Source organism: Coturnix japonica, chromosome 4 (assembly GCF_054131305.1).
Source record: "Coturnix japonica strain WE chromosome 4, WE-NBRP24, whole genome shotgun sequence".
In the NCBI taxonomy this organism is placed as follows: Eukaryota; Metazoa; Chordata; class Aves; order Galliformes; family Phasianidae; genus Coturnix; species Coturnix japonica.
The window spans coordinates 77811648-77882943 of record NC_140666.1 but is presented as its reverse complement, the minus strand read 5'-3'; the positions used below and the strand labels follow the sequence as shown (position 1 = coordinate 77882943).

Genomic DNA, 71296 nt, shown 5'->3' with positions numbered 1-71296 from the left:
TACTGCAGCAAGATGCAGAACAATTAATGTGGGATGCTGGCTCCACAAGACAAAATCCTTCAACATTTCTGTGTCTCCACTCAGCAGCATCTTCAATATCAGCTAAATCATCTGCATTCAGCATCCACACATATGCAGAACTGAAGTTTTCAGAGCCATCGGGTTTAGTCCAGTGATGCTTACTGTCTGTTCCCTCAATGAGGTTTTCATTGTTGATTTCGTGCAAACAATTATACTTCTTGTTGGACTGCAGAGTCATCTCCCTGTTCTTCCACGAAGTCTTAGCATTCCTGTTTCTGCAGCCCTTCAGAACACCTCTGTTATGGTGAGTTGATATGATACCCAGAGCTCTGGAAAACCTCTCTATGGCCAAATCGGTGATTTTCTCACATCCAGACAGATCAAAGTGGCGAAGGTTTTGACAACAACCAACTGATGACCAACTGAAATAAAATAAAGAGCAATTACATCCTTTTGTTCACAAACAGACATTACAGCTACACACACACTAAAGAACATATTCCTAAGGGAAATACAGATATCTGCGACCTTAGATTCTATATCGTTCTTCCAAGAACTTCCCTTTTCTTTCAGAGAGCATCAGGTCTGCTCACACACTCAGTGTATGGCATTAGTCATTCTGTAGGTGATTATAGTCTTTGCTATGGAACAACTTGGATATTAATGCAAATTCACCCCTTCTGTGTTTTACATTTCAACTGAAACAAATCAGATCTATAGTAACACTGTTGCATTATTAACTATAAAAGCATACAGTCTGCTATACTTTGCTAGGTTTTAATAGCAAAGACAAGGATTCTAAAGTGGCCATTAGCACATCAGGCTTCACTTACTGTACCATTCATTGTTATTCTGGTATATTCCTTCATTATATGTGAATACAGACTGATCTCTTTATTTCTCACTCATATTTGAAATGGGGTAGCATATGCTTGAATGCTTCCTCCCCCTCCCTTCAGTTTTACTCTGTGATTTTTAGGAAACACAAAAGCACAAACCTTTCAAATGCTGAGTCTGAAATATCAGTTTGAGTGAGATCCAAATATTCCAAGTTGGGGCAAAGCTCCAAGATCTGTCTAACCTGAAAAAGGAAGAATAATCCACAATTGTTAGCCAAGGAGACTACAGTGACACAGTCAATATATGCATTTACATTATTCTGAACAGCAACTTGTTTTCATAACCAGTGCGCTTTAAACACAGACAAATCAGTTACTAATTACAGGCTGCACAGCCACAGTTATTAAGTGCTAGCTTTGATTTACATACCATTTTGCTAGACACTGCAGAGCTGTAGGCCAGTACTAACGTCTTCACTGAGGAGCCCACATGTGGGAGAACATTATGAATTAAGCCATGAAGTAAACGTTTTTCCATCTGCGCTATATTAATAGCAAGTGAATCTTCTGCTGCTACTTCTGCAAAATAAAGCCAAAGAGAAACACTTAAAATGCATTTGGCCAATTGAAATCCATGCTGTCAGCTTAGCTCACACAGGTTATCAGGAAACTAAAGAACCTCTAACAACACTTAAGTTTCAGAAAACACCCTGCATTAAGACTCCTGCTGAATTTTAGCTCCATCTTTAATATCTGTTCATCTTTCTGACTGTCCTGAAGGGTTTGACTCCAACAGCAAGTAAAAATAGTTTGGGATTGCAGCTTCCACTGACTTGCTGTATACAGTGAAATACCATCTCATAGGCCACTTCACATCCTGCGATAACAGCTTAATACAAATCTTCTTTAGAATACATTAAGATGAAACACGATTCACCCAAACTTCCTAGAGACAAAGCATCTCCTTCCTGCTTTTTAACTCCTGACACACCCCCATATCTCCTCTTTCACCTGTCTCACATTTGCTCTCTCCTACATTAAATGATTCAGCACATCAAAATCAGCTGCCTTTTTTTGGTGGTGGTGGTGGCTTCTTCATCCAACTGAGAGTCAGGAGATGAAAACAGGGACACAAAATGCACTCGCTTCAGCAACACCGAGTAGTTGCTAGATAAAACTTCTGAAGTTTTTTTCTCATTGCTTAAGTCTGCTTGGCTTAGAAAGCATTTACCTAGATAGAATGTGTCTCTGCATCTATCATTATCTTACAGTATGGGAATCAAATATGAAAATCTAGTAGAAATGAAAGATTTTAGACCAATGAATCCATTTCATAAGATCACTATAGCTACGGTATCTCTAGGAAAGACAATTTCACCAAAATCTGAGTTTACTTACCAGACTCATCTATGTCAGCATCTTCATCCCATTCCTGGAAAGCACGACTTTCATCTTTTCTATTTTTTACCCATTCCTCATCAGGTTCTGTCTCCAGGTCTGCAGCAGGACCACTGTACCAATCACCTGCTCACACAATTAAAGAAAGAAGGATGAAAACAAACTTAAGAGGAGAAAATAGGAGTAAGCACATGACCACATCATCAACCACTTTGTATTTTATTGGGTCATTTTTAGTCACTGCACAACTGCATGATCACAGAACTCAAACTCCACAAGTAGCCTACTTAAAGCAGCAATATAAACATCCAATTATAATTTATCCAGGACAACAATGGACAATCATTTTCTATGATGTCTGGATGAATGCAAGCATCAGCTCCACTACTTTAGTTGCCAGGGTATCTTCCTCTCCCTATGGGCTACCACACAGGGGTAACACAGATTCAGTTTGGGTACGCTGTAGTGCAGGGCTCAGGGTATACCACTATCTTACTAGTAGGAATTCCTACTAAACCCGAAGAAAAACAACCGCGCTGAATGCTATCTAGAGTAAGAAGCTTTTTGCTTTTATCAACATAGACAGTGGCTATAATATCCAAATTATCTGTCAACCACCTATAAAGGAAAAGGCTTCATCAATGTTTCTCAACTAAGCCTGTAATTCTATGCTGTTTTCAGCATGGGGCTCTTTTGTTTTGATTTGGGTTGTTAGATATTTGCAGGTTTAGGGTTGGGTTTTATTTTGGCCTTTTTTTTTTTTTTTAGAAGCTCCCATCCAGTTTAGGGCTCTTCTCCACAAACAACTGTGTTAGTACAGACAATACGTCATGGGAATGGCTTCCTGTTATGCCAAGAACAGGTTTAGGAACACGCCAATTTAGGCAGCCGCCAATTACCTCTTTTGTGTCACATTTACACATCAAGTTAACTGGGTTCTAGACAAAAATTCAAAGAATTTGAACTCCAAAACCCCTCTACAGTCAAAGCCTGTTGCAGCTCTGGGATCAGTCTATTATTTTAACTTAAATTTATTCAGCCAAAGAAATAATTGAGACCAGAAGGTCGTTTAACTCCTCTCTGCCCTGTAAAGATTTTTAGAAGAAAGAATTCCCAGCTTTTAGATCAGAAGTTACATATTTTCAAGTTTTAATAGAGAAAATCCATAAAGATTCATCAAATAGAGCTTATTAAAAGCAAGAATCGCTCAACCACAAACACGTGGCATCGGTTGTGAGAAATGCAATAAGGTACTTCAGTGATTGTTTAATATTCACAGACATCTGGACAAAAAAAAGTCTTTTAAGCTACAGACACACTCTGACTTGTAACTGGCCTTAAGCAAATAGGAAGATTTTGTCTGTTTGAAAAAGCATTTTTACAAAGTTATATTTCTCAGTACAGAATGTATACAAAGCAGAAGCTGTAATACATCACCGTGTGGTCCTTACTGCAGTGCAGAATCACAGAATTTAGGGGTTGGAAGGGACACCTAGAGATCATCAAGTCCAACCCCCAGTGAAACTTAAGATATTTAAAGAACTAACACAAAAAACTGACCCATGCTGTTTCTTTGAAGTCTGAATATAAAAATTAAGCAAGAATAGGTTATGACCAAGTGTTACAGTTTCGTTGTTTTGAACTTCAACTCTGCAGCTACATGTGAAGCACAAAAAAGTCTAGTCAGGAATTAACAAAACCATACTCTATTTCTACCTAGTAACATAACGAAATAAAAATGTCACTGAAATACTTGCAGCAGAAGCATTTACAACTCAAGCCCCCTACACTATAATTAAGATTGTGGTACTACTAAACATACTCATTAGCGGTGATGCAAGACAACAAACCTCAGTAAAACTAACAAACACAGTTTGCACGCAAGAGCTACTCGTGAGTAATGATCAACATTTACTTACTTAATACCTCCATCTTGCAGATTGTAATAAATTACTTACTTTAACATTTCACTAAGTTTCAAGGCAGCCCCTTGCCAGGAGGGTGCAGCCTTCCAGCAAGCTCAGCTCTCAGGAGTGCTGTCTATGGCATGACAGCTGATAATAAAACACTTCATTGCCTTCTACAGACTCAACTTCTGTAACTGACAAGCCTTGAAGGACTAAATTTAACTTACCTCTGGCCCAGCGAACAGGATAAAGATGTTTCCAAAGAGATCCAGTTTTAGCCAGCTGTGACCATTCAGTGCTTACTTGGCTACACTGACATAACTCCTGGGGATTAAGGTAACTGAAAATAGTCACCATCACTTCAGGAGGAAGATCAGTAATATTTGTTGTGTGCCCGGTTACTTCAGCTTCTGAAACACAGAAAGGATGTGTTCTGTGAAGCACATCCTTGGAGCTTTAAATAATAATAAACTTATATTCTATCATTTAGTTTACCTACTCAGAATGCTTTTAGATTTTTTTTAAACAACTGTTTGACAAAATATATAAAAATATACCCATTGCTTTGGCTTTAAAAAGCTTCTACTGCAATATCACCTTAATAAAAAACCTAAGATTTTCCCCTGCCTCTGACCCCACATGCTTCAAAAAAAATCCTGGACAAAAATAAACTCAATTCACATGCAATATATATACCTGCTCTGTCAGATTTCCAGTAAATGCTCACTGAAAGCTCTCAGCCTCTTGGCTGGGACACGGCAAGAAGTCCACTCATAGCTCTTGGCAGCTGTCTCATTTTTATTTCTAGCTTTTACTTCAAGTATAGGCAAATAGTTTTCATCTTTTCAACAGTGAAAAGTCATTCAGGCCAGAGGGAAAGACTAAGAATTAGGTTAGCGACTAAGCATTAGCTACTATATTCCATACTTCAATGGACAATAGTAGGAGTCATCTCTAACAGCTCTCTCTTATTTACACAATACTAGAGAGCTGCATATGTTGCACACAGGTCACTCCAAAATTAATTCCTCCTATTTATTTCCATGGAAGCAACAAAGATCCCAATAATGCTGTTTGACAGAGCAAATCCTCAGATTCAAAGCACTGTTTTTCAATGCAGTCAGTGACCACCACTAGCTGTGCATTTTCACCAGCTATGAAGAATAACGCCATGCTCGAAAAAATCTGTACCAGCAGAGATGACCCAGCTGCAAAGATGGTGTCACTGCAAAGGAGACATTGCCCCCACCATCCATCTTTCACCAGCAGAAATGAATGGAAGTCAGAAGGCACCAGATCTGGAATACAGTATGGATATGGGAGGACAGCCCAGCCAAGATTGGCAATGTGCTTACGGTCTTCAGATTGGTCTGAGGCCTGGTGTTACCGTATTACAAGAGAATGATTGTTTTCTTTTCTGGGGACAGGACAAGGGGAAATAGCCACAAACTTGAGCACAGGAAGTTCTGCACCAATACACAAAGGAACTTCTTCACAGTGAGAGTGACAGAGCACTGGAACAGGCTGCACAGGGAGGTTGTGGAGTCTCCTCTGAAGATATTCAAGACCCGCCTACTGCAGCCTGCCAGAGGGAGGCCTGCTTTGCAGGGGGGGTTGGAGCTCCCCTTCAGCCCCTCTGTGACAGTTCCCTGGTACTACTCCAGCAGTTTGGGTCTTCAGTTTAGTCAGTAACACAATGTAACAGTCAAAGTAGATGGTTTGTTTGGGTTCCAGAAAATCCAGAAGGATCACTCCTTTGCCAACCTAAAAAACAGTGCACATCACTTCACCTGCTAAAAGCCGCATCCTGACCTTTTCCTTCAACAGGGAATTCACATGTCAGCAGGAAGATTCTGCCTCTGTCGTCACACCACCATCTGCCCATGACACAGTGGGCCAACATAAAAATAGGAGGCATTACTTTTGGAGCAGCCCTTGTAAAGCAACATATTTGGTGCTTCAGACACGTGTGAGGTTGTCTTTTTTTTCTCCACCCTCCACTTTAGAGGATTTTTATGATTGATGTAGGGTCAATTTACTTTACTTGAAAAAAATATATTTCTAAAGAGGTTTTCAGCAGTCCTTAAAAACAACGAGCCTCACAAATTAGTAAGGATTTAAAGTTAGAACTTGACTGCAAGACAAGGATCAGGTTTTTCCTCCTTTGCAGGAATGCTTCAAAGGTGACTAATGTAAAATAACTTACCCTGTGATAACCTGTTGCTATTTCAAAAACAAAGATGGAATTATAGTTTCACTTGATGAATCAATGTATTTATTGGGGCATCTGTCCAGTCACTGCACACTGACCACAGGGAATTTCACATTTAAATTGTTAGAACCAGGAAAGGCTACAGCTCAGAAATTTCTTCTATTTTTTAAATGAAAGATATTCTCCCCTTTCCCCGAAGTCCAGAACATGGTTGTTGCTGAATTAAAAGCACTGTCCCAAAACAACAATTCTGGCTAGACAAAATAGCGTGTAAAGCCATAAAGCTACTTCAGTCATATTCATCTGCTCAGGTACAACAGTATCCCACACTGTGAATAGCAGTCATTTCTGACCAGCTAAGTAGCTCAGAGAAGTCAAGTTTCATTAGAAAGAACAGAGTTTTTCCACGCACCACACCTTATCAAAGAGTAAGTTACTTGTCAGTTTCACTCCAACGTTACATTTTTGACACATTAATTCTCTTTTGCTACCTTAACTCTTGTTCTTTAGTTAGGAACTAGAACCATAAAGACTGAGGCAGTAGGCTGCTTCCAGTCATATAAGAGCCTGAAGTGCACTTCAGTAGGTTCTCCATTCAGACTAAGTCCCAACAGGGAAAGCAGAGTTACATGAATGCAAACAAAGCATCCACTGCAGAACGCACATTTCATTTCATGTGCTCACACACTGTATGGATTCATTCCCTTACATCACTCTACAAACTCATCTTCCTTTCAGATTCCTGAGAGACCCAGTGAAATCAGATAGAGCAGCAGGGGAAGGCAAACTACTTTTTAGTTCAAGTTTTCCTGGTTGATTAACTACTCTGTGTTACTAAGCTTTCAACAGAAAAACTTACAGGGCAGACCTGAAAACCAACAATTAAAGGCAGGGCCTGCAAACAGAAAGTATACTTTTAATGGAAGTAAGGAAATAAAATCACACATAATTTCTACCTGTTTATCATACAAAATATTACAGTGGGAGAAAGAGAAGGGAAAGAAGTTTGTGAAAAGATAAGCAGTATCAGTTACAAGTTGCCAGACGCCTGTATCAAAGAGTTTCTGAACTGTTCTGAAGAAATTTATGTTTCATAAAAACTATTTTATCTAATTGAGATAACTGAAGTTACATACTATGATGTGGCTTTTTAAACAAAAATGCATTTGGAAAACTGTTTTCACTTTAATTAAATGCCTCACCTTGATCTGTCTTCTCATCCACAGAATATTTAAAGACCTTCTGAAGCTCTTCAGCTTGATTCCACTTACTAAGACCTCTGAATTCTGCAGCTTCCTTCTGCGAGCAGTGTTGTGCAATTACTTTCTTCTTAATGTCTTTCAGTTCTTCGTAAGTAAAGTATTCCATCAACATTGGCTGAAAAACCTACAGCAAAAAAACAACCAGCCCAACACCACAACAATCAATACACAGATCCAGCAAGACAAAACTTTCCTGCTTCCAATTCTCACCAAGTAGATATGGCATACATGAATAAACTTAAGGACAAAATCACATAACTTCTACATTCTAACCCTGCGTTTGCCAGTGCATTACTGAATAGCTTCATGCATGCTGTTACTTGTTATCTCCTAAAGGAAAGGGAAGGGACTACACTTACTCAAGCTACAAAGCCTATCAACATACTCACATGGAAGGCAAAGTGGCAGGGCATAAAAACATGAGGGAAGATTTCTCTTGGACAGGCTTTGGAAGGTTTATTCTCTCCGAAGATGCTTCCCAGTTTTTGGATACCCATAAATCATCAGACTGGCACTACAAGTCTTTACGTTTCAAATATAGGTCAGAGGCTGCCTGGGAGTGCCGGTTTGACTCATGAAGCACTGGCTAATAGAACCTTTTCTTTTAAGTTTTGCTAGGCCATAGGACTGTTGTTCCTTCTGACTTTCAGGCTGGTACTATTTTACATTTACAAGTTGTAAAATCCAACTGAACAAAAAGTATCATAATTCTAAAGAACATGGGATTTTAAAATATTTCTTTATAAAAAGAAAAGAGGAAGAACTTCTCTTAAAAAAAACAGATGTGCAGATCTAGCAAGTCACAATGACATCACTAATATTTACAGTAACACACTGCATTTCTTCTACCTCCTGTCCCCGTAAGATTGTCAGGCCCCTTTATACTACATCTTCTATTTTATAAATTAGTTTTTGTGCTGTAAGCCTGTATATGACAACAACTTCAAGAAAGAGAAGTTAAGCACAGCATCAGATTTCACACTGTTTGTTCTTTATTTGAAGTCTACTGTGATATTCTATGCACTTTATATATAATATTAAACCCTAGCGAGAAAAGGTTATTTGTGACAAAACCATCCATGTGTGGATGTACGTAACACAAACCTTGATTGTCACTATAATTGCACAACACGTTAATCATTTCAACTTCTTAGCATTATTTTAATGCATCAGCACGGGTCAAAAGGTTATGGTAACACACTGTGAGATAATAACCATTTAAAGGCTGTACCTGCAATAAACAAATCCACACCCCAGTGGACTTCTGTTACCCATTTTCAAAAGAACCAGCATTTCACTACAATTTTTCAGTATATTCACTGTTCTAGAAGGCGTCACACGCCAGTCAGGACTGAACAATGACACCACAGTCCTGAATGCAAATTAACACAGTAACAAAAACAGGACTGTGGAAAAAAAATCCAAGCCTTTTGTCTCTGCTCAGTCATTTCAAGCACCAAGGAAGTTCCCCATCGTATCTGAGGAAAACAACTACCTACCTCTTCTTCCTCCTTCATGTGAGGGAGGAAATCCCTCGTAAAGGCTTCCAATCTCTCCTTAAGTTGTTTCGCATAGTTTAGCTGTTCATATTCATTCTGTAAAGAACGCAAAGATTTAACTACTATCTAATCTTGTCCATTCACAGGTTGAACTGTTCACTAAACTAGTGTTTCAAGGTAAAGCCTATGCATGCAATGCAGTTTGCTGTATTTCCTGGTAAAAGTGCATTACCTTACAAAGTTTGATAACAATCTGACAGTCTATACTGACCTGTTACCATACAGAACCAAGTATTCCATTCCCGCTCGACAGGAGTTTATTTTCTTATCAGATATGAATTAGCTTGTCTAAACACATTTCTACTTCAAAGCAAAGACTGAAGGCTGCCAATCTACACCCTAACCCAAAGTTCAATGCACTTACAAGCTAATCCAAGTATCCGCATGTTCTGCCTAAGCATATATGTAGTAAGACGGCAATGTGGAATAGATATATTTTAAGTTATTCCACAATTCTAGAATCAAAATGACAGTAATAATTTATAGTCATGTGCTCACATATTGATTTTTAAGACATTAATGCATATTTACTTTTGAAATTGACAGATCTTCAAAATAAGTTCATGACTTATGTTAAACATTGACCAACTTCATTTATCAAATTACCAGCTTGCTCTTTGTGCCGGTAATAAATTTGTTATACAGGCTGTCCAGTAATTGCAACACGTAGTTCCTCATGGTTCTTACAATAAATGTTGTAAGATTTTTCTTTTCAAGCTTCTACAAAGAAATATTACGACACAAAAATCTCATGCCAACAGTTAATCTAATCCCACTCAAAAAAACACTTAAAGGGTGTTAAACATATTTTTACAAGTACATCAATATAAGCAACAAAATGACACCAGCACCCTATAAGAAAGGGTAAGTGTTAATTTTCCCCTCTCCTTCACATTCCTTCATTTTACAATTAATTAACAAACAAAAATTCAAGGTTTAATATTCACAGCGAAAAAGATATTTGTAGGATTCTCAGCTCAAAAATCACTTCAGACATCAGATATAGTTGATCTATAGACTTTGCTATTTTTCTTTCTGAAAATACGTTAACGTGTGCACTAGAAATACACAGTGAGATATCAAATTATTAACGCAGACTATAGCTCCTAGAGCTAAAGAAGTGAGGGAGCTGTGCTATCTGCCCCACAGAAACAACACAGCAGAATTAAGTTGAACTCCCTTTCAGCATGACATGGAGCGGCAACAGGGGAGGCTCAGGCTGGCTGTTAGGAAAAGGTCCCACACCAGAGGGTGGCTGGATACTGGAATACACACCCCAGCACACAGCCCTGAGATACCACAGCTCAGTCAACATTTGGACAATGACTTCAGACACAGGGTTTAAATTCTGGGTGGTCCTGTGTGGAGCCAGGATTGGGGCTGGATGATCCTTATGGGTCCCTTCCAACTCAGGTAATTCTACGATTCCATATTCAAAACTCTCATGCCACATCTTTAACATATCAGCAATTACACAGTGCATCGACTTCTCTAGAATCCTAAAGAGAGTTTTTACTGGAACTTTAATAACTGCACTGAAAGGCAAATGAATCTGGGTTTTTTGACTGAAAATCTTCACTGCTCTGTCACAAATGCTTTGTTACTTTGAATTTATTTGTAGAGAAAATTAAGAAAAGTTGAGGCAAAATGGACATAATCACAGCACACTGTCCTTGTGGGTCTATTTACCTTTACGTTCTTCAGCCCTTTCTCAAATAGGCTGAGCATCTCGGAGAGCTTGTTGTCTGAGTGCACGTTGTACACCGTCCGGCTGCGTTGCTGAAGTAAACCAATGATGCACTCATTTTCAATCTGCTCGTGCATTTTAAATTCCTTGAATGTGGCATAGAGAGATTGCAGAAGGGCCCGAAAATCATTGTTGTTGGAGAAGTTGGTCTTGGACAGCTGGAATAAAAGAAAGCCCACAAAAAAATATCAGTGAAGATCACACCAAGGTCAGTTGAAATCGTTTGGACAAGTATTAGCAGCCATTATTTGTTGCTCCCATCACTTCCAGTAGAAAAGCTGAAAACCCTGTAAGTTACCAAAACATTTTTACTACAGTGCTGTGCTTTGTGAATGAGGTTTCAGTCATTCCACGTGAATAAACAGAACCTAAGACTAAGTAGAACGATAACTTCTTTTAAGTTAATTTATCATTGAAAGAAGAAGGTAATCACAGCATTAGTTTTAGGGAGCAGTAAAATAAGTCGTACTTAAACATAAACCAATCTTGTGGACTCTGAAAGTAACAAGAGTAGAAAGAGATTCCCTTGTAGAAATCAATGCAATCTCCCCAGGTTGGCAGCTCCCACGTATACCTGTGGGTGCATGGCTGATTATGGGCTACCCATAAGGAAGGTCTGATCTTACCAAGTACATTCAAAGTAACATCAGCTGTTAGGAAAGGTTTGCCGTGGACAAAGAACCAAGAGATGAAGTCAGCACAAAGATCCAAGTAACACAGTCACCCACTTTTAAATTCCTATTAAATGTCACCACTGATAACATTCCTAGACCGCAATTTGCTTTGGTGGACGTCAAATAAGTATGGAAAAATACCATATTGTGTGTAGCAGTATATAAGAATAAGCAATCTAAGACTACAAATATTTTCAGTTAGTTAAGAAAACAAGTCACTGAAGTATTCAGAAGTGGTTTTATTTACAATAATTCCAGAAAAAAAGATTTTAGAAGAAATGGAAATGAGAAATTTGTTCATATATAATACTTGCATACCTCAAGTATGGCCATAAAAATCAGCATACCTAAAACAACACCCACCATTTGTGTACTTAAAAACTACACAGAACAAATGCACTTATTCATTCTGACACTGCACTGGCACTTCCTGGCAACCAGCAGCAACACAACTGAAATGCACTGGACATCTGCCAAGCACTTACACAAGTGGCAGGCAGCAGTGCTGACCGCGCACTACATGAACCACCGTCATTAAGAAAACACATTTAGTTTGCCTCAGTTCTGAGCAGAAATAGGACAATGTTAAGGGGTCAGGATCAAATCATTAACTAGGCACTGTGTTTGGATCTGAAATCTGAAGCTTGAGTTGTTGTGCACATAAAAATGAGAAAAGGCTCCTCATCCCATTTCTATTCTCCACTTCAGAGAATGCAACATACAGAGCATGGGCACTAGATGAAAGTGCAGGCTACACTTTCCAGACTGACAAACAGAAGTCACAGAATCATCGAATCACAGAAGCCTTAGAGTTAGTTGGAAGGGACCTTTACAGGTCTTCCAGTCCAGCTCCCTGCAATGGACAAGTCAATGGTAAGGGAAGTACAGAAGACACGCAGGATCACTCCTCACTCTCACCCACTTATCGTTCAAGTTTCAGTGATGATGCAGTTTGTTTTCTAATCCAGCATTTATCAATGACTGCCTTCACGCCGCTCACTGAATCTAAGGTTCCACTACACCTGGAGCCAGTTCCAAGAAGCCTCTTTCCCAAGAATCCCGTTAGCAGCCAAACACCAGGTATTCTGATTGATGTAAGAACTGAAACAAGACTGATAAAGCATATAACACAAAGATTAGAGAATACACATGTTTTGACACTGGTTAAAAGAAATCTCAGATCTTGCTCTGATACAAAATGGTATCGTCATCCTCCTGACTCAAATGTTTTCAGCGCTCAATGTTTCAAATCTTTACCCACCACCATCAGCAAATTTTGAATAAAGAATCCATCTGGGCATTCAATTTAAGTACTTCTAACACAAACTTGCTGTTACAGTACCCACTGTAACATGAAACACTTGCACGTTAACCTCTGCTACTGCTACTCCCTGTAGATATCCTAGATTAGAAACCCTGAAAAAGATACCGAAGCTTAGTGCTTAGTGTCTGTATTTCAATCAGCAACTGGTAGATTCAAAAGGTCAGATGAAGCTGAGGGAAATGGGCTTTTCAGAGGACAGGTAGCCTAGCAACGAAGTAACTGTCAGATCTGTAATTTCATTAGTGGGACTGATGAAGTCTTACGATGGGCACCAAGACTATTAGCAGCGGGCAGCTGCTCCACTCCAAGGTCCACTCTTCCATATGGGGGCAACAAGTGCAATAGTGCAATAGTACAAAAAGGAAACCACCGGCCCAAACTCAGATGGACAGTCCCAGGGGAACCACGAAATCAAGGAGATGAAATGTGTTGTGTTTGTCAACTGGTTAAAACATGAAGTGGAGCATAAGTGATCCCCAAGCAGACTTGGAACACACAGCACTAAACATCACAGCTACAGGTATCAGCAACACACAGGAGCTCACTGTTTGAAGATAACATCTTCCAAAGTCTTACGCAGAGCCAACATCATTTGTTTCTGTGTTTGTAATACACACTAACTCAAGAGCAGTGTCATAGATTGCAGAAAAGAAAATCCCTGGGGGTCTCCCAGGAGTTTGTAATTTAAGAATTATATACAGTATGTAATTTAAGAATTACATACAGGAGCTTAAGAAACCAACCAACAGCCCAAGCACCAAGTTGAACAACAGGAGGTCAGTCACATCTTAAAAGTCTGTCTGACACACTTCAGAGACATGAGAGCAGCCAGCAGCTGTTAAAACTAAATGGGAACTTTTTGAACCCCTAAGACAGAGCTATCAAGTTATCTATCAACTTTAGTTCACTTAGAGAGTCATCAGTAATTCAAGAGCAGCAACGGTACCAGCAGTGATGTGAAGTCACGTAACACACCAGATCAGTTCCAAGTAATGGTGTGACAGAGACAGACACACTGACACAAAACTGCTGCTCTCCTCTAGAATTACCTGTATCTGACACGTCAACAACACAACAGTTGAAATGAAGAGCTTCACAAAAACCAGAAATATAGACCTTCCCACAGTGCTGAAAGAGACACATGTTAAAGTTATGATGGAGACTTAAAAGCCTTCTGCCATCAATTCAGTATCAGGTAGTTCTAAATATCCTTTGCAGAAAGGGACAGTGATGCTGAATTAAGAAGGACCTCAGTTTTTAAATCTCAAGTCACTTATTTAAAGATGAACTACACTTGGAAAAGATCTGTGCACTCCAGACGTTTAGGCAGGACCTGAAACACCAGCATTTTTACAGCAGAAAAGTCTTGGGGGGGGGGGGGGGAAGGCAACGTGGCATCCCCAGTCAGCAGTGTGTCACCCTCATATTTTTAAGCATTATCGCTTTCACATACAGCACTAACTTAAAAGATAGAAACTTGGACACCACGGAGATTAAATCAATTTTGTGCACATGTAAACTGGGGTAACAAAGATCAGAACAGGGTGTGTCTGCATCAATACCAAGAGCATGTAGTTTCATGCTGTACTTAATCTGCTGTAAATTAGGGGGTGGAACAGATGAATACCTAGAAGCAGCAGCCCTGCCATCCCTTCCAGCTGTACATTCCTACCCCTTCCCTGGAATACCCTCTGGCAATTACACAGCTGCAGGACAAACTATCAGTTTACCCATCCAAGAAGTTGCACCTTTTTGGTAGGTTCATTTTCACCTGCTCAGTCTCACTGATAGTCCGTAAGAGCATCCAGCTACACACAAGTTCTGCCCTTAGATGACACTCAGTCAATGCAGTCCCAAAGGAAGACAGGCTGCCGAGGCAGCCTACCAAGATCACTGCCCTTTCAGCATCACCTGATCGCTGGCTTATTCCTTATGTAGAGGTTCATGACGTGAACTGTAAGATAATTAGCTGAACTACTTCACGATCCAGCTTTCCACGTGTATAAAGCCTTCAATCAGAGGAGCAATACAAGTTTTATTACCCAAGGTCCATCTCTTGCCTGTAGGTCAACCCAAAGTACGTCCCAACTGTTTAACAGCAGTCATTTAAAACACAGTTATTTCCAGCTTCACCTCGAAAATATTCTGCTGTGTGAAAAGTTAGTCCAAAACTGCAACTTCCCAGTAGGCACAGCAGGAGTTACTGAATTATTCAGAATCTAAACCTAAGATGGAAAGAGGACTCGTGGAGACTCTGATGAGGATCACAGACAGCAAAACACACACACATCTCTGGACACGGATGCTCAATTCCATCCCATTTAGGAAGAAGGAAGGCATTTCTTCTCACTTTCTGCTTGGAAAATTGCCCAAACAGTTGATCATTTGCATCTTATTAACACTGAACATCCTCATTAGCTGTTTACTCATTGTAAATCCAGGTAGAGTGAAAGCAGGTTCTTGATGCATCAAAATGTTAATTGGTAATAACCAAATACTACGATTTCCTAAATCAACACACTCATGTTTGAACAAGCAGCGAAAAATAAATGGTCATGCACTGAAACTCTGAAAAGACATTTCAGAGGTAACCAAACATTTTACTTTTTTTTAATTATTATTATTTTTTATTAGAAACAGACTTCATGGAACAGTTGTTCTGTTCTTTGGGTATCAAATAAAAACCGCTTCTGACTTGGAAATGTGAAATCAAAACGTTCATTGTTTTGTTTTTCAGATTTCAGTCCCCTCAGTCATAAAAGCTGTTGTCACAACGTGGTCCACATAATTCCCCACTCAATGTTTTACAACATCAACTCAGCTTAAGAGTGAAAAGTACCCCTGAATTAATACAGTCTATTTGTAATACTCTTGTTGGAACACCATAAATTTAACACAAAACCTGTTTGTTCTCTTCAGCAGAGAGGAAAGCTCGCAGCAGAGAAACGGTTGAAGCACAGCACCACTTTCAGTATTTCAACAGCTCTGAAGGTGAAAGAAATCTGTATTATCCAAAGAAATAATTATTGGGAAACAAAAGGAACTTTTTAGCTAGATGGATCTTTACTGAACATATCACTGTGGGCAGCAGAATAGGGTTTAGAGCACAAATAATAACGACTCAGCCACAAGGACCAGAGGACAAAAAGAAAGAACAGCAACAGTTTACATATGCTTAGATTAAAATAAATACCATTACATACACCTAAATATAATATTTAACAGGAACGGCCCAAATATGACAATGGCAAAATGTAATGTCATATTTACTTCAGTCTTCATGAGGAAGTTAATTAGGACAAAACATTTAGGGCAATTAGTTTTTAAGGAGTTGGAAGAACGGGGTAGAAAAAGAAGTACTGGGTAAATATTTATACAAGTTCAATCAGAACAAGTCAGCAGAACATGACAAAAATTTCCAGGAAGAACTAGTCAAGTAATTACTGAACCACTAGAAATAACTGCAGAGATCTGCTGTAGAGAGGTGAGATTAGAGAAGTCTGAAGTCAGGCTAACATGAAAAGTGCCTCTGATGCGTCTGATCCAACGCCCAAGGTTGCACAACACAGCTGACTTATTAACACAGAAATTTACAACTCCAATGGACAGCCTTGTTCCCTCCACCCACACTGCCAAGCCAGGCCTGGGCTCAGCTGACCTCCCTGGGAGCCACCTGTACTCTATCATCCCTGACTCCAGTGACCCAGCTGCTCATCGAGGGGCCAGGAGGGTATGTGCAGCAATTCACTCTTCCATAAGCAGCCAGCCATTACAGCCACGCACACACTGAAGTCTCACGCTAATTTCTGTGAGGCAGACATAAAGACTTCAGATAAAGTTATCAAAAGCCAACACAGCATTACAGTATCCAAAGCAAAACTACTCATCCTACTCCCTCCTTCCCTACTCCCCCCACCCCCCACCCCAAAAAAAAGCCTAACTTATTGTGTTCATCTCAGGAAGGTCTGAACATAACCTTCTGCTTAAGACAGCACGCCCTTCAGCTGCATTAACACTGACAGAACCATGAGTTGAAATCCCATAGAGGCGTCTCAAGTGGTAGGTGCAGCCAAAACTATATTCACAGTGGGCACCCAGAGCAGAGTCTGCTGCTGGAGCAGACCTGAACTTGAAGCTAATAAAGTAACGTTCAACCAGCAAGGATTTGTTCAGAGAATATAATCTGATTTCCTTTTGATAAGATAACCAAACCACTTAAGAGGAAGATAATGCAACACATGTTTTACAGGCCACCATTTCTCTTAAAGGCTCTTTGAGATTTTCTTGTTTTACAGCTTTACAACAAACTCCAGGAAACCACACGCTGGGTCACACACTGGGCAACAGTGATCTCCAATCACACCTACCAGTGTATCCAGCTAAACCAGAATGGGATTTCTGAGACACAGTTGGTTGAAATCTGTGCTGCCTCATGACGGATACGATACTTTCGGTCACAGAGTGGAAAGCAGGAAAGCCATTAAAGTAACAACCTGCAAGCGGTGCATTCCAGGATGTTGAAAACACTCTCTATTGGATGCCAGCGCATGGACTTGGGTCAGTGCAAACTACTACATCCTAGAGATAAATGACTCTAATGAGACTAACGAAATTCAAGTATGAGTCCTCGGGTAAGCGTAGGGATACAGTGAAGTACACAGCAACTGTGTGAGTGTTAGGGAAAAAAAGACTGCAGAGTAACATCCAACGTAACATCAGCTCAACTCGTGGTCAGCAGTGATTCATTGTGCACAGCCCATTACAGGAAAAAGTAGGCAGAATTAGGGAAAGTTTTCACAGCAGCTTAAGCCAACCTCACTGCCGGCTGCCACAGTCCCACCCTTTGCCTCACATCGGCTTCAGGACTCATCCAGCTGCTCAGTACCAGCAGAAAAATTACCCCGCTTGAAAAAAGAAACCGTTTTCAGCCAGCATAAAACCACAGTGAGTCACTACAAGTGCTGATGGGAGCAAGACAGGCACACACTTACGAGCAGCACCAGTCAGGTACAGCTTCTGCTGTCGCTGGAAGCCATTCAGACACCCCCACAAAAACAAACACACTGAGGTACAAAAAGCGTGACCTGCACCACGCAGCGCAGTGGATCCATTTACTTAGTCCAGAAAACAGGTAACGAAGATGGAGGGTGTGACTACAGTATCTCACTAGAGATGAGAAAACACTGCCTGCTCTATTTGTAGCAAAGATGATGTCAGGCATTATGAAACCATTTTAACCATACAGACTAGCTACACCAGCACTCAGCTCCTTGTGGACATACTCACAGGTCTCACCGGGGCACATGAAGGGTCTGATGGCTTTGTGGGTTTCCTTACAAAACAGGATTGTAGTTATTCTTGCTACTTAAGTCCATGGCGCAGAGCACAACGCTGCTGAGATACAGCTGAAGATGCAGCAAAGGCATGTAAAGATCTCTGCTAGCAACAGTAAAGAGAATGGGATCACTGTCCAGACACATCAAACTTCTTACACATCTCATTCACTTTTCTGTCACACGCTGAACTCTGGAAAGCTAAACCAAAGTGTGTCTCAGTCTTAAGGCATTATTTAGGTACCTGCACGCTCACCCTCACTAACATTTAGTGGAATTTTCCACATCAAGATGCTGATAGCAGCTGTATTACAGTGCACAGCAACACTACACAATATAAAACTCCAGACCCCCTCAAGGACAATCTGAACTTACCAAGAAAACGGCTTTACGGATTATAATTAAGATGTAAGCAGAACTAAGGTCTTATCTAATTACAACATCTCGGTCACACAAAGGAAGTCAAACAGCTCACAGATTTTTTTCCGGATACAGAGATAGTTCAAACAGTGGGGTCACGGGCCAGGCAAAGCTTCAAGTTCCAACACAGGGCTAAAATATGCAAAAAATAGATGCTTCCAAAATAAATAAATAGATGAATCCTCATCCACATTCATGCTTATGCTTCTTCGAGAGAATAAGGAAACAAGCAAGCACGCTCCTGTATGAAAAGAACTGGAAATGAGAGATGACCTCCATTGCAGACTGAGCAGTTTTAATCAGTTTACCAGCACTTATGAGAACTAAGTGCTCATTTAGTTTCACTTTTAGGAAAACATGGTAAACTTGATCATGTGGAATGTTCAAAGCAACAGAAACACAAACCTAGAGAACAAAAAGGAGCAAATGACTACAATACTGGGCGGTCCTGACAGCAACGTGGTTTGCACCTTGGTAAGGGGTGGGGGGGAAGAGTCCCAGGTGTCTGCATCCTCATCTAAAAGCTCCTACGGTGTGGCAGCATGAACTTTAAAGCAGATACAAAACCAATTTAAAGAACAAACACAAAACTCAAGAGCATTGAGAGCAAAAAGGTAAAGTCCAACTGCTCACCTCGCTTTCCCCACAGACCCCCCCTGCAGAGCTCAGCCATCACAGCACAAAGCTGTGAACCGAAGGAGCCCACCAGAGGGATGTGTGGAAGCACACGTGGATGGAAGGCAGCAGGAGGAGGTGAGGCCTACAGGGCACGGTGCAGCAGGGGCTGCCTCCACGGAGCCTCACCTTCATTTCCAAACGCTGCCAGGTGGTTGAAGCATACACAGCCAACGCTGGCCTACGATGGAGACACCGCTCCTGCTGGCGGGATTGCAGGCTCCTAAGTACAGCCCGAAGCTCCCATTACACACCGCGCTGCAAAGTTTGCCTTGCAGGTGACTCACCAGGCTACCGCCAGCCACCCTGATGCAAGCGCAGAAATCACTTTTGAAGCACAGTAAAACCACCAGCACACACAGAGCTCTGCCACGGCATCCTCAGCTATGTATTGATTAAACACATCGAAACGAAGCGCAGCGAGCTGGTTCACACACACACGCACACAGAGAATCACAGAATGACCCGGGTTGGAAGGGACCTCAAGGATCATGTACTTCCAACCCCCCTGCCTGGCAGGGCCACCAAACATACACATTTACTAGATCAGGTTGCCCAGGGCCCAGTCCAACCTGGCCTTGAACACCTCCAAGGACGGGGCATCCACAACCTCCCTGGGCAGCCTGTTCCAGGGCCTAACCACTCTCTTAGTAAAGAACTTCCCCCTAACATCCAACCTAAATCTTCCCTCTTTTCACTTAAAACCATTTCCCCGTGTCCTGCTATTATCAGCCCTTTCGAAGAGCTTACTCCCCCCCTGGGAGTAAGTTCCCTTCAGGTATTGAAAGGCTGCAATGAGGTCACCCCGCAACCTTCTCTTCTCTAGGCTGAACAAACCCAACTCCCTCAGCCTGTCCTCATAGGGGAGGTGCTCCAGCCCCCTGATCATCTTCGTGGCCCTCCTCTGGACCCTTAACAAAATCTCCATGTCTTTTTTGTACTGAGGGCTCCACACCTGGACACACACACACACACACATACACACACACACACACACACACACACACAGGGCCATCTCCCGACGCCCCCAGCCCAGAGCCGGGCCCTTCCGAGCCGGCCCGACCCTCGGCTGGAGCTGGATGTGGGCGCTGCGGGGCCGCGGGGGAGGGGGCAGCCCAAGGCCGCTCCCCCTCACAGTCGCAGCGGCGCTGACAGCTGCGCACTCACTAATAAACCTGCCCTCAGCCCCGAGGGGAGCGGGCTGAAGGCCGCCGCCGCCGCTCCCCACCCGCCCACTCTCTACCTTGTCGCAGTAAAGCCCCACGAGCTGCTTCATCCGCCAGTGCGGAGCCGAGAAGACATCCACCTCCTCAGGAAAGGGAGCCATGTTCTCCCCATAGAGCCCGGGCGCTGGCGGCGCTAACGGCGGCGCTAACATCCGCCCCGCGCATGCGCGGAGGGCGCCCCGAGGTTGGTGGTGGCTGCGCTGTGCGCATGCGCAACGGGAGGCGGCGGCCGCTTCGAAGGTGAGGCGGCGCCTCATCCCCCGCTCCGGGCGGCTCGGGCTCGTCGTGGCGCTGCGGGTTCCTCTATTGCTCGGCTGTGGGGCCGGGCTGGCGCCAGCTCCGCTCCAGGGCAGCGAGGCCCGTCTGCGTCTGTGCCTCCAGCAGGGCCTGCTGCGTGCAGAGCGGTTAACCAGAGCTAAGGGAGCGGTTCCGAGCGCTGCTGGGCTCCGCGGGATATGGCGGCCGGCTCTGGGAGCCTCGCTGCTCGCCTCAGTGCTTCTGAAATCTGCTTTGTAATAAGAAATGGTTGTGCATTGACACGACGAATCCCCCTGTGGCGCAAGTGGTAGAAGTGCCGCCCTGCTACACAGAGGTTCGAATCCCGGGGGTTGGACTCGATGATCTCTAAGGTCCCTTCCAACCCGCTCAAGACTGTAAGACTGTGATACTGTGACATAAAGCTGCCTTCTCACCACCAATAAAACGATCTTTTGGGTGAAAACAGACCTGCTTTTTAGCCCGGTGCTTGTCAGTGTGCTGGCTGTTGGGAATAGTGTGAGAACATCGACTGGGAAATCATTAGGTAACAGAGAGGAGAGGTGAGGTGATCTGGGTTATCTAGATCAGCCAACACAATAATCCCTTCAGCTCTTTATCTGAGGAAATGATCCTTAAGCAATCGCAGTGCTGGGTGTTTTCCTTTCCCATTCATCCCTTCTGCTTGAAGAACTTCTGAACATGTTGACCTGCTTAATCGTATTTGACAAAGGTGTGCAAATTTTGGAGGATTAACTTTGTGCAAGTCTCTGAGAAAACAGCAGTTACACAAGAGAAGGGAAGGAAGGCAAAACAGAGGGATTACACAACTAGACACCCAGCACACAGCTGTATTTCTTTGTGGCTAGCACATAGAGTTCTGGTTTTAAACCAGGTAGGCACATTTCTTACACAGAGGAGTATTGCAGCATACTAGGGCACAGGGGAATCTTGGGGGTTACTGCTCTAGGTAGAATTTATGAGCTAAAAGTTCAAACCCTCAAGAAAAGGTGTTTGATGAAGCATGTTGCTCGCTAATATGGGCAGTTCCAAAGTCATACTTCAAAGCCTAAACCATGAGATCACACAGAATTAGGGTTCTCCTGCCAGCAGTTCATGCCTCAGTAATAGCAGAGGATTAATGCTCCACCCATTAATCTTCCATCTGCTGGAAGTTACTACCACACATTGCAGAAATAACAAGAGAGAACATGCCCATCTTCATCTTCCAGGCTTTCAAAACATAAACACGCTGAATTTCATGGTAGTCTGAAGGAACATTTGCTTCGTGGACTGGACTATCTCCAGTGCAGATGTGCTTCAAATTTTGATGACTCTGCTTCATGGGCAGACTTCTCTATGAGAGAAGGACAGAGCAAGGGGCAAGGTGGTCCACAGCCACTATGAACTGCTAGAGCTTGGGAGACAAGGTGGACTGACAGTTCACAGCACTGAAGTGCAATGTTACATGACAATGTGCCCGATAATGAGATTAAAATGTTATATTTTTCATGGACAAGTTTAAGGGAAGAATTGGTCATCTACAAGTGTTTACACAGAGAGGATATAGTTCTGAGGGTGGAATCTTCATTAACATAATAGAAGACATATGGGGATCCAGTGACTGGAAACAGAAGGAAAACAAGTTCAGGCTAAAGGTATGACTCCTCAGGCTATCTAACCATGGGAACAATGACCCTGGAGGCCTACTAGATCAGACATCACATGAAGTATTTACATCAAAGCTAAGAACATACAAATTAAAGTGGTTCTGCCAAGTCAGATCAGAGGCCCATTCAGCCATGGTGAATTTTTCCAAGGGGTCATTGAGGACAGAAAACTTGGCAGGCAAAGAGGTGGGGATCCCAGTAATTACTGTACCCATTGATATTCCCTCTGCCATGTTCAGCCAGTTTGTGCAGGATTCTGCAAAACATTCTCTTTTTTTACAGAACATCACTGAGAAACCCCCATGTTTTCTTCATGAAATGTGTAAGTCTTAAACTGGTGTGTCCAGGAAGAAAAGCAATTCTAAAACTCTGTCTCCATCTTTTTTAAATTACACTGTATATATTTTTAAGCTGTTTATATTTTTAAGTTGTAGTCTTGATGCCAGAAATCCCATTTCTGTATAGAAGATCCCATCAGTGATAGCTTTATTATCTCTTATTCCCAAAATAATTGGGCAAAATATGTCTGAAGTTGATAATATTTTTTTTTTCCCTTGACTTCTATGGGTGGTTGCATTGGCTAATCCTAACCCAAAGCAGTATGCTTGAAATCATGTGATTAGTGTGCTAATGCCCCGTCAATAGGTCATTCTTTAGAGTGATTGTGAAAGGGAAATAGGAAGGAAAAGCCTTGAAGAAGCGAATGAAACACATCATGTGTTGTGTCTCCACCATACCAAGGTCAATGCTGCACATCTATGACTGGGTAAAAATGGCTTTCCTAAAGAATTTGCTGCAGATAATAAGGCAATGTGTTGCCAAGCTTACAGGAGAAATGCATCAGTAGCAATTTACTCGATGATGAGTAGGATTTTAATTTCAGCAAAACTTATTATGCAAGTACTTTGTATATATATGTTAGTATATTTATATAGTATAGATATACAGCAGATGTATCTGGCATGAGATCAGTAAATACAGAAATAATAAAGATGCCTATATTCATCTGGGCTCTGGGCAACCTGATCTAGTAAATGTGTATGTTTGGTGGCCCTGCCAGGCAGGGGGGTTGGAACTACATGATCCTTGAGGTCCCTTCCAACCCGGGTCATTCTGTGATTCTGTGATTCTGTGATTCATTGAGCTATGGAAACTGTTAAACAGAAAGAAAGGCCATGTTTCTCAGAAATGTGGATACATACAAAAATTTCTCTGAAGCTGAAAAAAATGTATGAATTATTTTAAGGAGGGAAAAAAAAATCTTTACACTGAGTGCATTAATTTGTACCATTTGACATTTGTCTAACAGAGTTCTTGAGGATAAAAGAATTTGGAGGCAAAATAAAAGCAAACAGAAGTTGAAGATATTTCTTCCATGCACAGAAGTGTCTTAAGCCTTTCTGGCTGTCATAATCCTGCCTGGTTTTGTTCACAGAGACGACTTCAAATCACACATCATCACATCAGCATTTTACTGTCAGTACCCAGTGGAGGGGTGGAAAAGGAACTGACTAATGATATCCATATGTGTGACACATGATCACACAAGAATTTGGATTATTATGAGATCAGCACCTATGTTTTTCTATTTGTTCTTGTCATGTATTTCAGCATTTATTTTTACCTAATCTGTTTACAAATTGTAACCCCTTCTTAAAACTAAATGAGACTGCTCTAAAATGTGCTGCTTGCGAACACTTGTGGTGTTCTGGGAATCTGTAGTATGGCAATTAAGCAAACCTAAGGCATTGTAAATACATTGTAAATACATTGTAAATGCTGAACAGTAGGTACGTTTAATACTAAACTATATTGTAGTTCTTCCCAGTTATCACCAGGTGGCAACATCAGAACCATAAAAGTCTCATTTTCCTGAAGTAGAGGACTTTCGGATAGAAGGAAGTGATGTGTCCCTTTACAGTCATTTCAGGAAACAGTAAGATTACATTGTCCGGCAAGGTTCAGGTTTCTGTCCAACTTAGTCATTTGTGTACAGAGCTACAACTACTATTGAAGATATTATTTGTTAAGCTTTCTGGTTTCCCTTTAACTTGTATCATTTAATCTGGTTGCTTTTTTTTTTTTTTTCTTTTTGAGAACTTGGGTTGTAGAGAATTCATGATGAAGAGCCTTTTTTTGTCTTTCTTACTAGGCTCTATTCTGTTTATGAACAACTTTTCAGAAGTGCAAGGAAGAAAATGGAAAGGTGAAGGTACAACACAAAACCTGGAAAGCATAACCATTGGAAGGTGTTATGACTATATTAGAGTTGTGAATCCTTCTGTTGGGTAAGTTATTGTGTGTTTCTGGAGTGGTGTTTATCTTCTGTACAAATTGGTCATTAATCAAAAGTCTGTTGTTTCACTCTTAGCCACAAATATAGCCCTACTGAAACCAATTGTGTAGCTTTCTGGAAACAGAAATTGAACTTTGATGGATGTTGCAATAATATTAGTAGTGTAAATAAGGCAGTATTTTTAATGCTTCAACTTTTTTCCCATAGTGAGGGTGTTCTATAAAGAGAACACTGCACTGAACTTGTGGGGATGTTATTTCTAAAGCACCAAGTCTGTCGGAGCTCCTGGAAAGACCAGCATTGCTCTGTGTGTATTGTAGGTCATGTTGAGTAAGAGGGTGAAGACCACGCTTCACAGATATCCTGTGCTACTGAAATAAACTGCTTCGCTCATCCAGGTGAAAAATCAAGTAGTAATCAACTGAGTGTAGGATTATTACCTGTGTGTTTTCATTGTCTGTCAATTACACAGAGTTGGAGGAAACACCCTTGCCTCAAATGACCATGTTTCCTTTCTTCTTTATGTTGTTTCGGCTTTAGTGAAAAGGAAAAAGCTCTGAAGGACAGTCACTTTAAATTCAGTCCAAAATTGCTCCTGGTAGTTTGAAGGTATTTGCAGAAGGAAGCTGTCTGGATTTCTGCAATATCAAGTCGTGGTCTTGTGTAGAATTCAATATGTTGCGTAATAGTAGAAAACACCACCACCTTACCCCAACTTCACTTTTTCAGTTCCTGCTGCAAAACAGGAAGATTCAGGACTTGTCTTGAAATTGGATTTATGATATTTAACAAAGACAAAACAACATGTTTCTTCTTAACAACTTTCTTAAGATATCAGAATCATTTGTTGTTGTTGTTGTTGTTGTTTTTAAGTTCCATAGGAAATAATACCTCAACCTAATGCAGGTAATATGGTACTAAATTCTGTTAAAACAGCTCCAGCTTGGCAAATGTATAAACGCATCACAGTGGATAGCATCAGTAAGCTTTAACAATATGTTCCTACGTACCTACAACATAAGATAAGCTCCAAAATCATATGTCAACTGACATATCTGAAGTCTTACCTTGCAGCTATAGAGTCATTTCATTTCTTGCAAGAATACTTATATATCAGAATACTCTAAAATGAACAGCATAAAGGATAGTTACTGTGGAAATGTTTGCTTTATCATGTAACTACAGCAGTATAGAAAGTAAAGTATTTATATATTACAGCTTTGTGACAGTTTTGCAGTATAATTATAAAGTTGAGGAATCTGAACACATCAAATTATTCTCAATCTGAAGAGCATGAAGCAAGGTTGGATGTCAGCATTGCTTTCCTGAATTAAGGACCAAACTGGCAGTATAAAAAGAACAGCTGCACAATTAATTTCATATAATTTCATGATATATTTTTATTCTCTTTCCCTTAGGTCTGTAGGAAAATACTATAACATAGTCGAAATTGAAATTTCACACTGCACAGCTGCAAGACAGATATTCTAATTATTTATAATCTTTTCTGTTCATTGTCTACTTCTTAATTGCCCCCGGGCTGGCTTTTACAGAGGCATGGCCACCTGGATAGGTTTTGTTTCAGAATAATTTTCAAGAATACTTCACTAACTGCCAAAACACATCTTTACGCTGCAGGACAATTAAAACATAAAAATGTTAATAGAAACACAAGAACAACTTTACATTAAGAGAGAACATACAAGACTGCAAAAGAGGTATTTTACAAAATGCATAATTGAGAAATTTGAATGAAAATCGTATTGGAAGTTTTTTAATGGGAGTATGCTGTATTACACAAACACAACTGTTATATTAACTGCCATATTTTTATAGAGATAGCATATAATGAAAGCTTTTGGGAAAAAATATTATGAATTAAATGTAATACAGCTTATTTTTGTCTATTAAGATTGAGAAGAACAGTCCTGAAGTACGGTCCTTCCCCACTCTGTAGTTTATGAAGTATTTTTGCCAACTAAGAGATTTTGAGTTAACAGAGAAGAATAATCCTTTTGATTTACAAGCTGTTCAAACCTGAGATGTGAAGACATGAAGCGAAAAATGCAAGTGAATTAACCAGAAAATTACTGCTAGTTTCAACTGTCAAGAAAGATGTTAAGAGTTCAGCTGCTGATAATTTACAAGCACTAACATGAAGACATGAGGGCTGACAGCACACAGCTCTTCTGCAGAACACGACATAAATATATACAGTTGTCAGGAGCTGCAGTTTAACAGCTTGAAGTTAGAAATAGGGTGCAAATCCTTTTATCAAATAAGCTGTTTATTCATTGGAACCACTGACCAAGGGTCAAATTGCATCACCAAAGATTTTCAGGTCAAGGTCCCGTATTTGATTAAGGTATGTTAGTTTTTAAAGAAAATTTGCATGGGATCAAAGTTCTTTTTCCTGCACGGAAGCTGTTCAGCTCATCACTGAAGGTCCTCTAACTTTAAATAATCTGGGATCTCTGCGTCTCAAAGCAGCTGCTTAAAGAATCTCATGAGGAGAAGCACCAGCAGAAACCCCACTGTATATGGATGACATTAAATGATCTAAGCACTCTAATGGCTAGGTTTAGTTTGCTCTTAGAGACTACTGTTGTTCAAGCTTTGTAATTACAGCCACTCACATTAGGAATGCTCGATGCATGTAAAATAGATTATTCTGTTGAGCAGAGTGTTCCCAGCATAGACATTGTCACAGTGTAAGTAGGGAAGGTACCACAGGAAAGTGATGAAGGCAACAATTCACTTTTTAATTACTTCAGGCAGGTTCAGAGCTTTCACAGATGAGCTCGTTCAAATCCAGAGATTTAGGATGCTCCCATCCCTGAATGTCTGGCCCTGTCCTTCTGCAAGAGCTTATTGTCCACAGAGCAGAACAGGCAGAAGGGAACTAAGTGCACTGCCTCGCGTCTTTTTTCAGACCACCTCTTCATGTGCATTTTAAATGCTGAATCCTGACAGTATTCTTGCAGCTGCTGCACAGTGACAGCACATGCCCCACACAGTCACTGTGCTCATTCCAGAAGTTCAAGCTGCATCACTCTTGAGTCTGCTCACACTGAAGGCGTTCTTAGTTGAAACTACTTTTCTGTCGTCAAAACTGTTAGTAATTCCTCCTGCTGAATCTGACATTGTAAGAGTAATTTTTACATTCAGTAGCTTTGCATATTTAGCTGTGCTTTAAGAGAAATGGCTTTTTGAATCCCTAAGATTTCAAAGCAAGATGTTTGTTTCTTTTAGCATTTCTACCAAGCTGGATAGCAGAGTTTATTATGAATACTTTATAAGATTTTTTATGAAATGCGTGTATGTCTAATTCCACACTGTAAATCCAACTATTTATATTGCATTTCACTTCTTCCTAATTTCTTTAAAGAGGTGCTGCTGTAAGGAGGAGGAAGATGAATTACGTGCTCTTCCTTGGTTGCAAATTTTCTGTATTAATCTTGTGAGGAATTTACTTTGTGGATTGAAAGAGATGGGGGACAAATCACTTTCTTGTTCTGCTTTGAAAAAAAAGCAAAAAAAAAAACAACCAACCAGTTCTGCTGTTTGTTTTGACAATTGCAGTGAGAAGAACTGTTCGGAGTTATGGGAAGCCTTTAGAAATGCTTTTATTAACAAGGATCCTTGCAACATTCTGCCTCAAGACTTTGAATTATTTTTCAAACTGTCATTGCACGCAATTCCTGCTGGCAAGGTAATGATTATTAATGTTATGGTAAACGTCCAGTGACATCTAGCAGATTTCCCATCACAGTCATTCAAAACAGACTAGAAGTCGTTCTGTGGCTGATGATTCATTATTTTGGCCCATCTGCAGTTTATAAACTAAAGCTGAAGCTGGGTAGCATTTTGCAGTGTATTTATCTGCATTTCTTTTAAGCAGTAACTTAAGCAGTAATTTTTGTAATCCTCTGTACTATCTTATGACTCCCTTCTCCTGTGCAGGAGACCTTGGTCCACCTATCAGTCCTGACCCCAGGGGTTCTGGGTGTCCTTTGTCTCTTCCTTCTCCTGTAGCAGCCTCTCCCTGTGTCCACAGTGGTTGATTGTGTTAACGTTTCCTCTTCCTCACTTTCTGCAGTGAAAGCCTGGGATTTGCATGTCTTCCTTATCTGTGTTACTCCCTTTCCATACTACAAAGGTCTCCTGTTTTTCCTGCTGTGCCAGTAGTTCTGTTTCAGTCTCTGACCTTGCACAGCTACTTTTCCTCAGGCTAAGTGCTCTGCCTGCAATGGCTGTCTCTGCTCCTTCTCCTTACACACCAAATCCCAGGGCACCAAATGTTCAACTCCAACATGCTAAAAATGTTAAACTCACATAAACAGAAATGAGTATCCCATCAAAATGTGTGCTTTAGCCTTTTCTAACAGGCTGTAGTACAAAGCAGTTTTTCTGCTGACATAATTATTCCTTATCTCTAGGTGATACAAGCTAAACCTACAAATGCTACTGACTATGTAGATTCATTAATGAGAGCATTTTGCAAACATGAGAGTAACACTGTAACACACAATTTTTTTTTCGCGCTATAGGCCAGTATAGTAAAACAAGAGAATTCTCCACGATATATCTGGATTATGAATGCCTCCTTTTTTTCTTTCTTTCCCTAAACATCTGATGAAGAAAGCAAAGCTAGGCCTCATTATATTTAATATAGATGTGTTTCCAGTCTCAGCATGATAGAAACACCCCATAAGCCTCTAGTGATCAAAATTAAAACCACTCTAAGAATTAAGTCTGTTCCTATAAATAGGTAGCTAACATTTCTGATTCTTAGCTTGATTTTGAGACAAATACCAAAATATATTTTAAAATGTTTTCAGCACCACATAAACTCATGGTGTCTGCACCCAATTGATGCTTCATTTCTTCTGTATTTTGTTTTCCTTTTTAATTTAGTCTCTCTTCTGGGAAAATAACCAGCTGCTAGTCAACAGCTTTTCTAGCAGAGCTCGTCGCTACATGACTCTTGGTGATACTCTGTTTGGCTTCTTTGGAGATTTTCTAAACTGGTGTGGGCAGGAGAACAGCACTGGTAAGACAATGAGTGCTATAGTGTATGCTTGCCTCTAAAACTATAATGGAGATAGACTGCTGTGTTTTGGAGGATTTAATTTTGCTCTTACCTCATAAAAAGTTGGGTAGCTGCACTGTCTTCTCTCCTGTTTTGTGTGAATACTTTTGGGAAGCACACAGTGAAACAATGCTGCATGGGAGATAACCCCGTGGAATGTAGAGCTGTCTGCAGCCAAATTATCACGTCCACAGCACATCACTGATAACGTTAACTGCAGAGAATGGAAATTGCTAAGAAATAAATAAAAACAGATAACAGTTTCCTGTGTTAATGTCAGACTATCCTATATGTAATTGCTTTCTGAGGTCACTTTTTGTAGTCATGATCATCTCTTTGACAGTACGTATCACATGCTTCCCAACAGGACTGGACTATGAATCCTGCCCTACTGCAGCAGAATGTGAAAACAATGCAGTGGATGCTTTCTGGAGGATGGCTTCGATGACTGTAAATAATGCATTAACACTCACTTTGCACATTTGTGAACGTGTCCCTGGTGGTTTGGGAAAGCATTGCTGGGTCAAAGCAGATCTAAGGCTGGTACTGTGCTAAATTAATTCCTCAGGTACAAATAGGCTTTTCTAGGCTGGGAATGGTGTTTAGCAGGGGGAGCCTGACTTTCATCCCATCTAGTTAACATGGTCATGTTCTGTGTTAGCTCTTTTAATACATATTAAGCAGATAATAAGCACAACAAGAACACTAGGGACCTTAGGACCAGCATAGATGAAGCCCAAGGAGTGCCAAAATGCTTTTTTCCTGACCTGAAGAAGTTGTTAGTAGGTTTGAGAAAATAATTTGAGAAGGTAGATTAAATTCATGCATTGGCTGTATAATTCTTGTCCTCTTTACTGGAATGAGCAGACTGGGGTGCTAGTTTGACATTATTTTCACGATTCTGATACTGCTCTTGTAAAACTGTCTCCTTAGTCGTCATTGCCTGCAAGACAATACCAAGTCATATAACAAATCTCTAGGATGAATTCTGAAAAAGAATTTATGTTATGTATTGCAGTATGCACAACACAGTTCTGGGGTGATACAAGTCTTGTTGAATGGCTCTGCAGAAGGAGGAGCTTATCCAGTCAAAGGGTAAGAAAACAGTGTGTGAACACAAAATAATGTATTGAAGGTCTGATGTCTGCAAAGAAAAAGGTCAACCAGTAGTTCGGGTCTTCTGCATGGTTAAATAACTGGTTTACTGAAGTCTGTTGTACATTGTTCTTCCTGGGCTTCTGGCTTCTCTAGTTACAGATCTCATTATGTTTTGGAGGAGTATGCATTTTTACTGGCGAGCATATATGCATGAGCAAGCAAAAGAGTTAAAAAATAACCAGAATCTTATTTTTTGGTTATACTTTTACTATTTTAGACGTGCTTGAACACCTTGGACAAGCAAATCTACTGTTGCCAGTACAGATCATAGAATCATAGAATTACCCAGGTTGGAAAAGAACTTGAAGGTCATCAAGTCCAACCACAGCCTAACCATAGTACCCTCTCTGGTTATTTGCAGCCATATCATACTTGACTAAAGATGGTAACTGTAAGTAATAGCCTTCCACTTCTCCAGAAGTATAAATCAACATATAATGGATGGGTCTCAGCTGGGTACCAGCACATGCCAATAACATTCCCAAGCCTTGTGATTCCTTTCCAATGCAGCATATGCTTGTTCAGATGCAGAAATTTAGAAGACTCATGATAGGCAAATGAGTTCACACCCTTACATAGGCTGGGGCTTGGATCAGCCAAGACACAGCCCTTACAACCTTTGTGACAGGGGGTGGGAGGGAGACGTGCAAAGATAAGGTCCGAAAACATCACATCTTTGCTGGAGTGTTAGAAATCTGTGGCTTTCAAATACCTACACACACACATACACAAATAAAATAAAAAAGTTTCTTACATTAAAACAGTCTGTTGGACTTGGCATTTTCTATTTGATGTCAGAGGTTTTAGTCTCCATATTATTATCCTGTTTTAACTGATACTTAATTACCTCACAAAGTAAAATTACACAAGGCAATAAAGTAGAAAATTCATTCTGGGCCAGGGATAAACACCGCTAGAAGTTTTTCCTTTATGGTCTTATGTATTCTGAGGCCAAATCTTTCATCGCTATTGCTATGATTTCATATCTAAAAATATACATGTCTTGTGGCTGTTGTTAAATTTTGATTAAAACAAAATTGTATTCAGTCTGGAAGTGGTAACTACAAGAACAATCCTTTTTTGGCTGACTAACAAACGCTCTTTGTTTTGTGCTTGCATTTTAAAGTTTATTTCACTCAAATTCACCTCTAAGTCATAATTTTCTTTAGCTGAGCCCTTCAAAGATGAAGAATATAAAAACAAAACGTCAGATTAAATGTGCTTCACTTTGTGTACATTTAGAATGTGAATCAGATTCTTTCAACTCTGTGTTGAGTCTGATTGTAATCACAACATACAAACCTAAAATCAAGCAAACCCATATCCCACAGCAGGATCAGAGGTTTGGTTACTGCAGAGGGGTTTTTTTTCCAGAGTCCTAAAAAAGTGTTTCTTGAATCAGTTTTTTTGCAGATTATGAAATCCCTTATCTCCAGAAAGACAAGATCTCACAAATAGTCATCTGGGTTGTGGATGATATTGAAGGACCAAATACGTAAGTTGTATCTTCCTGCAAAAATCATTCTTTCTTTTTATGCCTGTCTTTAAAATTTAACCTTAGTCTTCACTTTTACTACAGTTGCTCAGCAATTAAACTAAAACTATTTTAGATGCTTTTGCTGTGACAGGAGGCACAAGCTGGCATTCCCAAAGAGTATATAAACACCAGAAGTAGACAAAGTAATAATAAATTCTAATGTTAGTTCTGATGTCCACTTAGTTTGAGATGTGTTTATGTGTATCTCAGACCTTAAGTGATGATTTAGCATGTGTTGTTTTACTAGGAAAAGGGTCAAACTGAATTTCAGATTAAATGCTGATGTGAAGTATTTCTTTTGCCTTTCCAAATACATTATTTTCATTTTCACTGATCTTAACTGTTCTGGAAACTAGCAGAAGCAGAAGTTGTCTCTCCATGAGGGAGAGAAGAGGTTATCATGCATAGATGAATCAAAGGTAGAGGAGTAGAGGAAGTAAGCTTTACTACAACCACTTCCACAGTCCCTGCAATTTACTATATCATATCTCCTATGGAGGTGTTAAAGACCCGTCTGGATACCTACCTGTGCAACCTATTGTAGGCTGCCTGCTTTAGTAGGGAGGTTAGATTCAATGATCTCTTGAGGTCCCTTCCAACCCTCGTGATTCTGTGAGAGCTCTCAATTGGTCTTAAAAGTGCCCTGGTTGAAAGGGGCAAGGAAAACAGCTACAGATTTCACCATATCGACCATGAGCAGCTAAATGTCACATGGATACGTTGGAGTGTGAGGATGCTCTTCGTGAAACCATTCATTTTTTATCATTCTCTTTCACATCTCATCTCTTTTCTTTTGCTTCTCTTTCATTATGTTTTGCTGTTGCCAATCTGGAGCACATATTTTACTGAAGTTCTAATCGAATCTATCGCAAGAGAAGCAAGTATAAGCATGTTTTAGGTTAGCATTTCTGAGCCTTTCTTTTAAAACAAAAGAATCATATCTGGAAAAAAGTATAGTTCATCTTTGCAGAAGTAGCCCTTATCACAAAGAATTAGAACAAGCACTGAATTTATACTGAGTTTACATTTCAGTTTGTGTTCGGCTGGAAGCACAGGAATACTTGCATATTTTACTAAGAATGATTTCTTTAGAGTCATGAGTACTGACTAATGGGCAAGTAGCAGTGGTCTTACTACTTGACATTGGTGCAAGTAGGTTCATTGCTATGCCAAGCCTTCTTTGTTGATTGGTCCAAATTAAAAATATCAGTGCTAGGCACAAAAACTGTGGTTAGGATTGTTCCTGAATTTTCCTGTGTTCTTGTGTTTTAGCATTGTTCTGTATGCAAGAAGTGAGGCAAACTTTTAACTACAAGAATAATTTGAATTTATTGTATCCAGCTTATTCTGTAAAGGCACCATCAACTTTATCACCGACTAAATACCTGCCAAAGAATATTAAAAATGAGAGCCTTACTTAGTATTTTACATAATTGTCCATCTCTTTTCCTTTTTCTATAGTGAAACCTGAAAGATTTCTGGTTAATAGAATCTGCAAATGCTACACGAGCTGAAACCAATCTTCAGTCTCTGCAGACTGAGTGTGTGAAATGCTAAACAGCTATAAGCAAATGAAGGATTATAGATAGCAACATACATCTGTTTTCTATGTGTTTTCAGGAATATAGAAGAGACAAAGTAATGGAGATTTATTTTACTAATTCCATCAGATTCAATGGGAACTAGGTTATATTTCAAAGGGAAAACAGATAATAAAATAATTGCAATAATATACAAATCTTTTCTCACAGAGATTCCTGTGGATACAATACTGTACGGATATTAGAAGACAGGCTGAAATACCTTGGTTACAATGTCACCTGCACTGACAATTACAAGTAAGTGAAAATCCTTTATAAATGCAGTGCATTTGCAGAAGCAACTGATCTAACTGATCTACTTTAAATTATTGCTTAGCTTCAAATATCTAAGTGACTGTAATGTTGTGTCTTCATTAAGAAACTTGAAGCTTAGACAGCTTATACCACATTTTTTTAGACTTGGTATTTTTGAGCAATGAATTAAGCAAAGGGCTACATCTTGTAGATGTGGATTGTGCAATTAAGTGGAACACTGTACTTACCCAGATTTAGACACAGAAGATGACCAAATGTATTCCAGATTGCTGTAAAATGTTGATTTGGACTGAAAATCTAAGCAGTAGTTTAAAACTGTTGAATATCTGCAGAATTACTATTTATTAACAGTAATATTTACAGCTCCAGTTCAGAGTATCACTGTAGGGAGTCATCAGACATGGTAGTGCTGTTGAGTTTGTTTTGTTTCTTTGTTAGTTTTCCTTAGTTTTCAGTCTCAAAGATACAAAATAAAACCATCTCTTCGCAGGCCTGTAATGTTCTTACTCTGCTTGGATAATCCTGATCATTCCAAGTGTACCCTTTCATCGTAAGTAAAAGAAGTTCAGTCCATCCTCAGTGTCATTATAACCACGTGAAAAACGCAGAAGCCAACAATTAACATTCCATCTCAATCGTACATATGTAATCCATAAGCAATGTGCATTAATCCTAAGTTTATTACTTACTGTATATTGAGTAAATGATTTGTGTCTACAAATTGTACACAATTGTCAGTGAATCCCTGCTATGGCAAATTAGGTGTAAATTAGTTCTCTTTAATCACACAATCATTGTCTGACGCTATGAATGAGGTTTGTAAACATGAGCATTCTAATGCAAAATCTATTCCAAATCTTGAATTATTTTTATTAATATCCATAAAGAATGAAATAATGGCGATAGAACTAGAGAACATTTCTCCAACTACTGGAACTTCCAGTTCCAAATTTTGAGGAAGATTTTCGATCCTCCATTTTACAAGCAAACTCAGTTTGTACATTTTAATGTATTTACTTTTGTCTAGTAGGTTATTAGCAAGGAATGCACATTACATCCAAAATATGCATTTTACTGAGCGAGCATCACTCCCATAACGTGTTTTAATTATTTTCCTTCCTATCAACATCTTTCTTTACTGCATAAAGAGGATTAAATTAATTTATATTATATTTTGGTTAATTTTACTTGAAAGATGGCTGTTATCAATTGTCTTTTAAGCTATATGTGGTTGCATGTATAAAATATTTGAACATCTGAATATGAAAGCTACCTCACACTTTGGAAAGTTGCAGGCTACACAGATATGAAGTTGTTCTCTAGTTTTATTATTTTCATTCACAATCCATGTGTTTGTCCACATTCTATCTTCCACTGCCCTTCCTGCCCTAATTCAGACACCTGCAAACATTTTGTGTGTTAAAACCCATGTAATGCCGCAATAACTTCTGCTACCAACAGCCCAATTTGCTCCCCCTGGATATGGCAGCACACAAGTCCTGCATGCAGTTTTGGATGCATTCTGCCTGCCTCTGAACTGAGACTGTATGGCAGTAATACCTCACCTAGTATAACAAAGGAGGTGTATGTTGCTACCCATAGCATATGCTCAATTTTTAATACGCCTTTACAGAAAAAACACATACTCTGTTTGTTCAGGTCACTCATCACATGGCAACATTTATTCTAACATCAAAATTATGCCCCAGCACGCACCTATAAATCTGCAATAAAAAGAATGGCATTTTAGAAATGACTGATAGCTCTACAATCCTTTCAGCTAGTAGATATTAGAAACAAAGTGTTTCTGACTTCTTGAGGCATTTATTTATTGTCAGATACCACTTGAAAAGTGCATTAAAATATGGTTTCCTTGTTCTGCCAGTGAACTATGAGGCTTAGCTCATATATGTCAAAAGAAAATCCAGTTGTTCCATGCAAAATCACAGCTGTGAACACAGTGATGATATTTGCAAACTGGAGGAAAGTGCTTTACAGGACTTTATAAAATACAATATTGTAAACTCTTTAACGAAAGACTATTCTCTCCACCTAGGTTTTAATCCATTTGTCTCAAGCTTTTGTCATTGAGTTGCATTCCTTAATTGAGAATATCTGGATGCAAAGGCTTTTGGAAACCTTTTTGTCTTCTTCTTTTCAGTTAAGGGATGAACGTACCAGTTCTGCAGTACCATACACTGTTTGCAGGGCAGCAGCCACCTCTTCCCATCCATCCTTATTGGTATTAAAATGAACGTAATCACTAGCATATCCTAAGCACCAGTCTCATACTCTCCTGGAGTAATTACTAAACAACTCAGCCATTATCATCCTCAGGAAAATTTTCCTTGCTTCTTTTCTTCATGAGCTTTCTGTTTCCTCTTATGTGCATGGCAATGCAATAGGCTTAATGCACTTCAAATCTATGCTATCCATGATCAAGACAATGCTAAATGCATGCTGAATATTATTGCCTATCCCGGAAATTTAAATAGCCAAAATACTTAACACAAACGAATACTTACACTCTTCCCAAAATAACTTCTCTGCAAAAATAACATCTCTATTAAAATTAGCCATCCTTTCAAAACGAGCCTCTAAGCAGATGTTTTATAGATTATTTAATGTTTATCTTATAGATCTGTTTTCTCTGTAGATGGATTCTTCCTCTATGATGGTCCATGAACTGGCATGGGAACAGTTTGGTTGTTAGTGGTATCACTATTAACAGCATATATCCCAGCACAGGAAGGATATGGACCTGTTAGAGCAGGTCTGGAGGAGGCCATGAAGATGGTCAGATGGCCAGAGTACCTCTCCTATGAAGAGAGGCTGAGAGAATAGAGGTTATTCAGCCTGCAGAGGAGAAGGCTCCAGGAAGACCTTGCGGCCTTCCAGTATTTAAGGGGGCTTACAAGAAAGATGGAGAGAGACTTTTTTTCAAGGACATGTAGTGATAGGACAAAACGCAGCAGTTTTAAACTAAAGGAGGAGAGATTTAGGTTAGATGTTAGAAAGGAATTCTTCACCATGAGTGGGGCTGAGGCACTGGAACAGAACCAGGAGAAGCTGTGAGTGCCCTATCCTTCAAGATGTTCAGGGCCAGGCTGGATGGGGCTCTGGCCTGTCTGATACAGTGAAATGCCCCTGACAGAGGAGTTAGAACTGAATGATCTTTAAGGTCCTTTTCAACCCAAGCCATTCTATGATAGCCATTAAGAAGAGGCTTCATTTGCATTTTGTGTGCTTGGTGTACACACATGGCAATTTAATACTTCAGTAATAAATACTGAGAGTAGGCATACAGGCTCTTCTGCATCCCCTGTCAGTATGGCTGTTTGCTTTTACAATACTCATAGCTTGTTTTCATCCTCTGGAGATTAATATCTCCATCCCAAAGCCATCAGTTATGCAAGTGACTTTTTCGTGACCATAGTTCCTGTTACATCAGCATTCCAAAGGAGATAAGTGGGTCAGGATAGCAAAGGAATGACTTAGAAAATGCTGTTATCCACTTAGGGCTTCTTAAGTGTGAACTTAACACCTGTCTGAATTTGAACTATGTTTCTCCTGAGCCAAAATTCTGATTTTAAAGAAAAGATGTAATTTAAAAATTATCCACAAGGTGGCAGAGATGTATTACAAACATAAACAGAAAGGCAGCCCTGTGCCAGCAATTAGTGGTGATATTTATTACTTGTGTTTTTGCAATGTCAGTGAGTCTTGGAAATAGATCTGGATACTGTACGAAGACTCTAAAAATATAGACCTTCAGAACTACTGCTGTCTAGAAGAGTTCTATACTGCCTCAATTGTAAGCCAGAGGTGGTATGTGGATATGGAGATAAAAGAAGGTGTAGGTAGTATGGACAAACAAGGTAGAAGGAAGTGTTCCCAGGGCTCTGCACACAGATAAATCTGTTTATAAAATCATGACAGCTGAAGGGAACCTGGTGACAAGCACTTACAAAGAATCTTCTGGGTTAGTACTTGGACTGCAAACTTCTCCCTTGACAACAAACCTCTGGTATTTAAAAGAATCCTAGCTCAGCCTTGTGCTGTGAACATCCTGTTTGTTTTCTTTTCTTTAGATCTGCACCAGCAGCACAAAGAGGACCTATATCTTCAGACAGAGGAGGCAGCTGGAACAAGCTCATGTTTGTTTCTTTTGTAGGCTTTTTGTTTAGATCTGCTTTAGTGTACTAAGTGAATAGACTGAATCCAAATCCTCTCTTGACTTGGCTGGCTTTAATTAATCTCTAACCACAATTTCACCCAAGTTCTGGCAGTGGCAAACATGCATGTTAAAACTCTGCATACTTCTATCCAGATTTCAACTACTAATAGTACAAAAAAATTCTATTGCTGCTAGAAAGCCTCACCCGTCTTTTTCCTTTTCTTGTACAGAAGAACTCCCTTGCTATTTCCTGTTATCCAAAATGTCTAGAATGAAACTGAAAATAATGCTTTCTCTCTATTCATGTATTTCAGAAAAGCAAAACAATTCCCATGATACATCTCCCAAACAGCTGAAACAATCCTAGTATTTTGGCCTTGTAAACTAAGGGCTGGATGGTTGTGTTTTGAGGAGAAAAAATGGAGGCAGGAAATAGGATTTCAAATGGGAGAACTCAAGATGACTTACCTGATAGAAAACATAATAGGTGAGATAGTGGGAAAAATTAAACTCATTTTCACTAATACTATTTGAGCCAAACTTAATTGAAACTACTATATGGATGTAATAGTTACAGGACATGCAAGGCACACATTCTTACATGCAGTATTTTACTCTCAACTGCTTTGTCATTCAACAGCTGTTCCTCAGCTGGCTGTTTCATGGCCACAGCATAACCAGCAATATGGTCAGCATCACCAGGTCTAGAAGGCTCCTCAGGTCATCTGCCATGATGTGAGGGAGTAGATTGATGGCATTTCAGATTCAGACAAGGATCTACCTGCCTGTGTTCAGTGGACTCACTTAGCATGTATCAGAACATACTGAGAAGAAAGTAGCTGCCATCTTGAAGTACTCTTGAGTTGTCTCTTTGAGTTATCTAAGTATTCCAGACTGATCTTCATCTGAGCATCCAAGCCAATACAAGATGACACATAAATCTTCATGGGGAGAAATATATGTATATATATACATATATATATATTCTAGAAAATAATTCAAATTTTGTTGTACATTCTCTGTTTCTTTCTGTGTTATTTGTGTCTGTATTAGTTGATTGCCAGGAAACTGGGAAAGAACATTCCTGTTGTCTCAGTGCTTGTGATTTAGGACTTCCATGGTAGCTTGCATCCTTTCAGTCTCTAGTACAACTGTATCAGCTTGTATGTTTCAAGTCTGAAAAACATCATTGCAGCTTATTTGTCTGGTTTCCATTCCCATAATAATCTTTAAATTGATTCCACTGTGAATCCTTTTATATATAACTCCATACGGAGTTGCATTTGCCTGTGACAGGGTTGGATTAGGGCTCAGGCTCCAAGGATTTATGTGTATTTCAGATGCTTGAAAAAGCACCAACATGAGGCTATAAAGTGTGTGAGAGACCTGTGGAAACTTACTCAAGACCTCTTCTGGTCTCCTATTTTCCTAACCAGTGACACAAATACTATAGTGATTCAAAGAGTAGTTAAATACCATTAACAAGGAATATGCCTCACAGGCAACTGCCATCCACAAGCTGACCATCCCAGCTGACCAACTTTTACTCTCAGCCTTTGGAAGCCTATCAGCCTCTGGATGCTTCCTATTTAAGTACTGGAGTCAAGACTGGCAGTTATGAATGATACCAAACACACCGTAGGAAGTGATAAATAATTCTGTTTTGAAAAACCCACAAAATACGTGGCAGGATAGATATGATTCCATTAATGTGAGGTTATTTACTGCATAAATTTATGTCAAGACCAACATACTCAGAAACCTCTTGTGCTGTTTTCTCACTTTTAATATTATTGCATTCTTTCCCATTACACCAGCTCAGCAGCAAAGACAGCAGTTACTTTTTTTCCAATATCTTTTGAATGAAGTGCCTCAAACTTGCTGGAAAAGCTTGGGAATATCTGTAGAGTGAATATAGCTGGGAAAAGAAGACGAAGTTTTAGATGGGCCTCCTCAGATCTTAAACACAGCAAATTTCAAGCTGAGTAGGATCTCTTCTTCTGAGTTACATGTAATTGTTTTAATTAACGTGAAAGAACAGTGTAGCCAGCATCTCTGAAGCAGCGGGGCAGAAGTGTTAGCAAATCAAGAAACAATGAGGTCATTTGTTACTCCCCGGGGGAGGGAGAGATGTTAGCAAAAAGTTGCAGGCAGGAAAATCCCTTACCTCTCTTCTATTTCTGCAACTACACAGTAGGTGCATAGTGCTTATCTCTTGGTAAATGCTTTGACTAATAACACCTCATATAAAAGCTGTGGCACATTCTGAGAAATCATAATGTCTGAATGCCTGCAGATGTTCAACAGGGTGGTTCAAATACAGATTCAAAATATTTGGTCATCCATACTTTGTACCAGCAGTGCTGGAGATGCAGCTGTCTGAAACTGCATTTCAAGGAGGAAAATGTTTTAAGGGGTCAATATTTCATATGAAGACATCTCATCTGTTGCTTCATTTTGAATCTAGTTTGATGCCACTATTTGGAACAGATCTGTTAATACTCAACTACTCACAGCAAATGACAGTATCACATACCGTGGCATCACAGGGTGCTTTGCATTTATGCAAGACAAACCTGTGGAAGCTACTGATTCTGATTCAGTATTTCCTATCATTGCCCATTTTTTGGACCACTTGAAGACTCAACTGTGTCTCATTCTTCATTACTGTAAGGAAATAAACATCCTTTCTGTTCACCTATTTTGTTTCTGTTGCATGTCTTCCCATTGTTGTATCTGACAAAAACAGAATTGTAATTCAGAATAATTCATTTTATCGGCATGTTTATGCATGAACACAAGTACATCTGCTCATGTCTGCTCTATCTGTTCTTAAATGCAAACTGTTGAGTGCTTTGGAGTACGAATTAACACAGATAAATCAAGGACAAGTTGTTTACCTCTCTGCCCTTTTGATACTGCTGGTGTTTATTTTTGTCATATTGGCATGGTGAGATATTCAGCTGACACAGCCGTGTTTCCAATCAGCCATCTCAAATGTAGTAAAACCTCCACTTCAGTCTTAAGAAGCTGCATAACACTTAGTTGTTCAAAGGAAGCTAACTTCTATGATAGTTTTCTTTATAATTTGCTAGAAATAATTCTGCCATATTCTGCTTCAACAACAGACAGTGTAAACTGGAAGAACGGTGCTTTTAGCAGAGCCAAAAGGTTTGGCTTAAAATAGCTCCCTGTGGCGAGGCACGGCATCTTAGTTTAGACAAATGTTAGGGTGGCTCAAGCAGCTGACAAGTGTTGTTCTGATTTTCAGGTTTTTCCTAATTCCAGTTTCTGCCCAGTCTAAATTTACTTGCCATTTTACTTACAAGGTGAAGGTTATTATCTGCTGGTTCTTGCAGGTAGCCAAATTCCTGTACGTCCCCAGAAATTACAATGGCAATCTGTCTTTGGGACTCTGTCTCCCCTGCAGCAGAGCAGCTCAAGTGCAGGCTGGCAGCCAGGGGGGCCATGGAAACTAGAGCCTTGGAGCACAGCACATACCTGGCCCTCACACTGTGCCAGAGTATCCACCTCGTCTGGGCAGCCCCTCATCATCTGCCTTCTGCTATTTCCTGCCACCTGCAGTAAAAGTGAATCTGATCCTCGGTTCAGATGAGTTACTTCATACTTTTAGGAGAATATAGGTGAAAAATTACAATGTTAGAAGTTTTATAAAAGGGAAAAGAAGTGGGAAATAATATTTAATAATACACACTTCTTTAAGTAAAAGGTACAAAGGTATTTAGTCCTTTACTTGTGACCATTTGATGAGGAAAACCTCTGTTTTAATGAAAGGTGCCAGAACACACAGAGCTGATATTTCCACAAAGCTGAGTGAAGTCTCTTGGCTGTCATCTTCACTCTTGTCACCCTTTCCCAAAAGCAGGGGGTTAAATGAAATGGGAGCTGCAGGAATACTATGAAAAAGGAGAATGATTACTGGTAAATCTTATGGCACGTATCATACAAAAAGAATCTAAAGACAATAAGATAAACCTGGAAGATACAGCATCTAATCCTGGACAAATATTTAAACACATATATACAAAACCACATTTTACAGAGATGACAACTAGGAAAGATCTTGTTTTTCAGGTTTCCTGTTTTGTGTTCACATGGATCCCTTCCAAGTGGCAGATCTACCCCCTACAGTTCTTTCAGGATAAACTTTGCAATTTACACAACCTTGTGCCTGCACAGCATACCTTTATATCAACGCTGTTTCCTTGACTGCCTCAGTGGGAGGGGAACCTGCTGGGTACTTTGCTCCAAAATGTGTAAGCAGCATAATGATTAGCACTAGGCAGAAAACAAAATTAGTGCTGGACAGAAAACAAGCCCTGGAAAGCTGGTGAGATTAATGCATTTGTTTTTACTCTGCGCTAAAAGTAAACTTTGAAAGTGGTTTGCAGTAAGAAGTACAGCAACCTCATCAGACTATTAAACAACCCCAAGCTGGATGCCAGCCCATGCAACCAGAAGATCCCTAACTACTAAGTCACAGCTTTGGTATATCTGTAACTTTCTGGAAGTCTGTTCTATTACAGCTGTTCCATTCAGTATAAGTTAAATATTTATTGATAAAATAATTACTTTCTTCACAACAGAATTTATCCTGAATTCATTAAATTTGTGCCCCCCAGTCTGCAGATCAGTGCTTTAAACACTAGATTCCTGAATGTTTTTTTATTTAATCTTTGTCTAAGCCATTGCTTTCTGACATGGTTAAGTAGAAAAGTATATCATTAAAGGTGGAAGGTGATGCAGAAGAGTGAAGCAGCTTGTTTACTCATACTGTTCTGGAGCTACTTGTGTGCCCCCCTCTCCAGCTGTATGCTTGTATGCAGGGGAGCTGTTTGCACATTGCACCGCCCCCAGCTATGGCTTTGTTTTGTTACAAATGTGCTGCTTGGGCTGTGAAAGGCCAAACCATGAACTGAAAAATGCAAAAAAAGTAGCACTGGTGACAGCAGGAAGTTCTCCAGGCAGCAGAAAAGCTTAGGAAGCGCCTATAAAAGTGCCAAGCTTTCCGATTGAAGGACAAGGAGCAGACAGCCCAGCACTCAGGAGAGCTAGCAAGAAACCGGCTTGGAAACGGGAGGAAGAAAATCGGTCTCTTGCAATAAACAAAGGAAAAGGTCAGTCAGTGTGTGTTAGCACTGAACGGTAAGATTCTGCTGTCACAACTTGAGCTTCACTGCAGCAAGAAGAAACACAGCCACACAGCAGGAAAGGAACAAGGCTAGGAAGGGTTATTAAGGAACAGTGATTCCCAAGCATCCCTTTTCAGAATGTGAGCCTTAAATGCACTTCTCATCATAATGTTATTAATTTGTAAGGGAGTGAAAACTGTAGCCTGGTTTGAAACATTGAAGCTGCAGAACAGATGTTACCACTTCTGAGAAAGATCAGGGTGTATCTGCGTTCTTGCCAGTCTGTCTCACAGGATATTTGATCCCACTGAATAAATCTCGCTGTCCATAAATGATGGCCTAGAAACAAGCAGCATAAAATCTAGTAGCTCCAGCGCCGCTTCATTGGAGTACAACACTAAGGGGAAGTGCGGGCCACTAATTTAAGGATTTTAACCTCAGCGAGCCATGGAATTCGCTTTGAAACAATCACATATGGAAGATCAGAGCTTTTTTTTTTCCTAAGCAGTGTTTGGATGGAGTTTCCTTATTGAAAAGGTTTTTATTAAAAATTAACATGTTCATCCAGTAGTGGCTTTCTAAATGTCACCAAATCATTACTTAAGACTGTAGATAAACTTCACAGGAAAACAGTAATAATTAATCCATAAAGCAATAAACCTTACCTATCCGGTATTCAGAAAGGGTTGGAAAGTTAGATTTACTAGTAGGGAAAAATTAGCACTTGCTGATCATAGAATCATAGAATTACCCAGGTTGGAAAAGACCTTGAAGATCATCAAGCCCAACCACAGCCTAACCATAGTACCATAACCTGCCCTGATAAATTTCTCCTCTATGCTGGAGTAAGAGTAAAGACATTTGGAAGCACAAGATAGGATGAGACAGAGCTCATCTTCTAGGGCTCAAAGGGAGCTGAAGATTCTGCAGACATTTCTGCTTTAACAAATCCCTAATGCAATTCATTTGGGCAAAAAGAAGAAGAGAAAAGAAAGGAATTGATCCAAACACGGCTATTCTGTGTGCTGTTCATCACAGCTTCCCTTCATCTCATCCTATTTCTTCATCTAAGAGGAAAGCTTTTCTTAAAATCTTTTTGGAATGGCTGATGGGTGTGTGTCAGAAACCTTGAGCTGAACAAATGGTGGGATCAGGAGTCCCTTCTGGTACATGTTGGTGAATGATACCACGAGTTCTCAAACAATGGCAATTACTGAATATTTTCTTTCTGGAAGAGACACACTTTGTCTCCTTTATTTGTTCCACAGTGCTGATGCCTAACTGGCAAGACAGCTTTATTTTTATAACATATTTAACTGTACATGCATTTTTAGCAGTCAGTCATACTGGATGTGTTTATTTTAAAACCCGATGGCTAACATCACCTGCTCACTGGATCAGGCTTTGCTGGTGATAGCACACACATTACACAGCCACGGTCACTCCACTCACTGGCACCACATGCATACAACAGGCCCTCAAACCTGTGGGCTGAGTCCAGCTGACTCCTCCCTTGTTCTACCTTTGGTTCTTCCCCCTAAAAACTCTGAAGTAAGTCCTTGTGCAGCCACAAAATGATTCATCCCTGCATCCCCTGAGCAGCAGTGCCCACAGCTCAAGGTGATTCAGAGTGCTTCTCCTGATGGCAACCATAATGGACAGCACACTGGGACAGCCCCGGGGGGGCCCGGCAAGGTGGTTGACCCTCCAGAGCCTTTGATCTATATCCATACCTGTCTTTGTGTCCCTGTGCTCTGCTGTGCTTGTGCAGATGGGCCTCTGATGAGTTCACAGCCCCTGTGATAGGCCTGAAAGACATCGGCTGGGTTTTATTTCCACTTCCCCACCTACCATTGTCTCCCTGAGCTGGTTTGTGGGAATACAGATTAGCTTTATCACATAATCTAAAATCCTAAGACTTGCTTCTAAGTTGCTCCCAGATATCCCTCTTGCACTTTCTTCCAACATTTAAGTTAAGCTCAATCAGGGATTCCCAGTTCATCCGAGCTGGAGTCTTGCCACAGTTCAGCTTCCTGCACATCAGGACACCCTTGAGTCAAGTAGCTCTTCCGTTTATTGTTTTCTATCTTCAGTGTCCCCTGGGTACACCCTCACCATATCTTTGGATAAGCCACAGTCATTAGGCCAGAAGTGTTTCTATCAAACTAATCGGAGTGCATCTCCAGTTCTGTATCTTTTGGTGTTATTTTTCCTTCATGAGTCAGTTTTTCATTGCTTTCCTCAAAGTATTCCTTGCTGACCAACTGTCAGTTCTGATCAAAAAGCTCCTCACGCTGCTAACAGCTAGAAACTGGTCTCTGACTCAATTCATCCTTACTAAAACACAATGGAGAACCACTCCTCAGCTGCACCAGGTCACTGAACGCCAGTGCTGATGCATGGCACCAGAACATTCAACCCCGGGAGGAAGATTTGCCAGTGCCTATCTAAGTTTATTCCCAGTTGCAGATGTGACAGATGATGGACAGATGGACCAGGCTGTGCAGTCATGCAGGAATGAAATAGCTTTGTGCTGTTTGCCTTAAGACTTACTCCACCCAGCCCTTCTGTAGCGAGTATTTTTGTCTGAGAAATGAGGTGGGATGGAGAGAGAAACAGAGGGCCTGAATCTGTGTAAATACAGAAATGTTATTTTAGATGTTGCTCTGTCATGGGCTGCTGGGTTGGCTCTTTCACACTGCAGTTCAAAAACAGTGCATTCAATACAGTACAGCATTGTGCCCGTGTGCCTTCTCACATTTATTTACACTAAAAGCAGAAACCCGTGATAGATTTTGATATTATTCATTATTGATATCTTTTTTTTTCTCTTTTACTCTCTTTTTCTCTTTTTTTTAAATGTTTTGTTTTGTTTTGTTTTTTCATTTCCTTCCTTCTTCCCCTCCCTCAACTTCCTGCAGAAGTCGCAAAACGAGACGCACTACGTGCAGCCAAGAGTGCGTGTATGGTGATGGAAAGGTCACTGGCGAAATAGGACAAAGCGGTGACATTTGGTCCTCCCACAGTCACAGTGCATGGAAATGCATAGGAAAAAAAGCCAGTGCATTCTGGTCAAGAGAGTAGAGTGCTTCACAGAGGAGAGATGGGCATCGTGCATGTCAGCATGTGCTGATCCAATGTTTTCATCTCTTTTAAAGCCCTCAGCCGCATAGAAAACAAAGTGAATAAATTCCGGATGGAAAAACAGGCTGCTTAGCAGTGACGTGGATGAAAGAAACACAAAGCTCCAGCAGCTTGTAGTGGGAAAACTGCAAACAATTGCTGGATGGTGCCTTTTTACAGGGCATTTTATCACACTCCAGGTGCCGCAGCTTGAGCCTTCAGTCAGGTGGGCTTGCTTATGCTTGAAGAACCCATGGTATGTATGATCTGTGTTTATAGAAGTGGAGGTAACTTTGCAGTTTCAAACCTACATGCTGCATTAGTCCCAAAACATGTCATCAGTATGAAAGAATGTGCATGCATCCCCAGTTCAATGCAGCTGATAAGAGTGATGGGACATGGTATTTCTCCCACAATTGTTAACATGTACAGAAGCACATAACGCCGATGGGCCCTCTGCAGATCTCCTATCCTTCCTAGGAAATGTGCTCTTGTGGATTTAAAGAAATCATACCTTTACTTACAGCAAATGTAAGAACAAAATGGCCTATCCAAAACGTCTATGGATTGCAAAGTTAGTTTTATCTGAGCTTTCTGCTCTGCTGCAAAATCTAATAGTGTTTCCATTGGAACTGAAATGTCCCCTGGGTGCTTAATTAACAAGTTCAGAAACGTCCATTAGCAACTCGGGTGATAATGAAGGCATTACTGATTTTTGCAGCTAATTATTTTCAGGGGCATCTCCTCACACAAGATTCAGTAACAATGGACACTCACACAGTGACTGTTTACTTTGGAGGCCAACTACACAATGAATTTCTCCATGGATTTTCAGAAGAGATATTGTAGATTTGAAAAACTGCAAGTGTCCGAAAGTTGAAAATGAACATAAATGCACGAATGCTCATATAAATGCGGCAGTCAGTTTTTCATCTCTATCAGCAACTGTTTAGGTGATCTACTTAGACACAGCTCAGGTGCAAGTAATCACCATCCAAAGAAGAGAGATGGTTAATGCAATGGAACAGAGTTAGAGGACAAATGCATCAAAATCTTCCACCCTTGAGATGCAATATAACACATGTCCAAAGACATGTGTTTTTTTCTTACTGTGTAGATAGAGTGAATGATGAGTTACGCTGTCCTGTTCAGAGGAGATAAACCCTCACTACAGTCTGATATTTGAACTTTAACATGTGAAGATGCATTTTCTCTTCAGAATAAATTTTAAAGAATTTCCTGTGGAAGCAAATGCAGTCAGAGTAGAAATTAGTATCAAATAACAACCCAAAGAAGATGATTACAATGGGCTGAACAAGGCAGCTGGGTAATGGCAACCAGCTGAGAAAAAGAGATCTGGGAGAAATGAGTGCTGGTGTTCAAACTGCCTCACCCAGTAAGTGAAAGGGTAAGTCAGCCTATGCTCCTGGTAGAGGTATGGCTCTATCAGAAGGCACAGCAGAGATGGTTCTGGGTGCTGAGATGTCTTATTGCAGATGCTTTGTTCACAGTGGTGTGTGCAGGGCTGGATGGCATGCTGCTCTTCTCAGCTATCACTTTGTTCTACTGCTGTTCTACTTTTCTCAGCCCATTTCTCGTTTTCACTGTTCATCTCAGCTTTCTCTAAATGTTATGACAGCGATTACCCTGTGAAACCAGGAAGTTATGAAAAGTCATTGCTATTTTAATGAAAGGAAAGGAATAATTTCTTTGATTATTTTAAAAGCCTTTGCTCTTTTCAGTTCAAATTCCCTCATTCTGAAGTTCTGCTGAGCCCTGACAACTAGCAATTACAGGTGTCCACAGTCATTAGTGGCACTATGCCTACTGTGCTATCATCATAATCCAGAGCATTACGTTAAAATGATTCTTCATGATTCCTAACCTGACTCTGTAGCCTTTGAAGCAGCCTGTTTCCTCCCATACAGAGAACATCAGTGCTAATATAACTAAGTTTAATCCCATTAAAAGCAGTGGTGTTATTTCTACTAGAGCACACTCACATGAGAAACAGAAGATTGTGAGGAACGACCAGGATACAGTCAAATTCCATCAAACTTTTTACCCAACGAAGAAACTGAAGAAGAAACACTTTCTAGAGGTGAGTTTTAACTCAGGGCACTGAAAAGATGTGCAATATATTCTCATTCATATTTGTGGGTTAGTGTTATTTGGTCCTACCTGCTGCCAGATAATACTTTCTTTTCTTTTTCTCAGCCAGGACTATCTGTGTTCGTAGTAAGAAGCTAAATAATAAGTGAAAGTCCTGAATGGTCAGTTGTTGGGGATGGCTGGGGGTGGTTTTTTTGTGCCTTGCTGGGTCAAAAATGTGATCCATCAGGGAGCAGTGGAAACCATCTGCTTTTTATCTTATGATGTGCTTAGCAGTACTAATACAGGCTAGTGAATTATATATCATATAATTGCATTCTTACAGAAGCCTCCTGCTGCAATACACAATATCAAAACACAGGATGGCACTTATGTGTTTGAAGCATGTCTGTCTTCCAATCTTTTATTCCCACTTTCTGATCCGCCCAGGGACTCAGCGTAAGCTGACAGAAGAGTGGACACACCTTGCTTAGAACAGAATTAATTTAGCCTTGTCTTGGAAATTCACATAGCTTTAAGGGGTCTTAATACTGGAGTTTTATCAGACATAACACTACTTTAAAAAGGTCAGTTTCCAATGGCATACGTACCAGTCTGAGAAGCATGCAGAGCCACGAGCACTTCACTGCAGTGATAGTTACTGTTTTACTTATGCCTGCCCTGGAAACCCTCTTGTGCCAGAACATTTGCAAGGAGTGAGTTCATTCTCACATTCACACTGGGAAAGAAAGAACCATTTTCTGAAGTGCTGGCCTTCCTGCCAGCCTCTCATCTCTGCTCAGTGCTGTTACTCAGGCATTTACTTATCTGTTCCATTCCTTATACAGCTTGAGAAGTTATAAACCAACAGCAAAGACAGCTTCCAGAGCAGCTCAGCCTGCATTCACCTCATTTATTTATTCTTAATAAATTGAAACCAAACCAGAAAAGAAGGAAAAGTTTTCTCATAATGGGTTATTGATAAACAACTCTCTTAAAGTTCTAAACTTTAACTATTCCAATTGTGCCACTCAAAAAGAAACTGATTTCAGACTTCCTGAAGGTGGGTATCTTCATTACCTACAACAAGCTGCACTTTTATTGTGTAAATTGTTTAGGGTAACAAGTTCTGCTTTTCCAATGTGACATTTCCTTAGTTAGTAAAACTGAACAGCAGCAAGTTGAAAACACACACAAATAAGCATTTTGGGGAAAACAAAACCTGTTGAATCACAGAATGGCCCAGGTTGGAAGAGACCTCAAGGATCATGAAGCTCCAACCCCCCTACCCAAGGCAGGGCTGCCATCCTCCACCTTCAATACTAGACCAGGCTGCTCAGCGGCCCATCCAACCTGGCCTTGAACACCTCCAGGGATGGGGTATCCACAACCTCTCTGGGCAGCCTGTTCCAGTGCCTCACCACTTTCATATTAAAGAACTCCCCCCTAATATCTGACCTAGATCTTCCCTCCTTCAACTTAAAACCATTTCCCCTTGTTCTATTATCTACCCTTTCAGAGTTATTTTTAGGTTCCCTTTAGGTACTGAAAGGCTACAATTAGGTCACCCTGCAACCTTCTTTTCTCCAGGCTGAACAAGCCCAGCTCCCTCAGTCTGTCTTCATAGAGAAGGTGCTCCAGCCCTCTGATCATCTTTGTGGCTCTACTCTGGACCTTCTCCAACAGCTTCCTGTCTTTCTTGTGCTGGGGGCCCAGACCTGAGCACAGAGTAGAGAGGGATAATCACCTCCCTGCCCCTGCTGGCCACCTCTCTTCTGATGGAGCCCAGGATACCATTTGCTTTCTGAGCTGTAAGAGCACACTGCTGACTCATGTTAAGTTTTTCATCTACCAGGACCTCCAGATCCTTCTCTGCAGGGCTGCTCTCAAGGACTGCTCCTTCCAGTCTGTATATATGCCTGGGATTCCTCTGGCCCAAGTGCAGAACCTTGCGCTTTGCTGTGCTGAACTTCATTAGATTCACCCAGGGCCACTTTTCAGGTCTGTTGAGGTCCCTCTGAATGGCATCCCTTCCTTCCACTGTGTCAGCCACACCACCCAGACTTCTTTTCATCCATTGAAGCCAGTTCTTCTTTTACATTTACCAAAGGAGGTACACTCACTTTGGCCTGTCTCTTCTGGCCAGTGTACCTGTGGAAACCTGTAGAAACAGTCTTCATACTGTTTTTCACATTCCTTGCCAAGTTCAGTTCTGTATGTGCCTTGGCTTTCCTGACCCCAGTAATGACTGCCAAGTCCAGACTGCATCCCTGTATTCTTCCCAGGTGACACGCCCTTATTTCCAGAGCTTGTATGTAGCTTTCTTTGCCCTCGGTTTGCCCAGCAGGTACTTGCTGAGCCATGCCTGTTTCCTGCTCCCTCTTCCCACTTTCTTTTTCAGAGGGACAGAGAGCACTTGTGCTCTCAGAAAGGCATCCATAAAGAATACCCAGCTTTCCTCAATATCTTTAAGGACAGCATTCCAAGAGGTTGTGGCCAATTATATGAACAGACTAAAGTTTGCTCTCCTGAAGTTCAGGGTCCTGACCCCACTCTTTGCCAGGCCCACATTCCTTGAGATCACGAACTCAACCAGGGCATGGTCACTACAGCCAAGGCTGCCTCCAACCTTAATGCTTTTAATGATCTCCTCTGTAATGGCAAACAGCAGATCCACCAGTGCTTCACCTCTGATCAGTCTGTCCAATACCTGAACCAGAAAATTATCATCAATGGATAACCTCTTGTGTATAATAATTTATTAAACAATCACAAAGTTCAGATGCAAATACCTGTATTATCAGTAAAGTAAACAAGGAACAAGTAAAGAACAGTAATGTGGGACTGCTAAAGCAAAAACCACAAGCTTATTGAAAAGATTTAGAGGAAGAACTTCCTTTGTGAGCTCACTGGTGTTTGGGAAGGAACCCCTGCACTCATTTGGTAACTTGTGCTGTGGGTCCAGTCACAGATCACATTTCTCAGGTCTTTAGAACCCACAGGAGATGTGTCGGGAACTCCCTTTCTCACACTGAACCTTTCTCACACCAAACCCATTGAAGATAGATGCTTTGTGATTATTAACGATTTATAGTTAACACTATGGGGACATACAGATGCTTTGTCTGTTTTCAGTTGGTCTTTGTCTATTTTTAGTTTATTTCAGTCAATTTTGATGTTTCATTTTCACTTTGGTTTCTGATTAAGGCAACAGAATTGTCCTGTTTATTGAAGGAACCTCCCTCCTGCAGGGCCGTACCTTGGGTTATTTCACACCACCTCACATCCCTCAATGTGCAGAGATTATTCTTCTGGGGAATTCCCTTGACAATCATTCTGTAGCCATCTGCAGGGGTCAGAATATTTCCTGTTTTCTTAATTTCTCAAGGGATGATAAACCAAGCCTGCCTTTGTTGATGAACCCACTTATATTTTTATGATTGCTGTAATGTTAACGGATAACTGGTAAAATGGGATTCGGTTCCTGCCATTTAGGAACAAACTAACATCGAGAAACCGGATTGTGGCCGTCCTAACTCGGGTTTCACTCACTCGCGGGTGGCCGCAATTGGAATCTTAATTTAAACAAAACTTCGGGGAGTTTCCTTCTGTGACTGACTTTCGGACATTCACACCCGTAAGGCAAAAGTTCAGAACTACGACCCGGAGAAACAAACCCACAAGCAGAAGGCGCAGCAGACAGAACAGCGACTCTCCGAGCGACGCAGCGGGGCCATCCGGGGGCTGTGGGCCACCTGGGCTCTCTGGAGCCCGGCAGCCAGAAGGGGAGGCGCTGGACCGCAGCTCGGAGCTCGCTGTCCCCGCCGCCCCCCTCGCTATGCCCTCGCAGCGCGGCTCGGAGCGGAGGAGGCAGCGCTGCGTGCTGCTGGCCGGCATCGCCTTCCTGCTGATCGCCCTTGTCCTGGCCGCAGTGCTGGCCTCCATGCTCACAGGGAGCAAAGAAGAGAAGAGCCCGGAGCTGCTGAGGTGGCAGGGCAGGGGGACGACCAGGAACCTGCGGGAGATTGTCCTTGGGAGATGCTACAGCTACCTTGCCGAGGGGCACGTGGAGCTGGGGTGAGTATTGGCCTCGTGTTGAGGGTAGCACGGCCTCACCTGTGCTGCGTGCTGGGGGCTGGGAGGTAGCACGGTCCTGAAAACTCAGGCAGTGTCTGCATCATGGGGATGCCAGGTTGGGCACTGGGAGAGGTTCTGCACCATGGAACGTGCTCCTGGAGTGCTGCTGGAGTTCAAGGAGCGTTCAGACAATGCTCTCAGACACTGAGATTGGATTTCGGGTAGTCATGTGTGAAGCCTGGAGCTCGTGGTCCCTGTGGGTCCATTGAATCTATGTGGTTCTGTAGTTCCAATTGTCTGTGCCCAAGTGGGGTTTTTAAGGAACCTGTGTGCAGAAGGAATGTGAATGTTGGTAACTCTGGGTTGAGGGCCACCTGTAAGTACCTATTGCAACTACTGGGCAGGCAGCTAAAGCCAGAACTGGATCCTCACAGCTTGGAGTAAGGAGAGGTGACAACAGTTCACCAAATCCTGTCTTGCCAATAGTCCTGAAGTGTTTAACTCTGCATTCTCGTAACCAAAACTAAACAGGAAAAGGAGGTGGTTTGGCCTGGATTTATAGAATGGACAGAGATGTTGGGAAATGCAGTGGAGTTATTGGAACCAGCCATTTTCAGCTTGTGGGAAAGACTTCTTCCTTCATGACGGGATGGTGAGCAGTGCTGGCATGGCAGCCCTGGGCACAGCCTACAGCCAGGGCCCTGCTCAGTGCACTGGGGCACTGGGTGCTGTCAGACTGTGCAGCTCACATAAAGGTTCCCCAGATCCCTGTCAGAAATTAGGGCTGAGAGCTGATTTTCTGCTTTCTGTCCCCACAAGGAAAGGCAGAGTACAAAGTATGGAGAGCCACATGTTCTCTGCAGGTAATGGGGACACTGAGCCCCTCAGGATGGCTGGGAGAGGACACAATCCAACCATCAGCCCATCACTACTGAGCCCAGTAAATCACATCCCTGTGGAATCAGCCATCCTGCTGTGTGTCCTCAGTAAGCTCCAGTGGGCATTTCCACTGCTGTGAGCCTTCTGACGTAACCATCCTGCTCTTTGTCTGCGAAAAAGACATTTTCAACCTCTCATTTTCATAATATTGAGCCAATGAAATCAAAGCTTTTGTTTGGGTTCCATCTTCTCTTGGACAGTTCAAATAAGCTGATTTGCAGCATTTGAATGAAAATGAGCAGGTGGAAGATCATGGCCAGAGTGCACAGTTTAATGTGTGCTATACATTAAGTATAAACACCTGAGTAAACACCTGAGTGCTCACAGTGTACATGAGGGAGCTTCTCTATTTATAAAGCTCCTGAAGCTTTTACAGCATCACATACAGGTTTCTAAGTGCACATCAATTGATTAAAGAAAATGGACTCAGGTTTAACTCAGAAATTGTTGTTCATGTGTTTTTGTTCTCAATATGGTTACTAGGAATCATTTGTTTATTCTTTTTTATCACAAACTCATGATCAAAAGTTTTCTAACAGGAGTGTTTTTCCAAGGCGTAATCTTTTGTGCTATGCTTAATCCAGCAATGCTTAATAGCTCGAACAACTTGTCTGTTGTAGGGTTATTTTAAACATTATTCTACTTTTAATAAAGAAACTGTGAAATCTACCTAAGAGAGCAGCAAAAAGTACGAATATTAACATGCACCTGCAATGTTCAGGAGTTTACTGGACAGAGAAGTAAAACTCAGGAGCCTCCTTCTTTGGGAATCTGACCTTAGATTCCCCGTTTCTGGTCCTACTGTGATAGGTGTAGGTTGTAATGTAAGTAACTGCTCTTATCACTGACACTTTCTGATAATAAAGCCGGTGCCTTTAGGACACATCAGAGAGCCCTCCATCTTTCATCCTGTGCTCTTTCATCATTAACGTAGGCCTTGGATCTTCCATTGCCTGGGATCTTTGGTGTACTTCATCAAAGAAAGGGAGTAGGAGCATTGAACTGAAACTCAGGCATTCCTGAGAGCTGATCAAGCTGCGTCCTGCACTCAGTGAGGTCTTTTGTTGCTGCTACTACTGTGGGAACCTCACTGCCTTGCTTAAAAATCTGATGTTTTCCTCATCAGTTCATCCATAGTCTGTTGGAGTCTTTTTTAATCTGTTGCTTACATGTAATTTTTTCAAAGCTCTGCTTCTAGTAAACTCGTGTGTTCTCTCATGCTTTTACTTTTTTATATATATACCAGAGCCACTGAAATCTCTTGTCTTTTCTATTCAAAACATGCCCCAAATCCAGCACCACAGAGGCTCCTGGAAGGACTGCTTCTGTCTGTTGCAGAGTTTCATTGAGCACCACACGTGCAATCAGATTTTATCACATGTAGTTGCATCTTCAAAACCAACCAAAAGCTCAGGTGCTGTATTGCAGTTTCTCTAGTCTTACTTTCTTTGGCATTAACAAAAGATGCACGTTTTACTTTCGCTGATCTTGCTGTGTTCCCGAACTCATCCACCTCGGCTATTGGTATGCTTTGTAGCTTTGTCTGAGGCGGTTTTGACCACAGGAAAGAATTTGACCTCAAATTGGTTCGTTTTCCTTTTCCCAGTTACACGGGCTCCCTCTTCTGGCTAACACAACACTTGCTATCCTCAGGTTTTCATGCAGATAGTAACAAACGCAGCATGAAACCTGTTGCTGTGAAGTTAACGGCTTTGATTTGTCTCTGGTTTGGGTACAATTAACAATTAGTGACCTTGTGAAGGAGAGGGAAGAAAGGTCACGGTCTCAGAAACAATAGTAATGCTTCATTTTCATCCTGGAAATGAACTCATCTGACATTTGCAGCTCAACAGACTCGTTATTAGCAGATAGTCGCTATTCCCCCGCAGATGTGCAGTTGCTTTCTGATTCACTCAAGCCAAGTCAAGTCTCCAAGGCCCTACTGCTTCAGCATGGCCAAGAGACAAAGCAGATCTTTTTTTTATCTAAACTTTGAGAGAACAACAGGGATATAGGCAAGGAGCCACCTTGGTAACTCATGTGGCTGTGCAGGCCCAGCCATCGCTGTGTGTCAGCGTGGCAGTGCAAAATGGTGGAGGTGCAAAGTGTTTTACATGCAATGCTGCATGGACATATACCGTAGAGGCTGACAGCATCTCTGTGACTTTTTCCTTTCATTCTCTCCCCTGCTAACTTTTCCCCTTGCTATTATCTAAGTGCTAAAAGCACTCTTTAAATCAGCTTTGTCCGACTTCTCTTTTTTTCCCTCATGTTTGGAGGTATCTCACTTCATAAAGTGCCTTCTGCCACTTGATGGCAGTGTTCGCCCGGCCTTAGCTCCTCGTTCTCAGTTGCAGGGGTCCAACTGCAGCTGCCAGGGCTGCGACTTGCTGCACCACCAAAGAAGTGACACGGCAAGGCTGGGAGAAGGGAATGGGCAGCAAGAGCAGGTGCAAAAAGATTTAGGGAAGAAAGCATGGAGCAGAAAGATTCTTGGTTACAGAGGGATTCCCCTCAACACAGCATACTTGGCGTAATATTTGAGCACGTAGACTGAGTTACTTGTAAGTTCACTGAGAAATAAATTGAAGATGAACATATAAACAGCACCACTGTCTCTGGCTACTGCAAGAGGCAGATAACTGCATAGCCCTCTGTAGGGAATCTGCTGTAGCAGGGGGGTTGGACTCAGTCTCTGGAGGTCCACTGCAACTGCTACAGTTCTGTGAGTCTGTGATAAACCGGTAGGTAGGCAAAGGTGGGTCTGTTAGGTGCAGAACTGGTGCTGCATCCTTTAGTTCTGTCGGCATGGAGCCTCCAGGCATTTCAGTCTCAGGTGCCTCAGACTTGAAGCACACTGTGAATGCTTCTCTTTTGGGTAAGGAGTTTTGTTATATCCATAGAACTTCTCACTCACTTTTTAGTTTCTAAGTGCACAGGTGTATACTTGCATTATTATTTCGGCTGCAGTGGTAGCAAATGAGAAGGGTGCTGGGGTGAGTGCCTGCACAAGGCAGCACCAACCCTGATGAAAGCCAGCATGACTTGCCAGCTGAGGCCAGAGCCTCCCACACCAGCCTCAGAGTCTGTTTGCCCTATGAGGCTTAGTCCCTGCAAAGTCTTTCAAATCTCTGAGTAAAAACCTCGAGGTGACACATCTTAAGGCAATACTGCTCTTTGTAAGGTGTTTTTTAGCTTCCACTGTCAGCCCAGTGATGAACTTAAAACTACTTTTTGGTGCAGCTGAAGTCACCAGGGACTAAACTCATCCCTGATATTATACCAATTCAATCAATTTCAATTGGAAATGAATGTGGTCTGTCATGTCCAGTTAAAAAAGAAAAAGAAAAAAAGAAGAAAGTAACACTACACAAAATTAATAGTGATTTCCCAGGTATCTCAATGCCATTGTATTCCTTTAAGGGCAAAGATGCTCTTTCAAGGTTAGCCAGATGAATGTACTGATATGCAAGAAACAATGATGCAGAAGCTGTCTGTTTTTATAATATGTCCATTAAAGTTTGGCTTAAAGGATAGCAGCTAATGGAAATGTTCTTGGCCCCGCATTCCTTTTAATAAATTTATATGATATTCATAAAAAAGGTAAATGGATAGAAACACTCAAATTCACTGGATAATGCAACCTCCACTCAAACGTAGGGATAAAAGTGCAGGACATGCTTTGTCATATGCATAACATTCTTATTTCAGAAGGAAGTGGGGTGTTGATGGTGTGTATTTGTATCTCAGTTCTTGTTTCTTGCTGTGCTCAGTTCAGGACACAGAGCCTCAGTTCTGCAATCCCTGTGTTCCAGAGAACAGACTGCAGCTTCAGTTCCTGATCTTACAGCAGGTTCCAGAGTTCCTGCTGAGCTTGTTAAGTGTTATTTTGAATTAAGCAACGTTTCTCAAACTATATTCATTAAAAATATGCATTTGAAAAAGCACCCAAACACATAAAATATCTGTGCACTTATTTTATCTGTCAGTGAACTTGGCTTAAATATTTCAGATTCTTCAGTGGAATAAAAGGCCTTAAATATTTCAGTGTAAACAAAGTTAGCCTTGAGGGAGCAGACTCATTATTGCAAAAATAAATGCATATGATGTTTGCTTGATGCAGAATTAATATGCAATCCAAACCACACAAAACCAACCACGGGCATTGCTGTGTTCCTGTAGGTGCTCTGAGAAGGAAAGCGGAGGCTGTGAGTGTTCACCTCAAGCAGCCCAGGACATGCAGAGAGTAAAACTGTAGCACAGTGGAAAAGCCAACACTGCTTTTCCAACCAGCATCAGGAGAGCTGCTCTCCTCTGTGTTGAGAGCAGCCCTCAGAGAATTCTTCATTCTCAGATGCTTTTTGACAAGGGAGGTGTTCACCTTTCAATCAGAAGGTGCTCTTGCTAGAACTGTTAGTGTACCAAGTGCCAGCAGACTTTCCTTGTTATCTTCAGGAGAACCTGAGCTTCAGCACACCTCTGCTCTTACCTTTGCTGAATGTAAGTACTACACAGCAGGCAAATGTTTTCTTTCTTTTATTTCTAGTGTATATGTCAATAGCGAGGCTGTAAAGAATTCAGTCTGTCCCAGAGCTGGGATTCACAAATCCTAAAACTTTCTCACTGCAGTTGTGTATCAGCCAAAACAATAACTCTCTTTGGCTCTTAAGATGTGAGGTGAAACCTGTGTTTCCTACCAGAGAAACAGCCTCCCAGAGCACACCGATGAGTTATTCTTATGTAAAAATTGACATGTTGATAGGAGAGGGTAGTGAAATATTCTTTAGCTTTTGTAGATTTGTTTGTTTTTACTGTGAAGATCTGTGCTTAAGCTTCTAAATAATGCTGGAATCGAAAGGTCCATCTTTATGCCTTATCATTCTTCTGTGTGGAACAAATAAAAGTCCCACACTCATTACCAGCTGTAGAAGATCTCCCCTTGTTTGAAGGCTAAGCCCTACCTCTTCTGTGACATTAAACATGGCTTTGCTCAGAGCTGTCAGGACTGTGGCTGAACACTGCTTTCCCAGATACTTCCCTGTGAGGTACCAGAGTTAAAGTAATGAAGATCTCTCTGGGATGCTTACAGAGTTTGCAGCCAGAGACAAGCTCTTTGAGAACAGAACATAATATGCCAAGTTAAGTTCTGCTTTAACTTGTTCTCTGGAGCAACCAGCTCTGTGGGTCTGTAGAGGCCCAAGAGATGCTAGTTTCTGTGCTTTGTGAAACATGTGAATGCTCCCTCACATGACCCTACTACAGCAAAGCAATCTGTACATTGTGCTGATAAAACTTGGGGGCAGAGAAGCAGCTGGCTGTAACACAAGAGATGTTCTTAAATCTTTGGGGTAGCCAACTGTGGAATGAGAATGGCTGTAGCCTCCCAGGAAGGACAAGGAGTATGTTACAATACACAAGCTGTAATCAAGCTGCCAAATATGAGTAAGAATCCACGTTAGTTAGTTTGAACCAAATAACCAGTATCAAATAAGATGACAACTTAGGTTTGCCACCGCATAAGTAAAAGCAGGGTGGAAGGAAGGCCAGGACAATTTGCTGTGGATTGCCCAATCCTTTCTGCTATGACACAAGCGTGGGCCCTGCAGCATATCTGGTAGGGGTATTCCTGCTGCTCCGTGGGGCTGCCAGGTACCTGCAGCGCTTCTGGACACATCTCAACAACACCAGACCTTCTCTGCCTGTGATGTTTCTTCTCCATCAGGCTTAGGAATGAGGAATGGGTGTTCATGTCCAGACACATCCCAGAACAGTGAGGAAATGGCTGGGAACTGAGAAGTGGTTCTGGGTCCCACTGTCATGACACGGCTTTCTGTAATACAAACAGATCATTGTGTGTGTTTCTCTTTACCTTTCTGATGCTCAAAAAGCAATCTGGATCAAATTAAGCAGCAGGAATTATAGAATCACCAAATCAAAGAATGGAAGGGAATGGGACCTTAAAGATCATCCAGTTCAAACCCCCTGCCATGGTCAGGTTTGTTACCCACTAGGAATGTCACAGAGCTGTAAAGTGTTCTGAAATCCTCAATGAACTACTGCTAATTTCACTTAATCCCTTTAGAATCCCTCTTGTTAAGACTAATCAAATTCCACCTCATGCCTGTTACCTGAGTACCCACAGGTAAGGAAGCCTGCAGCTCTGTGTGTGTCACATACTAACTGATCCCTGCAGTTGCTCTGAAGGCATTGGTGTCTTCACCAAAGACAAAGGCTGTTCTTCAGACAGCTACTTCAGGCAGTGGTAACACCCCAGGAGGGGATTACAAATAGTGGAGAAATAGTGGATGAGTCAGAATTAGCCAAAGCAGCTCCTTTAGGCACACAGACATGGGGTAATTAATGCAGCTTTTTGAATTTACAGAAAGAAAGGGAAGAGAAAGCTGCAGAACCATTGCATGGCTGTCAGTGAATGGGGCAGGTATCCAAAATGGGCCTGAAATGAGTTGGCAGGTATTAATTGGGAATCATCATAATGCAATGTTTTTGTTATTTCTTCAAGTATGAGAAATCAGATGTCCTGAGCAGACTCACACCCTAGGTGCTGCAATGTCATGGAGCATGGCACTATGTCAGTGCACAGAGATCATTTCTTGTCAGCACCATGCAGCAGTTTCCTGTTAGTGTGGAATAAGCAGAACCCATCCTGGGTATGCTTTATTTCCCAGGCTGATGAAGCAACAAGCTGAGAGTGAATGTAGTCTGAGGTGTGTCCTGACATCCACTGGTTCCCCTTATATATATGCAGTGTGATTCCTCTGACTCACACCAGTGAGTGCAAAAGGGCCAGAACTGCTAATATGCACCGACTTTAAAAAAAATCCCCTTGAGTCGGTGTGCATGATTCAGATCTCTATGCTTGTACAAGTCCGCTATGGCTTCAAAAAAGCACTTAGCTGCAAGCAAGCCCTTAACTGCAAACAACATCAGGTCCAAAATATCCAGACCTTTGCTTTTGTTTTAGGAAAAAATGTAGATACTGTTCAGTAGACTCAAGGAATCATAGAATAATAGAATTATAGAATGGCCTGGGTTAAAAGGGACCTCAAAGATAATCTGGTTTCAACCCCCCTGCCATGAGCAGGGTTGCTAACCACCAGACCAGGCTGCTGAGAGCCACATCCGGCCTGGTCTTGAATGCCTTCAAGAATGGGGCATCCACAACCTCCCTGGTAACCCAGGAGGGCAGGTAGACTCTGGGCATAGTTTTGGCTCAGATGAGTGGTGTTTCAGAACTGCTCATTCCTCGGTTTATACTTGATTTGCTGAAGATACTCTGCTTTTTTTAATGCGTAATGTATGTTGATGCTTGAACACAGAACTCTTTAAAAATTTATCCATAATATTTGAATGTAACAGAAGGAAATCCTTTCAGAATCATAAATATTAATAATTATTAAAGATATTTAATAATAAATATAAATTAATGATGCTTCAATCTTTTGGCAGAGACAGGGATTGCCTTAAAATATGGGAATCGTTGAAAGCAGCATTCATTCACAAGAATCCCTGTAATTCTACAACAGAAGATTATCAGCCTTTAATGGAGTTAGCAAGTCATCCAGTACCCTGCAACAAGGTAACAGCAGGATGCGTGGTGGGCTGTGCAAGGGGGATTGCTGGGGAGCAATGCATCTGTACAGTGCTCTGAGCAGTGGATCTTTTTCATAGTAACTGTTGATGTCTATAGAAGGACTGTTTTGCCAGGATGTCTGATATTTTTTGCCAGGGTCATCCTGGTTAAGCTGAATTGATGTCCCTGTTCCCTAGGCTTGCAGCTCTCGGTAAGGAATATGCAGTCCTGCTGTCAAAGGAATGATGCTTCCAAAAAGCTGCTTTCCCATCTGCAGTTGAAAAGCATACTACAGACTGTATAAATATGCTATGTGAAATAGTAACAATTTTTCTTTCAGAATGCTTTGTAGGCTGAGCACATCCATTTCTGTGAAAAATAATCACCCCAAAAATTGGGAAATGGGAGCAAAAACTTTCTGTTTTTCTCCAGGAAAATTTCCTTACCAGCTCGAGTATTATTTATTGTGTATTTTACCTTATTTCACAGTCACTGTTTTGGAGCAGGACGTATGACCTCGTTCATCTTTATTCGAAATCCAATCGTCATTTCCTTACCTTGGAGGACACGTTCCTGGGTTATATGCTTGATGGGCTTTCATGGTGTGGAGACCCCTCAGCTCCAGGTAACAAGTCCTAACTTTTGCAAACCAAATATGCATACTTGAATTTCAGATTATTTTCTTTTATATATGTAGACATAAATACTGTCCATTTTCACATATTTTTCTTTTAAAACCACAATCATTTTTTCTGCTCCCATATTACAGAAGACTGAAAATAATGTAATTTAAAAAGCACATTTTTTTTGCTACCAGGAAGACATTAAGTGTTTCTGGGACTAATGATCCCTTCTAGCCCTCATTCTCTATGTCATTTGGTACCTTTCTTTAACTCCCGGGGGACAAACTGCAAAACAAAAAAGAGCCCTGGTCATAGGCCAGGCAAAGTGAGGGAGAAATATGAAGGGACCTGGGGTTATGCTGCCCACACAGTTCCTGGGTTGATGTGTAAGATTTGCAAGTTCTAAACTGGGCTGGAATCACTGGATATATAAGGCAAAATTTGATTTTTCAATACAGTCAGAAAGTGTTTGTCACAAACCAACCTGGCTCTGCGTATTGAGAAATACATGTTTTCTGTACTAGGTTTTCTGAGAATTATTTGCATATGGGGCCGCCAGCTGCCTCAATGAGACATGTGAGTAAAGAGGAAGACCTTTGAACACATGCAAATTCTCTTTCCTCCTAGAACCCCCTCATGTAGCCAACTTGTTTTGATAGGGAACAAATCTGTATTAACATTTTAACAATATTCACTCTAGTCTTATTCTATAAATACGTTTCTTCTCAGGAATCAACTACGAATCTTGTCCAAAATGGAGTGAATGTGAGGGCAGTTCTGTCTCTGTATTCTGGAAAATGGCATCCAAGATGGTAAGATCTAGAATAAATTTCCTCTCATCTGAGAATGTTAAAAGGCATAAAGTTCCTGACACTGTCAAAAATCTAAGTTTCCAGGTTGGAAAGTTCACAGGAGTTTTAGCTTTAGGTGCCAGCAAGTATGAGTATAGAAATCTTCTATCATACTTTATATAATGGGACCAGAACCGTCAGCAGAGTTGGGCATTTTTACTGTGGGCAGAGACTACATGCCAGAGTCTAGGACAACACTTGGCTTTACAAATAAGGCTTACGGTAATAATTATAATAAAAGCCTTAATTAAATCACAGACTGAAATTACAAAATTATAGAAACTTAGAACTTGTTGATGTTGAGAGCAGCTCCCAGACTACCACAGCAAGGGGCTCAGAGTCCCTTTGCTCCTTCCCAACGTACTCCTGAAGAGGATGTTCTCCCACAGTGTTACCTTCCAGGGTTTCTATGATGTGCCCACCTGTATGCGTGTCCCAGCTCCGATCAGATGAATGAGACATTGCTAGACTGAGTTAAGCACTTGGCCTGATGTTTTGGAATCAGCACTTTGAAGAATGCTCATTTCACACATCTGCCAGAAAATATATATGTATATATATATATATATATATATATTCTCCTTTATCAGTTTAATTTTATGTGTCTCAGAAAACTTTAGTCTTGATGTGACTATTAATGGATGACTTTCTAGGTGCAGAACAAGCATTAATGTGTTTGTAATATCTCACGCATGTAAGAAGAAATCTTCTCACCATAATGCCTTGTGTGCAAAATAGCGTCCATAAAGTTTCCTAGCTCAAAGCATCTTTGATGTATAGTTCTGGGGTCAAGGAGGGATATACCACCATACAGAGTGAGGCTTGCTGAACTACAAGCTTTTTACTCCAAGTAGATTTAAGATCTGCTAAAACAGACACATACTGTGTAAGAAAGTTCTACATAATTAAACTATTCTGAACCTTCACAGCTCTCAAGCTGGTTTTGAGACACACTGTTTATAAGTAAGAGGACTTGGTGAATTTGATAAGTACAGTCATCTGTATTAAGCTTTTCAAAATCGTTTGTCCTACCTTTGGGTTATGTATCTGGAGTACTGTGATTGCATGTATTTATATTTCAGTGGCCTTGAAATATTTGGACACAAGTTTAAAGAACAAAAGAACAATTACATGATCTAGTAATCAGAACTTGTGATGAGTTTTTCTATGATCACTGGAGAGAAAAATCCCAAGCCACAAAAGTACAGAGTGTGAGTCACGAGGTAGCAAGTATGCCATGTTTTGCATGCCCTTAAACTTGAAGTACTTCTGTTGTGGCACATCCTCACTACTGAATTTGAGGCAGCCTGAGGATTACTCTAAGTTACTGAGAAAGCAGGTAGCCCCATTGGACAGCTATAGCTGCTGGGGCTCTGGAATGTTGCATCCCCTTTTATAAACTGAAAGCAGTGACAGCAAGGTGATGCAGCTTTACGTCAGTACTGCTGTAAGAATTTGGAAGCTTTTGTTTGCATGGACATATGTAGAAACCAGGGGCCAGGTTCTCTACTTGTGTAAATCAGTTGGGATGACTTCTAAGAAATTAGAGAACTCTCTAGAGACGTGGCATGCAATACCAGATTATCATGTCCATTTGTTTTGGTCAGTTTGCAGAAGCAGCGTGCGGTGTGGTTCATGTGATGCTCAATGGATCAATAGAAGCGGGAGCTTTCAGAAGCAGCAGGTATACCCAGCATCCGTGTTTCTGTTGGACATGCGTGTCTGTCAGCAGGTTCTTGTCAGTGAGTTCTGGTGCAGAATGGATTTTGGTGAATTTGTGTGGGAATCTAAACCACTGGCTGCTGTAGAGTCGATGCACTTTACTCCTACTATACAGTGACTCTAACTGAAGTCCTTTTCAGTGCATATAGGTAGATCTTTAGTATGATATTACTGCACAAAGTAGCTTTATTACGTTTAATCTAGGTTTGCACACCATGTTATAGGAATTACATGCATCTAACTGCTTGTGGAGCTTTTTAGACTGTGCTAGCTCATGTTACTTGGCAGTAGTCTCGTATAGTCATATTGTCTCATATGAGTCTGTTCTGGTCAGGAGAATAGCCATGTTCATTTCCCTTGCACCAAACAAAACTCATCAACAAAACTAGCAGGAGAGCAAGTACTGCAGATGGACAAAGTTGAGTTTGCTTCTATCTGCACAGTTTCAGAAGTTCTCATGTAAGTGAAATAAGAATGGAGAGAAAATCTTTTTCTACCAAGAATGTTTACATTAGTAGAATTCTTACATTACTAAGAGTGTTTCATGTCCCATTCTTACAGTATTTTTGGAAGTGTTGAGGTCTTTAACTTAAATCCAGATAAAGTCTCTGAATTACGTATTTGGCTTATGCATGACATCGGTGGACCCCAAAGGTAAACTGTTCTGATACAAAATGACTGTCTAGCATTAACCACCGTACTAAACCTGCTCTGAAAACCTGCTTTGCATTCTCTCAACTAGCTACTTACGTTATTGGAAAGAATAGCACTTTTACAGTTGTTTTTATTAGTCTTTTCATAGTTACAGCTTGTCACTCATAGCTAGGACACAGTGATGATACTTTCCTTGCTTTCAAGAGATAGTGTGACACCGTCATTTCAAACACTGAAAAAGGTTGCCTAGAAAGGTTGTGGAGTCTCCATCCATGGACATATTGAAAACCCAGCTGGGTCCTGGGCAGCCTGCTCTAATTGACTTTTGTTGGACTAGGTGATCTCAAATTGTCCCTTCCAACTTAAACTACTCTGTGATTCTGACATTTTTAGTAATAAATCTGCAGTTTAAATGCTTATTGTGGAATTACTGTTATCAGAACAGTGACCTCAAATCACGTCTGAGCCTTTCTGAGTGACCTTTTTCATTCTGTTCAGATCCCTTGCAGACTTTTTGCATTTCAAGCACTGAGCATGAAGTTCAATGCCTTTGACTCTTATCTTCAGAGGTGATTCTGTGATTCACGTGTGCGTTGCTGTGGTTTCTCCTGTTCCTAAGGGCCCCACATGTCAGAGGCAGCAGCTTTGACACATTGAATCAGTAAGGAGGCCACAGTGTGTCTCAGGTACTAGCATGGACCCAGAGAGACCTTTGCTCAGACAGCAACAATATCAGTCGCAGTGTCAGCTCCGGTGTTGCAACCCTTCCCCTAGCATAAGCACCTGCACTCAGGAGTTTTTCTTTGCCATACAAGCTGATGTATCTATAATAGGCTCCCAGTTGTGTGCCTATCAGCTTGTTAGCATGCCAGACATTGCGGTGACCCTCTGCATAGTGGCTTGCTGAAGGAAAGGGCATAGGCTAATCTGTGCATTAATTTCCCTGTATGTGCTGCTCAGTCCTTTCTACCATGATTTCCCAGCATCAGAAAAATCATCACATTCCTCTTTCTCAGCAGCTGCCACAACCTGGTGCCCTGCCAGCCTTCTTGACACATCTTCCTCCTGTGCCAAGTTCACAAGTGTTTCCACTTTATTTTCTGTTTCAACAGAAAAGGAGGGAGCTAAGAACATGTATCGCTTTTGTCTTCTGGTTGTATTTCATGTTGGATCAGTAATAATATCGTTGTTGTGGACAAAGAAAAGCTGGCTGTTTTCTGCTAATGACATGTGTTAGGACACACAAAGATCACAAGTAACAAAAGACTTTTATCTCCAGCGATTCCTGCTCAGGCCATTCCATAATGAAGTTAAGAAGCATCTTAGAAAAACGAAATGTTAAGATCACCTGTGAAGACAATTACAGGTAATTCTCAGTGATGTCTACTTGCTAACATAGCACTGATATCCTGTCCCCCTCCCTGCTTGACACTGTCTCCTGGTTTACAGGAAATTGAGCAGATTGCCCTCTGATTTCCATCACATCTCTTTGAAGTGGCTGTGTGCTTCTCTCAGCCTGCCACTTGTGCTCTTTACCTTGTTCTCCAGGATGTTACTGCTGCTGGCCTTGCTCGGTTGCCTTCAACGCAAAGGAGCAATGCAGTCTCCTGCAACAGATTTTCATGTTATCAGTCTTTTACTTACAATAGTAAACTTTCCTTCCAGCTTTGTGAAGATAATACACTGTGTTAAGCATAGTCCTTATTTCCTTCAATGTAATTCGAGGTGTTTTTTTTTTTTCCATCCAGTTGCTTTATCAGCAAGTGAGACATAAGACACGATAGATATTATTAATTACTATAAGTCCCAGTTGTCAGGTGAGTCCAGAAAACAGAATAGCCCAAGTTCTGACTTGACTGAAATCTCTGCCTGCCTGCTGAGAAGTTACGAAAGCTTGAGAGCCATTGTCCCTCTGTGTCAATTCAGAGATCTTTACAAAGATGAATAATGTCCTCTAGTGAGCTTAAATAAGTGGCTAGAGTTCAGTTTTACTCATAAAGCTCAATAAACATATCTTATCTGCCAAGAACAGATTTTCAAAGCAAATAACTCATACTTTGATAGGAACATTTCCTAAGTAAACATTTCTATAAACCACTGAGTTCATGACATTGGTTTTAAGTAAGGGAAAGGTTGCCTGCAGAGGAGACATTTGCCTTGCAAATACCCTATGAGGCACTAGGATTTTACTCATGAAAGCAGAGCAATATAGCCCTGTTTAGATATTGCTGAACCTGGTAATGAGTGCTCTGCACATTGTGAAAAAAACATTACTGGTGTGGTGCATGAATGTACAGAATTAGGATGCTCACATACTCTCTTTCTCTTTGGAGTACAGTAGTCTTTAACCAGTACTTCAAGACTTGTAAGCTGTGTGAACTATTCTAGCCTATGCTGAAATAAGCTAAGGGGAAAGGAAGGAAGGGGAAATATGTAATAATTTAGATTCCCTTTGGCTCAGCACAAGAAAAAATCTTCAAAACTTCATGAAGAATGTGTTGGCACTCTCCTTACTGTGACTCACAGTTCATATCTTAAGATAGAATAAGAAGCAGGGCTTTTTATCAGCACTCAACTAAGCATCCATAAGCAACTATTTAGAACAACTCAAACACTTTAAAGTTATTATTTTGGATACAGAGCAATATTAAAATATTTAATTTATGTGTTCAGTAAAACTCTTTAGGATGGACTGGACTGAAGTCATGGCAGACAGAACTGTGTGGATCCTTACTGGCTCAGCATCTGGCATTCAGTGACATATAGCAATTGATGCTGGTCGTTATCTCTTGCTGTTGTGGTTTTCTTTAAGTGTTTTCCACAGGTAGTTCAAAAAAGGGGATGTACTTGTGCCAAATCCTACACTAGGATTTTAGCAGCAGCTGTAGAGGATGGCAGTAGGGGCTGCCAGTAGATAAGCAAGATGGTGCACTCACAGCATGGCAGCAACTTTGTGGTCAGTGAAAAGTATCTTCTTTTCATAATTGCTCTTGCTGTCACAGCATAGCTGACATGTGGAGTGTTCACACTCTGCTTTACTTCCTAGACATTCATTTTTGTCTCCAGCTGCTATAAACGCTAAAGATATGTCTGCAGCATTATGCAAGAAAAGTTATCTTAAGAAAAGACCTCTACTTGATAAGCACAGGTGTAACGTACACTTTGACTTTCACATTGCATTTAATATCTGTGTGGTTGCTCTGCTATACTTCCACGTGGCTACTAAATATTTGTTTTTGTGTCTTATCCCAGGCCAGTCCAGCTCCTTCAATGTGCACACAATCCTGACCACCCAGACTGCAGTTTTTGCACCAGCAGCACAGAAGCTCCTTGGAACAGAGTGCTCCACGCTATATAAGACTTTATTTGTGCTCAAAACTGAAAAGGACATGGCTACGTAGCTTACTGTGATAAATAGCACCATGGTTGTACAGAGCCAATAACCCAGAATTCTTGCTGTGATACTAACAGCCAAGTGGCAGGAGGTGGTATTTTAGCTGCAATTCCTGTACACAAGCAAACAAGCATGCTGTTTCAGAAGGTCCAAAGGCATGTTCAATAATTGAGGATAAAAGATTTGTTCTGGTTTGTTCCTCCATATGTAGCTACTGTTGTTCATAGAGCATCAGCGCAGGGGCTGCCTTGGGCATGCACAAAGAAAGTTGCCAGTGGAGACAGCTTGCTGTGATCTGTATGCTGCTTCAGAAGGGCTAGAAGGGAAATTCCCTGAGCAGGGAATATTGCCCATTGGCATATGTTATAGACACCCATGTTTTATACAAAGTAGAGGAGTCTGTGAGGAAGACCTGGGGTTTCTCCCCCTGTAGCTGTATCTGAAGGTTGGATGTTTTGTTTATTGGGCAGTACCTTTGAGTCAGGCAGAGCCAGGCAAGGCCCTGACCCTTTCTCTCACGGACTGTGGCACCTCTGAGCAGGCAAAGCAAGTAATGGAAGAAGTAGAGCAATTCTTACCTCCTAGTGAGTAAGCTGCTTAGGAAATGGCAGAGCTAAGCAAAGAAGAGACCAGAAACTGCTCAAAGCGTTGCCAGCATCTGTAAGAATGCATTTAGTGGGTAGCTGGGAAGAGAAAATAACAAGACTGACTCAAGCATTCCTGTTAAAATCCTTCTGGAAACATAGTTGTAGCTCGGATAGCATTTTATTAATATAGCAATAAGTGTAAGCCTTCCAGCTTTCAGGCCAGATCTTGGCCATCCACTGGCATCGAGACAAACATCCAGAGGCTGCTGCAGTGGGAGCCTCTCCTGACCCCAGCTGTGGAGGAGAGGTGATGCCTTGCTGTGTGTGACTCCCAAGCAGCACACAGAAGGTTGTAGTGCCATGCATTTTAGTAACCGTGCAAGCTGGTACGACTTCAGGCATCTCTAGATGGACCTTTGCTCTGTAATATGGGGTTTTGTACTGGGTGTAGGTTGACCACACCCAAGACTTCACCTATAATGTTTACATGAATTACATGGGTTTTTTTTATATGTGTAGTCTGTAATGTAATGATTAGCTGCATTGTCTCAGATGCATATTAGTGTTTTTAAATAGGCTATTTCTGTATGTAAGCCAATAATTTGTCTTCATGCTCACTTTTGTACCTTTTCTGGTGTAATAATAAAATGTTGGCTGTCCAATCAAGGTCTCTAACAAAATTGATGATGGCAAACACTGCTCATTCAGCTTCACATTCTAGTGCAAGTGGCCCCCCACATCTATCTTAATGCCATTTGTCCCCTTCTGGGCATGACCAAAGAATGGAAGAGATCAAGCTGGTAGAAAAGTATGATGTGCCACAAGGAGGGGTGTTCAGCAAATAGCTTGGGAACATTCTAGTTTGATCAAGTTGCATTAAAGTGCTCACAGCACAGATCTGCTAGATGTATTCTCAGATAGCGAAAATATAGTCGTATGACTATCAGCTGGGTAATAGCAGCCAGAAACACAGTGGAAAAATAACTTGGAAATTCACTTAAAATACGAAACTCCACTTATAATCACCCAGGAAAGCAGAGACAGGCCACAGGGCATACCCTCAGCAGGCTCCTCAGGCTGCACCCTTTCTCCCTCCTCTGTCATGCACAGAGAAGTTACTGTCTCCGTAGGTGGCAGAAAGTGAAACATCCTGTCTTTATCTTGAACACAGATATCCAGATACGTATGCTGTTCTCAGCCGTATTAGCTAAGAAAGATTACTGTTCTTATCAGGGGTTGTGTAATAAATCTTCAAACAGCAAACCTGCGCTTTTGAAAAATGCAGTGTATGCTCAGTGCAGGCAGCTGTGCTTGTGTGAGTGACCGCTGTGTGACACAGGTCATTGGCATTGGCATTGTCCCAGCAAAAAGCCTTGCAGGTGTGCAAAATAACACACTAGCACAGAAACCTAAATGAGAAATTAACGATGTATTTTGTTCCACTGCCTAGAAGAAAAGTTTCTTCATGTATTTTGAAATGCGTCCAGTTTTGAAAATATGCTTTCAATCTGATGAAGAGAGCCTCTGTCACAACTTGTTCAAGATAAATGGGCCAGGTTGTGCCCCGGGCCCATAGCAAACAGAGCCAACAGCACTGCTCGGAACGCTCATTACTGTGTGATAAGGTGCTCTTGGCTCCCAGACATGCACTGTGCTGTGCAAGCTACTTCTGTGACCCTTCTAGCACAGTATTTGTGCTCCCAAAGCCATGGCTGTACTTCACCTAACTAGAGCCTGCTATCACTGAACTTAGTGTAGAGATTAGAAAACTAAAGAAATACAGAAAAGTCTGTTCTCTTTGCCAGTTGTTGCTTGACCTTAGGTGTTCACCATGAATCACAATGTTTGATTTA

The 71296-nt window shown here is 41.1% G+C and overlaps 3 protein-coding genes across 11 annotated transcripts in view; 2 read left to right on the top strand and 1 right to left on the bottom strand.

The window, feature by feature from the left end:
- Positions 1-20762, bottom strand: part of FBXL5 (F-box and leucine rich repeat protein 5) — a 28930-nt gene extending 8168 nt beyond the window's left edge. The window contains exons 1-9 of one of the 3 annotated variants that reach the window (XM_015862617.3): positions 20615-20762; positions 10888-11103; positions 9139-9234; positions 7580-7763; positions 4393-4575; positions 2259-2384; positions 1291-1439; positions 1020-1102; positions 1-443 (exon numbers count right to left, since the gene is read on the bottom strand). The exon at positions 1-443 is cut by the window's left edge and continues 280 nt beyond it. In XM_015862617.3, the coding sequence (XP_015718103.2) occupies positions 1-443; positions 1020-1102; positions 1291-1439; positions 2259-2384; positions 4393-4575; positions 7580-7763; positions 9139-9234; positions 10888-11103; positions 20615-20749 (1615 nt within the window). In that variant the 5' untranslated portion in view covers positions 20750-20762. Of the gene's footprint in view, positions 444-1019; positions 1103-1290; positions 1440-2258; positions 2385-4392; positions 4576-7579; positions 7764-9138; positions 9235-10887; positions 11104-18229; positions 18380-19500; positions 19678-20614 lie in introns of those variants that run through there. The other 2 variants (XM_085545728.1, XM_085545729.1) reach the window with 2 other exon arrangements.
- A 3621-nt stretch (positions 20763-24383) lies between these two features.
- LOC107313950 (ADP-ribosyl cyclase/cyclic ADP-ribose hydrolase 2) lies at positions 24384-46903 on the top strand. Of its 6 annotated transcripts, none has more exons than XM_085545719.1 (10): positions 24384-24487; positions 24675-24810; positions 28401-28530; positions 29736-29871; positions 30278-30360; positions 30929-31005; positions 32471-32563; positions 34357-34443; positions 34952-35011; positions 46713-46901. In XM_085545719.1, the coding sequence occupies exons 2-10, from the start codon at positions 24689-24691 to the stop codon at positions 46873-46875; spliced, it is 951 nt and encodes a 316-aa protein (XP_085401845.1). In that variant the 5' UTR covers positions 24384-24487; positions 24675-24688; the 3' UTR covers positions 46876-46901. The 6 variants fall into 6 exon arrangements, with proteins under 6 accessions (XP_085401845.1, XP_085401844.1, XP_015718167.2 ...); XM_085545718.1 differs by having other exon boundaries at positions 24394-24458; positions 46713-46903; XM_015862681.3 differs by lacking the exon at positions 46713-46901 and adding an exon at positions 38553-38692 and having other exon boundaries at positions 24394-24458.
- A 1122-nt stretch (positions 46904-48025) lies between these two features.
- LOC107313951 (ADP-ribosyl cyclase/cyclic ADP-ribose hydrolase 1) lies at positions 48026-70105 on the top strand. Of its 2 annotated transcripts, XM_085545720.1 has the most exons (10): positions 48026-48322; positions 48907-49015; positions 52213-53082; positions 61489-61618; positions 62102-62237; positions 62965-63047; positions 64694-64770; positions 65370-65462; positions 66742-66828; positions 68715-70105. In XM_085545720.1, the coding sequence occupies exons 3-10, from the start codon at positions 52844-52846 to the stop codon at positions 68818-68820; spliced, it is 951 nt and encodes a 316-aa protein (XP_085401846.1). In that variant the 5' UTR covers positions 48026-48322; positions 48907-49015; positions 52213-52843; the 3' UTR covers positions 68821-70105. The 2 variants fall into 2 exon arrangements, 1 of the variants encoding a protein (XP_085401846.1); XR_014945493.1 differs by lacking the exons at positions 48026-48322; positions 48907-49015 and having other exon boundaries at positions 52288-53082; positions 66575-66828.
- The last annotated feature ends 1191 nt before the right edge of the window (positions 70106-71296 follow it).

What these genes read in the sequence shown, in the direction of transcription:
- LOC107313950 (XM_085545717.1), top strand. Translation starts at nt 24,641, where the DNA reads ATGATGAAGAGCCTTTTTTTGTCTTTCTTACTAGGCTCTATTCTGTTT. An exon ending in GGAGCTTATCCAGTCAAAGG is followed by an intron (nt 31,006 to 32,470) that starts GTAAGAAAACAG and finishes TTCTTGAATCAG; the next exon opens with TTTTTTTGCAGATTATGAAA. An exon ending in GATATTGAAGGACCAAATAC is followed by an intron (nt 32,564 to 34,356) that starts GTAAGTTGTATC and finishes CTTTTCTCACAG; the next exon opens with AGATTCCTGTGGATACAATA.
- LOC107313951 (XM_085545720.1), top strand. Translation starts at nt 52,844, where the DNA reads ATGCCCTCGCAGCGCGGCTCGGAGCGGAGGAGGCAGCGCTGCGTGCTG. An exon ending in ATCCAGTACCCTGCAACAAG is followed by an intron (nt 61,619 to 62,101) that starts GTAACAGCAGGA and finishes CTTATTTCACAG; the next exon opens with TCACTGTTTTGGAGCAGGAC. An exon ending in GGAGCTTTCAGAAGCAGCAG is followed by an intron (nt 64,771 to 65,369) that starts GTATACCCAGCA and finishes CCATTCTTACAG; the next exon opens with TATTTTTGGAAGTGTTGAGG.